We start from the raw sequence: 72,089 nt of genomic DNA on the forward strand, positions 1-72,089 counted from the left end.
CCCCAGGTGCCACATCCATATGCACCCTAAACTCTTCCAAGGTGGTGATTCACCATTTCCCTAAACAGTCTGCTCCAGTGCCTGACCATCCTTTCAATACACAAATTTTTCTTAATCACCAAACTAAACCTCCTCTGTTGCAACCTGGGGCCATTTCATCTTGTCTTGTCACTTGCTACCTGGAAGAAAAAACTGACCTGCACCTGGCTACAATCAAGGACAAATGGTCAGGCTTTCAGGCTCCAGTGATGAAGGATAATTTTGTCCATCCCCAGATCCTGTAATGCTTCAGATCATGCCCCCATTCCCAACCCAAAAGAGGTTTAGAGGTGTAGGATCTATCTGGGAACCTGTTCTCTGTTCTTTATTCCTCTCAGAAGCTTACTCAAAATCTCATTATTTCTCCATCCCCCATTTCCAGCTGTGAACAGATGCAGGTATTCCCGCAATGTGTCCTGCTGGCACTGCTGGGACTCCTGTGGACACAGCACTGAGGCTTTGGACCTCTGTGATTGTGAGGATTTGCACTCAGGTCTGCTAATTAAAACTGGTAATGATGCCTCCAACTGCTTCTGTTCCTGTTTTTCACAAAAATAATGTATTTTTGTTGTTTTGGGTTTTTTTCATCAGGAAAAAAGAAAAGAAAGAAAGAAAAAGCCTAGGGGTTAGCTTGAATCTAATACGATGTTTTCAGCTGATCTTTTCAGGAGCACTGTGCTGTATTGCAGACGTGAGGTGCAGTTTCATCTTCTGCGAGCTGAACGCTGCATCCTAAACCGTGTTTCCCCAGACGTGGAGGCTGGAGGTGGATCGGAGTCCGCCAGGAGATGATTCAGGGCAGATGTCACCCTCTGGTGGAGTCTCTGCCTCTCTCCACGCATTGCAGAGGGAGCCAGGAGAGATTAGCCAGGTAATTTTGCAAGGCAAATTAAACGCTTGTATTCAGGCAGCGTCACCTCCCCAGCCCAGCCCTTCTGGTGTTTTCAGAGATGCTGGGACAAAGGTCAGCAAGGGAGAGGTGGTCTGGGCTGAACCTAAGCCCTCCTCCTTGGGCTGCACATGGTAGCAGCAAACTGCTGGGGAACTCCTTTCTGAGCGAGTCAACACTGAATATTGCAGGTCACCACGGCTAAAACACTTCTGTTTTGACTGCAATCACGTTTTGTTGCATTTGCTGCGTCTAGTTTTTTGGCAACGTTTTATTTATTGCCTGGATATACTGATACTTTGAACACCAGCCTCAGGCAGGAGAAGGAGGCAAAGGAGGGCTTCCCTTCTGCATAAGCACTCTCCTGCATGTCAGAAAGGTTCCAGTTTTGCTCCAAGAGCCTCAGAAAATCCTGAGGGGGGAAAAAAACCACACGTGGAAGATGAGGAGGGTTTTAATTTAGCAGGAAATACAAATGCAGTGATCATCTTCCTTATATATTGAAAAGCTTACCAAAAAATTAAATTATATTTACATGAGCTCATTAGCATGATGAATGATGGTATTGAAAATCAATGTGATTCTAGCCTGGGTTTGTAGAGCCTGTGGTCTTCTGCTCAGGTGCCTCACCAGATAACTCCATCACAATCCAATTAAAAGTTTTTGGGGGGAGTTTCCATGCTCCCACATTGCCTATAATTTGGTGTTATTTAGCGTGTAGTGCTGAAATGAAGTCGTGCAGGCGGGTACACTTCAGTTAATGTACACTTGGTAGAGCAGATCCATCTAGGGCTCTGAACAGGGATCTGGGGCTGGTCACCATTCCTTCCCCATGCTATGGCAGGAGGAGCCTGAGGTGGTGCTAGGAAGGAGCAAAGGAGACCCCAGCACAAGCAGAAATCCAACCCTACAGCTGTGGGCTTGCCTGGGCCATGAGTGGGCAGCCAATTTCCACTGGCCATGGCACACCACTCTGCTGGCCACCCTGCCCTGCTCATGGATTCTTGGCTCCAGCTGGGAGCTGGGGGTGCCCACACTCCCAGCTGATGGTCATGGGGCACACCAGGGTGTCCCCCTGTGCTCCATGAGGAGGGAGGAACCTGGTGAGGCCCAGCCAGGTGTCTCCCCAGGGATGTGCTGCCCATGCAGGGCTTTATCTCAGCCATGGCCCTTTGCCAGGCTCCAGGGACATCCCACAGTGGTCACCTACGAGCTGCAGGGAGATTGTCCTGCAGCCACTCCGTGGGCACACGAGCATCCCTGTGACATGGTCCCTGGTCTGCCACCACCCTTTGGTCTCCAGTGTGGGTGCAGGGGCAGGATGATGGCAGCAGAGTGGTGGCCCGGGAGAATGGTCAAGGAGGTCTTGGGGAATCACCAACACAATGTTTTTGGCTCTGAATTTCCTGCGGGAAACCAGCTGGAGAGGCGAGGATGGGGTGTAGGGGAGCAGGGATGTCCTCTGTCTGTGCCTGTGCCCCCATCTGAGCACTCACATCACACACTGGGTGTGAGCAGGAACCAAAATCAGGGCAGGGCTCACTTGAGCATGGCACTGTCCTACCCTGCTCTGGGACTTCTAGGGGCTACAGCAGGAATTCCACAGCAGCCCTTGGCTTTGAGGAATACTGCAAGATTTTACCTTTTTCATGATGGTGCTGGTGACATGGTCAACCTCCCAGTCCCAAGCTGCTCTGGCAACTGGAGGTGACAGCCACACTACCTGTACCAAAGAGCCTAGACCTAAGATGACAGATATTTTCAGTGCTTTGGAACTCCCACTGAAAGCAAATAAATAAGCACTATGTGGAGATATTTATATATATACATGTATTTATTTTATTGTGATCTGTGCATCCTGCAGCTGGAGGTAAAGTTATACCCAAAACATCCCAGGTCTGCAGCTTGTGTTAAGTCTAGTTTAGTCTTTCTGAGGGGAAATGATCATCTTCCCCAGGACAAACTTCCCTGGTGAACCCTCAGCACTAAGTCACCCTTCTCTGGGGATGGATGGGGCAGAGGACAGGACCTGGGGACTTGGGGGCAATTTGCTGCTAGATAAGCTTGGCACTGCCCTGAACCAGCACCTTCAGCACACGTTTCCTCTTGCCTTCACATGCCCTTCCTGCTCTTATGGCTCTCACCCACTACTTCTCTGGGGTTTGATCCGGTCTCCCTCAAAGATTAAATAGTCTCCCTATTGAATGATAGATACATTAAAACCCACTATAAAGGCATGGAGAGGAAGGACACTTCGAGGACTGGATTTGTCCCAAAACACAGGATGCTCTCTAGAGATGTGTTCCCCAGCATGTGGCAAATGATGGCTCAAACAGGAGTCAGGTTTTATCCATTTTATTTAACCAATGAAATTCCTACTGATAACAATGAAAGTAATTTCAGCAAGTATAAATGCGATACAGTTTTAAACAAACCCCATTGTTCCGTACCTATAAATAGATTTTTCAAAACCTCATAAAAAGTGCAGATTTATGAATTGCTGTTAAAATGTTAATACGTGATTCCTTTGTTTAAAAATGCATTTTTGTCTCTTAACTCACAAAAAAAGAAAGTTCCTTCTGCATCTGTTCAGATAAATTCAAGTCGGGTAACTTAAAAACTAACAAAAGTCACACACAAAAAATTCCATCCCATTAGGTCAGTCTGTCCTTTCAAAAAAAACCAAAACAAAACAACAAACCCAACCAGCAACAATAGGAAAGAAATGATAAAAGCTGCTGTGGGAACCCACAGTGAGCTCCTAGCAGCTGCCTCACCTTGCAGGCTAACCTCCTGTGAAACATGGAACCCATGACCTATCTCCGGAGCTCAGGACAGGTGGTGACCTGGGAGGCAGGACAGGAGATGTGCCACCTGCCCACAGGATGCTATAGGGACTGTGGGACCCACAGAGCTACCACACTTACTCACCTCCTGGTGGTGGGAGGGAGCTGCAGTATCAGAGCTTTGTCCTTAACCCTCTGTCCCAAAACACCTGCGTGGCTGTAGCACAAAGAGGCCAGAAGCTGACAGCTGCTGGGTTGGGCTGGGTACAATTTACCCCCTGTCCAGAGGGCCAGAGGTGGGAGATGCAATGAAACCCCTCTCTGGGCACAGCGCTGCCCCGCCTGCTGCCCCAGCCAAGCTCAGACCCACGGCTGCCAAGAGGGAGCCAATGCTGCTTCTCACCCCGATGTGCCAGGCTCTGCAAATCAAGAGCTGATTTTTGCACTTGAGAGAGGCTTGGAAGCTTTCTGGCTGCAGAAGTGCCGTGCCCATGTTTGTGGTCCAGCAGCTGGTCTGTCCATCGCTCTCACGCCAGCGAGCTCTCGCTTGCCCCGTGCACTGGTGAGCAGAGAGTGGGAGGTGGCCAGCAGCAGACTTATGGGCACAAGGGGCTGAAATGGACACCAGGGCCCAGCCTTTGCCACCTTTGGGTCGATGTGTGGGCACACGCAGGGTGGCCGTGTGGCTCGGACCGTGCTTTGTGCAGACAGGGGCTCAGCTCACCCACAGTCCAGAGAGGTCGGCTGGTGCTTCTCCCTGTATCTACAGTGGTATCTTATCTACAGCAGGGTCTGTTTAGCAAGAGCAGTTTAAAGTGGCTATGTTTATCAAGTTTGCTACTTTATGAATTAAAAACAAAACAAAACAAAACAACAAAACAAAAAACCAAACCCCAACAACTATAAATACAGAGACTCTCACACACCAGACACTTGCAGCCTGCGTGACTCATAAACCGCATCAATATTCTGTTAAAAAGCTTATTCTACTTAGAACTATACATAGTACAAGAGACCGAAAAGTGGCAGTCGTGTATGGGCACGCTACCTGCCCCAGGGTGGCCCACAGTCAGGTGCTTCCTAAAAAATCAAGGAGTTACAGTAACATGGCACAGGACTGCAAAGCCGATCACAGCTTCTGCTTACACTGCATACGAAGTACCAAGGGGAACACAAAAAAGAACTGGTGTTAATACTGATGGATTAAAGAGTAACTATAAAGATCAAAACAGACGTTCACAGCATGCTACATATATTGCTCACAAACTTTTTTTTTTTTTTTTAAAAACAAAGGCTAATACAAACCAAGGAGTTGGGAGTCTGATTTTCAGTTATGTCGGATAGAAAGATAAAGCATATACATTCATTGTGTGGCTTTCCAGCAAAAGGAGAAAAGGGTAAAACCGAGAGATTTCAAGTTTACAAATTTCCTATTTTTTTAAGCTACAGTTCATATCCAGTTCTGGTCACAGTCGTGAAAAGACTTCTGACTGCACTGCCTCGCAGAGTCCAAGGACTGTAGCCTAAATATTATTATTTTCCCCCTCAAAGTGGCCACATCACCCACCACCATGAGCAGGCTACTCCTGCAGCCACCTGGGCATGTGGCAGCTGGGCTGGAAGGAAGAGGTTTGGGTCTGGTGGCACGACATGAGCATGAAGTGAGGAATGAGACACAATTTTGGACTGTTGATGTTTGGAGCTGCTGCTGTTGCTGCCCCCCAGAATCCTCAGCTGGAGACATGGTGCTCAGTGATTGACCCATTTTGCCTCAAAACTTCCTTCAAAGGGCTGATAGAGATGAGAAAATGCAACTCAACAGCAGCAAATTTTTCTTGGGCAGAATGGTTCCCTTCCCCTGCTCCATCTCTGGAGTAAGGAAAGGGTCCCAGCTCTGTTTCCAAAGCAGCCCTCTTGACACCTTAGAAGGAGGCATTCTCCACCACCCCTCCTATGCACAGGCACACGAAGACCCTCTCAGACACATCAGTGAAGTTGCTTCAGCTGACCAACACCTCAACTCCTCCTTGTGCTGGGCATGTCCCCCTGGGAGCGCCTGTGGTCTGTGCCTCTTGATGCCACAATTACTGTAACAATTGGCATCTCCAGTACCTCTAACTACTGTCAGGAACAAGGTTTCTATTTTCCACAAGCTCTGATGATATTCAGTACCCTAGGAACACCCAACTCCGTCTCCAGCATCTACTCCACAACATGCATTTGGATTTTTTCCCATAGATAGGGGAAAGACCCAAATCCACTTGTTCCAGAGGCTGCAGGGCACCCGAGAGGCTGCCAACCTGATGGCCCTGTAAGGCTGCCTGGCAGAAGAGGACCTCAAATTCCCTGTTAGATGTCCCTCTGAGAAACCTGCACAGCTGAATAGCTCAAGCATGGGGTGTTTCACCACAGAAAGCATTTCCTTAGTGGATCCACTGGATTTTTACTGTAACTCCATAGACAGGCTTTGACACATTACTAAGCAAATACTGAGTTTCATCCTTTTAAACCACATTTAGCATTTTCCTGTCCAGAAATAATCTACTACGGCAATTAATCTAAATGTGAGAAAGAGCCTCTGCACTTAACAACAAGCAGTGATAGAGGAACCTTATTTTCAAGGTTAAGGCTGGGAGGTGGTCCCTGCAGCTGGGAGGCTGCTTGGGATTGGGAATTAGGAAGACAGGAAGCACTTGATGCAGGACAGGGGTGGTGGCAGGTTGGAAAATGACAATTTTTCCCCTGATGAGCAGCAAATGATTAAATACATGCAAGAGAGACCTGACACGTACTGGGGGGAGCAGCAGCATGACCATCTGCCAGGAAATGTGCTCTAAGGAATAAATTAACACTGATCAAGATGCTCCTGAAGTTTCCTCATACTGCTGTGCTCTCTCCATCTCTCACACCTGTAATCTATGCAGTAGGTATGAAATACTGTATAAATTTTCATTTGGAGATAAAATGTTTCATTTACAATTCCCAAATATAGGAAAACTGGTGGATGCATCTCTTTAGACACAATAGTGCTAGGGGACATGAGGAACAGTAAACCTGAAGTTTAGGTAATGAAAACTGACATTTTGTCCAGCTCTTGGAATGATTTGCTAACAGCAACTAATTCTTACAGCTTTATAGTCAGATCCACTCTGGGAAAGTTAATTTACAATGAACCCACTCCCCTCTTTCTTTGTTTTGTGCAACATCACCCCTTATTTATGGGAGAAGGATCCAAACATTTATAGAAAGTAACTGAAAGAACATCACTTGAGATCAAGATTTGAGTATTTCTTTTGATTCAAATATTTTTAGTTCAGGCACATGCTATCCACTTACTACTACCAACGAACGTTTTCTCTGAGTAGAGGTTAAATAACCCAGCTCTTCTGAAAGGGAGTCCAAATTCTGGATCATGAGCCTGAAATGCATGCCTATGTTCATGGAAAACACACATGTATGAGAAACACTGAGAACCTCTTCTGCAAGAGCAGTGGCCTACTGTTCAACTGCTTTAGGAGAGGTTTCTCTAAGTCTTTAAATCCCCAAAACAACTAATTTCATTAACAATCACTGCAAATCATATGGACCTGGTATATATTATTCTTTTAGTCTCTATGAAAATTAATTTTATTCCATTTTATTTAGGTGACTCCATTTCTTTAAAAATCTGACTCAAACATTCAAGTGGGCATCTTCCAGGATTTTGCTGAGTGCCTGAGTGCTTAAATCCCCATTGAAATTTAGGCAGCTAGCTGCTTTTTCCAAATGCCATGAAAATATCAGTATCACTACAAACAAAAACGCACTTGAAGAATCTGGTGCTTTGACTTTCTGCATTCAAGTACTAGAGCAACAAAATGTTTTCCTTTTTGTTCTCTTCTGATCTGTTCTAAATTTATAGAACAGACCTCATTGCAGTTACAGCTTCCTCCTGAGGGGAGAGGAGGGGCAGGCACTGATCTCTTCTCTCTGGTGACCAGTGACAGGACCTGAGGGAATGGCCTCAAGATGTGTCAGGGGAGGTTTAAGTTGGATATTAGGAAAAGGTTTTCCCCCAGAGGGTGGCTGGGCACTGGAACAAGCTCCCCAGGGAAGCCTGACAGGGCTCAAAAAGCATTTGGGCAATTCTCTCTGGCACGTGGTGTGACTCTTGGGCCTGTCCTTTGCAGGGTCAGGAATTGGACTCGATGATTCTCGTGGGCCTCTTCCAACTCAGCAAATTCTACGATTCTGTAATTTTTCATTTTAATGAAGGCTTTAGGACAAAGGATATATGTTTCAATTCAGCCTTAATGAAAATAAATCCATCTACAGCTCACCAAAATTCTCATAGGACACCACAGCATTAGCTGTAGTAGCTATCTGCACAAACTGCACCTAAATTTAAAATTATTATTTCTGTTTTAACAATTATTTCTATTCTTGTATGATGATACTCTCATGAAGTTCAGCTGTGGGTAGAGTGTTCTGGGAAATGCAAATGCTTTCTCCAGTTGGCACCTTTTTGACTTCTCTTCATTACCAAAGAAAATAGAGCAATCTCAGCAAGGACATACTCTACAGCAACACACATTTTAAGTGACTCTACAATGATAAGAAGCTGTTCATGCTCAAAAGCTCTGTTCCCTACTCACAGTGTTCCCTGTGCTAGCTGGTTAATTTGTACCTATCAAGCTTTCTTTCCAGCAGACAGGAGACTGTACACTTTGTTTTTATGTTGGTCACGGCTGGGATTTTGTAGACTAACATGAATGCTGGTAATTACCAATTCCAATGAAGGAACACAGAGGGGGAGGATCTACACTTCAATGATTATGGTACTATTAAGAAAAATATTAATGAACAAGGTGTGAAGATTCACATTCATGCGTGCTTTAAAAATGCAAAAAAGTCCAAGAACATTTGCAGATTAAAAGTTGGCACAGTGTGAACCTAAAGCGCACATAAAGTGTATGGTAGCGTTGTGTGAACCTATTCTGAACGAACATCTATTAAAAATCCCAAATTTGTGTATAAAAACTAGGCTATAAATTGTTGCACCGTAAATGCAATACTTTGAAAAAAAAATGCCACGTGGAAAACATTTCCAGATGTTTCAAGTTTGCATTTAATATTAAAGAGAAAAGAAAAAAAGAGAAATAGCAAACTAGTCGTACAATGACATTTCCTATGATGGAATGTCTTGCAGGCCATATGGGACTTGATATGGCACTAAAAAATCCAAAACAAAACACTGGTTTACTACTAGTTTTATGAAGCAATCCATTTATGGTTTCTGTATTTCAAATCTGCTCATGTACTTTGCTCACGAAGGCATTTGAGCTGGCAAGTATATTTCATAAGGAAAGAAGTAAAGGCACTCATGTTTCCAAATGTAAAACTCAACCTACTCCAGAAGTCTTTGCATTTCTGAGGGGAAACGAAGCCATCATATTAGTTACCCAAATCTAGTTTCACCTCCTTTCCAGAGCTCAACTGTGCTTCTTGAGAACTACTTGACTTTTCAATGCAAAGAAATTTAAAGTAGTACCAAACAGTTCCAATCACTTGAAAAAGAACAAAAGTATTGCATGAAAACTTCTCTCAGCAGAAGCCATTAGGTCTGGCTGCTACAATCACAAGAGTGGGGGGAAAAAGGATCATAACAATTTAGAAAGCAAATCTAAGTTCACACATATGAGCATCTCAGCATTTCTGAGAAATCTTTGCAGGTAGCTATACAAGATAAATAAATCTGATATTCTACCCAAAGCTCTCTTGAAGACAGATCAGTGCTGTCTGTTGGGTAGTTTTCTAAATAGCTAACATGACACTTAAAAAAAATAATTACTGATTTCTTCCTCAAAAGGTTTTCACATGCAGAGTCTGCAGTCTGAAAGTGCAGAAAAGTGTACAATCATTGGGCTTTCCAATCTGGAACGGACAGATAAAGCAGAAAAACCAACATGCAAAGTCAAAGCAAGGATCAGGAAAAGGTAAGAAGAGAGAAAACTAACTTTAGTAAAGTACTGGTCCATGGTTTTGTAAATGAAAAGTGTCAAAATATGACTGGTAGTATTTTTTTCTAAAGATTCTGCAATCACCAATGAAAAAAAGTCCTGCATTAACTTCTACAATCCAACAGAACATTAAAAATAAACCTGTCCAGTTAGTTTTGAATGTATACCACAGAAATAAAGGTCACCCTCCTCAAAAGAAACATGAAAGTCCAAACCAACAGACGAAAGTTGAAGCAGTTAACTTGTGTTCTACTGGGTAAGTTTAAGCATCTCTTTAGGCACTTCACTGGTTCATTAAATGCAATACAAAATAAAGCTATAAATATCAACATTTTGTGCTCTCAAAAATTAGTCAAAAGCAACAGAAAACAGCACAAAAGTGTGACATTTTTGGCAGCTTATTTCTTCCCTTCCCCAATATTCCTGGTTGTCCAAAAATGCTTTGTTTTGGGGATGCTTTGGCATCTCAGTATCAGGTTGTCTTAAGCCGTAAAAGCTAAAACAAAACTGCTAGGCCTTAGACAATAAAGAAATTTGGTTTTAAAATTTCTTTATGGCTATATAAGAAGGACACTTTAGCAGTGGCATGTCAGGGAAAAAAGCTTGCTTTCTTTTTAGATATTGCACTTTTCTTTTGTTCATTCACACTAATGCATAGAAACTTTTAAAACTTTGAATATTACAATTTCATGCTATGAAAAAGTTATGGGAAATAATTTCTATACATCCAATATGAAAGAATAGATATACTAGCCTTCCTTTACTTTCCTCAGTTAAAACATTGATAAAGAAGAGAGTGCAAAAAACCCCACAACCCTATTTTTGGTCAGCCTGTGTGTTAATTTTATAGGTGCCAACTAAACAAATTGCAACACGTGATGAGCATGGATATTGTCAGGACAACTGAGGGTGACTGTCAGTAAAACAAGACTATGCATGATTGAAACACAGTAAGTGTGGCTGAAATGGCAAATCGTGAGGCCTCTTCTCTTTGTGAAGGGGCACGACAAAGCGGATGAATTTTGCACTTCAGTAGCATGCTGTAGGATTTATCAAGACTAATTTCACATTAAAGTGTGCTCGATGTTTGCATCCACATCTTGCATCACCTCCAATTGCTGTAGTAAGACAGTGACTGGCAGCAGTCTCCAGGACACACAGGAGAATCCAGTGGGCAATTCGATGCAGCGCAGCCCGCGCGTCTCTGCTGCGAGTCACGACGTGGTGGGACCTTCTCAGGACAGGCAGAACTGATCTTCTGCTGGACTCCACTCATCTGAAAAATGATTGCTTGGAAAAAGAAGTCTCTAAGCACTTCACTCCAGTGCTTAAAGAACAAAGCGCTAGGATTGGATACAATAAAACCAGTTTCAGGATCCTGACCGCTGTGCAGAAATCCAGCCGGAAACAATGCAGAGTAGCGCTCCTCAGTGTTACTTTTGTTATCATTAGTAATGTTAAGCATCAAGAAAATAAAACACGTCATTGCACATTACAGCCGCCAAGAAGCACGGCTAAACTTTGACACTAGAGAATTGAATAACCTGATGCTACATCACAAACAGCTTCTGGTGTGTATCTATTTCAAAAGGTCTTTACATACTCAGTAAAAGCCCCTGTACTCCTGGCCAGCGAGTGCTTCAGGTTAAGTGACGAGTTATGGCACGAAGGGCATACAGAAGTTCGGCTTGCATCCGAGCTTCCATCAGAAGTAGATTGACGTGAACCTGAAAAAAATTACATTGGCCATTTAGCTCACCTCTGAATGCAACACGGTTTAGTCATCCAAGCTCAAATTTCTAACCTTTAGTAAAGTATTGCTGCAAGAAAACTTTGTCTCTTCTCCCTGTACCCTGCTGCAGGACTACAGCTCCTCTAGAGACAGCTGCGTAGTAATACCAATATGGACAACATCCCAGGATTGAAGGAACCAGTCTCAACTGCTGCTTTAAGCAATCTTCCTTTTGAGAAGCCACTTTTAAACCTTTTTTTGTACCCCAATGTCATTAGTTCTTTCTAAATCATATTTGGTTTTCTTTACTACTACCTGTCACCATTATATAGGAGCACAGAATAAGGACCAGTTTCCATGCCAGATAGGCTAGCAGGCACACATCACATGCACTGAACCCTTCTCAGGAAGCATTTAATGTGATATCTGAAGGCATGTTGACATTTTTATTGCTGAAAAACACCATAAAGTGTGTATATATATATATATACATATATATATATATATATGAGTTTAAGTATCCTTGATCTCCAAATCGCCAAGTATTGGCATAGTTGACCACTTTTGCATTCTCAAGTTTATCCACTTTTCTTTTACAGTTTTCCATTCAATTTTATGGAGAAGTGACTATTAATAATAATAACAAATAACAACAACAACAACAACAACAATAATAATAATAATAAAGTATTGCCAACACACTAAGAAGTATATTTGCCAAACCAGTATCTAACACTCAAGGAATGATTCTCATTTGTTTTTCTCTGATTTAAAACAGTTCATGTGTCAGATGCTGCCATTTCAGGTGTCCCCACATTTTAGTTTTCAAACAGCACAGGGGTCTCTGTGAAGGCCCTTTGGCTTTGGAACACATACCTTCTCCGAGTGCTTGAACTGACGCCAGTAGCTATCGTACATGCGCTTGGTAGTTCTCTCTGGGTAGCAGGTCACTGTCTTTATGTAAACCTTCAGGCTGCGTTCAAGTAGCTGATTAACTTCTCCATAATCATAGTCATCATACCTACGTAACACAAGCAATCATTCTGTTTGCCATAAGTTCCTAAAAGCATTGTCTTTTGCAGCATTATGTTCTTAAGCCTGAGAACTGGAACATTTATCATACATGACCAAAAAACACGTGTTAAAGGATCTGAAAGGCTTAGTAGGATCACAGAATTGTTAAGGTTGGAAAAGACCTTTAAGATCATTGAATCCAATGGTTAACCCTAAACCACCACCATGCTCACCATTAAACCATGTGCCCTATCCACCATTTTGTAAACACTTCCAGGGATGGTTGCTCTCCCTCCTCTGTGGGCTGTTCCAATGCTTTAAAAATCTTTATGCGAATAAATTTTCCCTAATATCCAAACTAAATCACCCCTGGTGCTACTTGAAGCCACGTGTTATCTGGGAGAAGAGGCTGACCCCCACCTGGCTACAGTCTCATCTCAGGTTGTTGAAGACAGTGGTAAGATGCCCCCTGAGCCTTGAGACTAAAATTCCCCAGGTCCCTCAGCTGCTCGTCTTAGGACTTGTGTTCCAGACTCTTCCCCAGCATTAATGCTCTTCTCTGGACATGCTCCAGCCCCTCCATGTCTTTCCTGTAGTGAGGGGCCCAGAACTGAACACAGGATTGGAGCTGTGGCCTCAGCAGTGCCCAGTACAGGGGGACAATCCCTGCCCTGCTCCTGCTGGCCACACCACTGCTGATCCAGGCCAGGATGCCATTGGCCTTCTTGGCCACCTGGGCACACCCTGGATCATGTTCAGCTGCTGTTGTCCAGCACCCCCTGGTCCTTTTTCACTGAGCAGCTTCTTAGCCACTGCCCCCAGTCTGCAGTGCTGCCTGGGGGTGTTGTGGCCCAAGTGCAGGACTTGACACTTGGCATCACTGAACCTCATATAATTGGCCTTGGCTCACTGATCCAGCCTACCCAGAGCCATTTGTAAGGCTCTTTCCTACCTCCTTCCAGCAAATCAACACTCCTGCCCAACTTAGTGATGCTCAGCCTAGGGATGCTGTCTTTCCTGAATGAAGGATACAGGCTGGCTTCAGAGAACACATTTCTGTAAAAACTTCCATCCTGACTCATTTTCTGCACTGGAAGGAAAAATTATACTGATATGCCAGCAAAACCACTCTAACTTCCAGACATCTCCACTTTAAACACTCAGTCTAAAATGATGCTTTACACTTGGTTTATTTTTCTGTTTACATAGTTTTAAAATGTACTCCTAAGCTAGGGAATTTCTGTCCATACCTGATTCCATACATACAGTGGACATAGTTAAATAAAGCTCTTCTTAGCGTAGTTGTATCAACATCTTCATGTGTTGCCATAGTGTTATATGTGAGGTTATACACCATCCGAAACTTCTCATCCAGGAGATGCCCAATATCAGAATAAAGCCTGTTTACAAGGGAAAAGCCATGATTTTCCCAAGTATAGTCCTGCAGGAAGAGAAGAAAATAAATAAATGCACACATGTAGTGAATTCCCTATGTCATCTTCTCTACAACTCAACAGTTTTTGTTGTCTGATAGTTATGACTTTATTCTCTTCCAAAGGTTTGCATTTTGAATCCTTCATCCACATCACCTGCTCCATTCCCTCAGAATTCTTGGCAATGAATATCATGTTGTGACACCCCAACCCTGGATATCATTAGCCTACAGGAGAAAAAAACCCCAAGCTTCTCCTGAATTGCTTAGGGAATCTTCTGCTTTGCCACTCTGACCACTATCATTCCATGTGGGATTGGCCTTTAAGTTTAAAAACTTGCTCTTCTTAGAGGCTTTGGTGCTTAGCTCCAAGCAGAGATGGGGTCTTTACTTCCAGCCACAATGTGCAATCATTGGGTAAAGTGCTGAACCATCCCTGAAAAAACTGATAAAATCCAGGCTGCTTTGGTCTTAGATGAGCACCTGGACTGCAAGATAAAAGCCTATCAGCTCATATGAGGAATGGGAAATCTTTGCAGAGTGGTGGCACAGCAGGAAGAACCATCCTGCTCCAGAGCAGGGAGCAAGGGCGCTTCACACTGCCATCACACGGAAAGTGAGAATGTGCCCACATCCTTGTCAAGTGCTCTATCATCCCATCACTGATGGCATCTTTACAATTGAGGCATCATCTCCATGTCCTTCCTGTTTCTGGCTGTTTTCCAAAGGCACTGCCAGGCCGGGATCCTCACCTGGGCACCTTGAAGCAGGTCTGCTGTGCTGTCCCCCTGAGTAGGACAGCAGGGAAGAGCTGAACAGTGCTCCATTGCCTCACGGAGGCATCAGTGACATCCAAAACATGTCACAACATCACGTTTGGCCTCTGGCTGCCAGTACAAAGGACTGTAAGGCTTGTGAGAAATATGCCAAACCCATACAGCCCTGGAAAGGTATCCAGGACATCACAAAAGCCTCTGAGAGCCAGAAGGCCCAGAGAGGGGAAAGTGTTGTTGACAAACTGCAATTGATCCCTATTATCAGTGAAACCTGCCCCCCAAAGACAAGCCTAAAGACATTCTGCTGGGTATAGAATACCTTTTTTCTATTAATAAATTTAAAACCATAGAGACAAAGGCAATTTTGTTTCATCAGAGTAAGGATTAGACTTATTGCAAGTATTTGGGATGTTACTGCAATTTAAGTATCATTAATAGATGAGATTTTGGAGGCTGTGGGTATATACATCCAACTGTTAAGAGTAGGACATAATTAAATTATCAAGGTGAGTCCTTTGAATTTAAGCCAGAAGCTGTCCTATTTATTTAAGAGCAGAGATGTTTCAGTTCCAATTTCAACTTCTTTGGAACTTTTTTCCAAGTGAGCCTGCTGCTCCTAAAGTAGTTAGGCAGATTGTTTGATTTATAGGCACTGACTATGCCTTATTCTTTTTGGCAGTAATAACCTACTTCAGGCTCATATAAAGACCACAGAATAAATTATCCAGTTCAGCAGAGACTGCTATACAGCTAAATACATTTCCTGAGGTCGACTGTGGATTCCATATTTTACAGTCTCAGATACATCTTTCTGACCACTGAGTGTTTCTGCACTCACTGTCATTTTAATTGAAGTTCTCTGATTTGGTTGAAGATTTCTTCCATTGCTTTCCATTTACTTCTAGACTGCTTATGAATGTGCTCTGTAAGATAGAACTGAACCATCTGGAATGTCCCTCCTGTTACATATAATATGAAGTTCATGATTCTGGTCATGGCAAAGGATGTCAATATATAAGACAATGTACCGGTAAAATGTATATTCTGTTCTTCCAACAGCACTGAGAAAAATGTATTAAAATACAGCAAAAACTTCAGTAATCATATTTAGGAATTCCTTTTCTTTCACAGCATTCCAAGTCCAGAGATTTGGTGGGCATATGAGAACAATACTCCCCAAATCACTCTCACAGACCTATAAGTATCCAGGTATTGGTAGCCACTGGACAGAGAGTACTTGGTAAAATGACAGGAATAAAGAGTTGCTCCAGTGGATTTTTTTCTACAATATCTGGAGGGATGGGAAAGAAATTCTTGCTCTTCTACCTTTACCTTTTATTTCAGATATGCTTTACAATTTTCAAACATCAGTACTAGTTATAACTGAAGTCAGATGGAAAGCCAAGCATTGCCTTTCCAGAGATTGACAAATAGTGAAAGACTCCATCTCAGGGTGATTTATGCAAGGTCGTGAGTTATTTAATGAATTTAAAGAAAACATGCCCCACTCTAACCACTTTGTGCTCTGTAGTGAGATATATAAACATTCTTTGAGTGAATGTGCTTTAAAGAGATGGTACCTGAGCTCTGAATGTTGGCAGATGGTCTTCTCCTCGCCTTGCAAAGTCTTTGTACCCAAACCCAGGATCTTCAACATAACGGGAGACATCTGTAGAAACTATTTCATCATCAAATGCTGGGAATAAAACAGCAAAATGCTTTGCTTTAGGCAAGAACATGAGTTAATGCTGACTTCCAACTACCACTCTACTGCAGGACTAGAGGACAATTTTAGAAGTTATGCAAAGGAAAAGTGGTACAAAGGAAAGAAGCATTTCAATTTTCATCTGCTTGTATGGGATACATTGTTTTCATTGAGCCCATTAAATGTCAGCCTATACAAGACATCTAATGTACTTTTACAAAAAGAGAAGTGATGGGCTACACTTCTGTCTGGAGGTTTCCTTTTCTCTCTGTTGACTTCTGAGGGAGGCTAGTTTTTTAAGTCAGGAAGATGAATATCATTAGCAAAGTCACCATGTTAACATAAAGAACAAAAAAATGGATCCTTGACAGCAGGATTGTCTGGCTCTGTTCTGTAAGCTGGAGTATGAGCACCAGAAAGCAACACAACACTCCATTGGTAAATATCAGCTGAAGATTATATGCAAGCAAAGAGCTCTACAGTACATCAGGGTGAAATTCTGCCAGAAGCTGTAGTAACTAAGCATCTTCAAAGAGCTCCAAAACATATCGCTAAGCACACGCAGGCTCTCTATCAGGAATCAATCTTTCCCTCCCGAATAAACAGGTGGCTGGATTGTGTAACTACCTCTGCACAAGTTGACTGCTGCATAGCTGACTGCATTTGACCCTGATGTTAAAATCATGGCTCACTTCCACAAGCATTGACAGAACAGTTGCCATATGTCCACTGTTAGCACCTTGAAAAGTCAGTTAATCTAAGAATTGCAGAAGTGCTTTATCTCCTCTTTGCCTCATTACACAATCAAAACATAACTGTGTAGGAAGAAGCTTGGACAACATCTGCTACAGTAAATTCTCAGTGAAGAATAAAAAACCTGTACACATACACTCCTCTGCCCAGAGGAGGACTGGATTTCATGAAATGGTAAAGATCCATAACACATAGACTCCTCAACTGAAATCAGCAAATAGTAAAGAGGGAAGAAAGTCAACATAACTATCAGCAACCCCATCCAAAAATCCCTCCTGTTTGAATGACCCCTTTTCCTTAAATACCTGGAGTTGCACAGACTCATGGACATCCTGATTTGATAATGAAACTGCAATGAGTGTCCGTTTATCTGCACTGCTGATACTGCCTGGCCAGAGGAAAATACGGCAAGAATTTACAATGTCTATTTAAAAAAAATCCAGCTTGTTCCTGGATGTATCTTCTTTCAGAGATTTTTCCATGTTCCTAGAGAGCAACAAAACAATCTCTCTGCTGATCCTCAGTACATTCTTCCTCCCTTTTGGGCTCTTTGCACTAACCTATTGATTCTTTCAAACACATTTTGGTCTGAAGCTGCAGAGACCTAAATTCACAGTGCAGTAAGAAGTGAAGCATTTTAGTGGCCACTTTTTAAAAAGACACAAGCAGTCATCTTCAAGTAGCTTCTACTATGAGGGAATAGCTAGAGATTCTGATTGTCTTAATAATATTCTTTCTTCTAACACTTTCTTTAGGAAAAAAACCACATTTGTGTCTGTATGAAGCAGACTTCGTTCTGTAGTTTGTTAGAGATTAACGCCTCCAGAGCATACAAAGAATATGGGAAAAGAAGGTTTCAGCTCAAAATTTGGAAAATCATTTAAGAATAAAAAGATGCTATCAATCTCTATCACAAGATAGGCAGTGAAACAACATAGTAGTATGATCACTCAGAGCAGCAAGATGGAAATGTCCTTTCCAGGTGGGCAGTAAATGGTAAAGTAGTTGAGTCTCATCATCTAATTCCTAAACTAAATGTCATATCTGAAAGCTACTTATGAGTGTGATTGAAGTTCTAAGCACCACAGAACCTACACCTGTGAGATATTACTGAATATTTATTACTAATTATAATTAATAAACTAATTTTTTGATGATACAGAACATACAAAGAAAGAGAAATGTACATCCTACTTTTCCCTACTTTTTAGGGAAGCCTACAGGCCTTTTTTTTAAATATACCAAAAGCTAAATGTCAACTAGTAGAAAGGATGATGTTATTTGTCAATCAAGAAATCCTAAGGTGATGAAGCAAAAGGTGAGACCACCCTACCACACTCCTCCTACATGAAGAACCAGAATAAAGAAAAAGACAGAAACAGTTTCAGTCACTGAGCTAGCCTCAAGCATTTATTTCTTAAAAAGCACAAACAAAATTGAACCAGAAAAGCACAAATACCTCCACTAATCACTAGCAGACTCTCCTTCTTCTCCTTCTCAAAGCGAGTTGCCATTTCTTCTTGAGAGGCTTCTTCATCCTCTTTATCTTCTTGTAGTCTCTTCATCCTTTCCATCAGGGCCTCCAGCTCACTTAAAGAATCTGCAATCTGCAAAAACACCATGACATTCTGCAAAATTAGAAGATAGACAACGTGTGTCATCTTCAGATTTCATGCTTGACAACAAACGTTCTCAAAACCAGACAGCAGCAGCAAACACAAAGCCTCAAGCCAGAATGCATTTTGCCACATTTTGCCAGTGCAGATAAACAGCTTTCAGACAGCAGGAAGACTGGAGCTGGGAAGTGTAGCCTGCTGCATTAATTTACTGCAGTGAGATTAACAGCGTAGAGGTGGTGTTTGAGTGTGGAAACCAAAGTCACTCATATTCCACAACACAGATAGCTCAGGAAAATCCATCTGATCCCTACATCTCTCATAAAACAACTTTTCATACAAAGGTAACTATATTAAGTCCATTGGTAATGCAAAATATGCTGCTGAAGAGTTGCAGTGCAACACTGCCTTATAGAAACACAACCTGAGATCGAAAATCAGGACTTTTCTTTCACTATGCATGACCAAAATAGCCACTATGTTGACCCTTTTTCTTACTTTTGTCAGGAAGAAAGACCTCTTTCCACGAGAAATATGTCAAAGCTTCGGGTGCCCTGTACCTATCATTCAGATTTTTTCATAAGATAAATTATTTGTTTTTTCTTTTCCATCTTTTTGAGTCTGTTCTTCTGCCCAGTTACAGCTGTTTCTAGCAGACTCCTCACTGCTTAGCAATAAGCACAGTCAGCAGCAATGCTCTGCCCACTACGAATGGGGAGTAAGGCACCTCCATGACATGAGCTGGCATGTTTTACAGCCCAGAAATTTTAGACACAGTGATTGGACTGAGGGATGACATGCTTATATTCTACTGCTAATTGTAAAAATTGTATCTAGCAACTCTGCTCATAATCCTGATCTTCCATCAAAGCAATGAGGCTAATTCATCTGTCGGCATTAATTCAAGGGTGTGTCTTCAAAAGCATTCTAGAGCACCTTTCAGGAAAAAATGTCCAGTTAATTAATGAGTAATCAAATTAATCAAGTTAATTAATTGGTAATCAGAGTTCTTTGTTGATTCAAGACTGGAATACCAGCATGAAGAATTAAATAATTTTATTTCAGACATTTCCTCCCACCTACATGGAAGTCTTTCAAAGTGTTTCATGACTGTAGGCCTTGAAGTAAAAATTATTATAATTATTATTACTACTACTACTACTATTACTTCTATTTTTTTTCCATTTCTCTTTTCACTCCTGATGTTAGGAACAGGGATGGAACAATGCTCCAGGCAATGCCATGCTGTCTAAAGAAATTAGGACTTCAAGCTTTCTGCTGCAAGCAAAGTTTTAGTCTTGCTCGATGGGTAGTGGGATTAGCTACCAAAATCACATTGCTCTGACTACCATTCACTGTTACAGTGAGGTTTTCAACAGATTACACTGGAAATTGTCAGAGTGCATGTAAGAATTACCAGACTCAAGTATTCCTGTAAAGTAGACAAAAAAAATTTAAAACTAAAATTTAAAACAGAAAGAATGGAAGAAAGTTTTCTAATGCAAAACAGAGGCAAGCAAAGGAATTTTCTTGCAACACTAACCCCGAAGTTGCTACTTGTGAGGGATGCATTTTCTATGTTGTTGTCATTGGCAAGATCACAGACACAGAAGTTGTTGACTGCTATAAGTCTGACTCCATTAGATGTATCCGGATCTCTCTCTGGATTAATGCCACTACCAAATACAAAACTTGCCAAGGCATGATAATGTGCCAACAGGACAACAGCATGCACCAGTTCAGGAAGAGACCAATTATTTTCCCCAGTCTTGACAAGTTTCTGAAATGAGAATAAAAAAAGTGTAAATATAAAATTTCTTTTGGCCCCCAGCGTTTCTATAAAACACTACACATTTCAAAAAGGGATCAATTCTTTCTTCCAATAATACCACATTCCCCTTGCACACAAACTATCACTGGATAAAAAAAGAGACACCTAATATATTACTTCTTTTCTTTTGGGCTATTTTAGCCAATGGTATTCCTAAGAAGAAAATCTTACTGGCTTTGTCACAAAGGAGAATCAGCTTGTTCGGTGCACTAGTACTTCCCTGATCTTTGAAACACAGGGTAATGAAGCCTAACCAGGCATTTACACAGTTCTTTTACCAGCCATTTACTGGTATTTACAGGGCATGACTGAAGAGGTACCTGGATGTGCTCTTTTGTGATCAGCCAGGGACGGTGTGCAAGAAGTTTGTTTATTTCATTCAGGTTTTTCAGTCTTTGGGGAATGTATTCTAAACCATTCAGCCACTCTGCAATCCCGCCAGTCTTCAGAAACTCATCAACGTGCATATTTATTAGGTAGGAACACTGATGTCTGGCAGCAGCCTGGAATAATTAAACACAGAGTGAACAGTGCAGCACATTAGTGTGTAATCTGGTTTTGCTGTAGGTGGGAGACAGGTTAATAATACAAAACAAAAGTACAAGGTCATTCCAAAAGGCTTTGTGCAAATGCGTTGCAATACATTTCTATACAGTATGGAGAATTCTCCAATAAAAATACATTTGATTACTTTGGATTGCAAAATATAATTTAATTTGGAAGTGATCACTCCAAAAAACCCTCCACTCACAGAGCTGACTTAGAACTTGCTGCTCAGAGCCTTGTCCAGACAAGATCTTCACCCTTAGAGATCACAGAACCTTTCTTGGTTCCTGCTGCAATGTCTCAACGTCCTTGCAAGCAGAATTGTGTTCCTAGTGTCCATCTGAAATTTCGGGTGACTTAGAGTCCACTGTACCTCATCCTACTGCTGCACAGTGATGTGGGCATGTGAGAGGTGCATCACTGTGGGAAACAGGGAATGATGTAGGTTGCCAATTCTCCCTTCTCACTGAAAACCTTCCAGCTAGGCATGTTTTATTGCGATAAAAATACACAATAAAAATTCAGCCTCTGTCAAAATACCACCCTAATTTCTCCATTCTAAACGCTTCCCTTTTATCTTCATTTTCAAAATACATTAGTCTGAGTTGCAGAAGAAGGTGCACAGCCTGTTGGTACATACCATGATAGCAATGTAGTGCCTGTAGGGCAGAGGAAGGGGCCCATCCATGCGCAGCATGTAGAACTGGCTGCGGAGGAAAGACTCCAGGTATTGAGTATGGATACTCATCACCTGTGTGATGTTGTCCAGGCGACCAGATGTAGAATATTCTTCCACAAGAAGATTAGTACGTTCATCCAAACCGTTTGCTTGCATAACCTTGAAAATAAGATGGAGAAATATTAACAGAGGGAGAGATCTTCTCTAGCTTTAACCCTGGGGAGAAACACACTGCAGTATGAAAGATTTATCTGTGTCCAGACTTAAAGACAACGGTGGAGTTCTGGATGTGTATTTGCAAACATACATGCCTGCATGAATGCAAATAGACACACACAGATCCTACTTGCATACTGAGAACTGAAGAGCACTTTACACTGAACCTCTGTTATTTTTTATACATTTCTAAAAAACCCAAACCCATTTTTTTATATATCTTCTTGAAACAGAGGAAGTTACAGATGCTGAAATCAAACCTGTACAGAGAACTGAAAGTAAGTAAGAGCTAAATGGAAAGTAAATTCTTTATGGAAGACAACCCCTGTATAGATACACACCACCTGAGTGCTCAGCCCTAAAATCAATTTCAAAATTAATGGAGAGGAACTGGATTATGTAACCAAATTATAGAAACAGCCTGGCAATCTACCCCTCCTGTGCTTGTATAATTGAAGAGGAGATCAAATGCTAATTTGTCCATAACATTCAGGTATTATTTAGAACAGGAATTTAATGCTTTCTTTAAACAAAAGCTGTTCTTTAATTATTCCAACCAATCCAAACCTTGGGCACAGGATGAAATGAAACAACAGTACAGCAAGTAGCTCTAGCATTGCAAGCCCTGACACAGTATGAGTGCTATTACTCAGTGTTTATCACCAGGAACAGCCATTCTCAACATGTTCACCACTGAAGTTGCAAGCACAAGACTAGAATACCCAGTATTTATTCTGACACTGTGCAGCAATAAACCAGCCAGCTTACTATTGCAAATACCATGAAATGAGAGCATATTTTACCTGTTTTAATGCACATGAAGCTAGAAAGTGCCTAAAATCAGGAAGCATAATGCTTTTGCTGAAATATTCTATTTAAAATGTTTTCTTCTATATGATGGGCTGATGAGTGGACCATGTGTCAAATACTTTTCTATCAGATCTTATACAGGCAGTTGTATACAAAGAAATACAAAAAACATACTACATTTTCATTTCTCACCACTGTACCTTCCTGGTTTAATCTGTGGGTCCAGAAAGAAAGGGGAGAAGCAGCTACACAGTTAGGCAGCTCCATCATTTTTAGATGTGTATGTTCACTGTGGCACCTCTTCTGTGTTTTCTACACAAACTGATGCCTTCTCAGTTGTCCTTAATAGTGTTTTTACCATCAGAATTTTATTCACACATTAGACACCGTTTTATCTCCCTGTATATACTTGCTTCACTCCTAGGAGTCCCCCTTATTCCTCAGCAGGTCTATCTCCCATGTACTTAAGAGATTCTTGTCTCATTTAGTGGTTTCTTGGGGAAATAATATTTTTTGTGTCTCTGGTAAGGTTTCTAATCTTCTCCAGCTTGTCAGGAATTTTCCTTGTAACAGTGCAAGTTATAGAAAGAAATTCTTCTGACAGAATCAAAAAATAATCCTGTAGGACTCTGCTGTTGCTACGTTAGGCATAGCAATATGCCATATGATAATTTCTAAGCTTTATCTCCATCTCTATTACTATCGTCTTCATACTGTGCATGCACTTCCTTCTGATTTATTTCCATCCACTGACATATTTTTTTAAATTCTGCTTTCAAAGCCATGTGGCATGTTAATAGGAATCTTTACAATTAAGTCATTATTTCTCTGCCCATATTCTTTCCATTGCAACAATAAAGCAGCCTTTGACACCTGCAGTGCTATTATCACTTCAGTGTATTACTGTTGTGTGACTAAACCCTCTCTATGAACTGTACTATTTCATGGCATGGAATGAGGGAGAAAGATGGTTGTTTGTTTAACAAACCAGTCAGCATTCGTCACGGTAGAAATCTCAAGTCTGAAATCCACTCCTACCTTTCAACCATAAATTCTCTCAAGAGCTACAGTCTAAGGAGTGAAGTCATATTTGCAGGTTCTCTCAAGCTGAAAGTCAGGCACTGCCCTGAGAGCTACATAATCACATTGCTGCACTACTGGACAGGCCCTCCTTCAGGTCTGGCATTATAAATCATGTGTTCACACCCACCCAAGAAGAGCAGAGCTGTCACCCATGGCTATCTCTGGGAATGCTGGTGATGGAAAAGATGTCAAACAGTCCCACTTATGTGAAAGGAAGGGGTGGGTCTTAGACACTGGAACCTGCTCCAGAGAAACCACTGCTTTTGCCTTCAAGGGAGCTCATCCAGGTACCATGGAACAAGCAGGGTCATAGAACCATCCTTCAGTGTCATTGTTTTCAAAACTATCACCCAGCCCAGCTAACTGCAAACTTACTTCATTCTCTGGTATAAAGGCACTTGGTCCTCTTGTCAATGGCGGGGAGACTTGTACTCTCTTTTCCTGCAAAACAGTCACATAGTTCAGTCACTGTCAGGAATTACATACTCACCTCACAAGATAACATCTTCAAGGTCTGGATTAAATTCTCTTCTCAAAGTCCCCTGGGTGTTCACTGAGGATGTATGGCACCACACCACATTAGATCAGCGTTGTGGCCCCTGTACTTTGCATGAAGGAATGGCATTCATTTTGGCAAGGAACAGCACCATTTTTGGGCAGGGTAAGGCACAAATAAACCCCAAAAATTGAATTCCAGTTGGTTTACAGACCAGTTTGAAGATACACGGACAACAGCAACAAAACATCTGGCATGATGCTAAAATTAGCCATTTTACTGGATTGAATGAAAGTTTGAAAACAGAGGGAGAAAAAAAAACCCCCACACTCGGGGAATTTTAAGCAAGATGCTGTTTTTTTCCACCATCAGCATCTGATGAGATCCTTAGTGTTGTGAGGAGCATAAGAACTTTATGTGCCCAATATTGGCATGAAAAGCAAACCAGCAAGACCCAGTTACATGCATTTTCTAGAAACGTGATGAAAAGGCCACCTTGCTCACTGCCGAGCTTGGAGCACACTGCACGCAGCAGGAGCCTTGGTGTGCAAACCCCAGCTACAAGGCAGAAGGATGCATTTAGTACAGAACAAGCTGATAGCGTAACAAGAGCCAGAGGACGTTTTTGATTTATTAGGGACAAGAAACTGGACTAAGATAAACTGTGCTGCCAGCCAGAGGAGTAAAGGGGACCTGGGGAGGCTGCCTGCTCCTCCCACTCATCAAGGGCAGGACTAACACTGTCCACGTGATTCCTGCCCAGTGTTGGTCCAATTCTCCTGGACGTTCCTTCCTCTCCATGGGTGATTTATTTCAGTGACTAACTCCCTCAGACTGTTAAAGTTTTCCTAATGTCTAATCTAAATGTCCCGTGCAATAATTTAAAGCAGTTGCTTCTTGTCTTTTCTTCTTTTCCTTTTTATGGTTATTTTCTACCTATCTGGCTGGCTGCACACTTGTCTTAAGTCCCTAATTGCAACCACAGTGTTGGTGACTCTTAATATGTTATGCATAAACAGCAGTATTGGATTTGCATACTAATTATTTTGTGCCCCTAACATAAAAGTCTGAAGTTTTCCATAACAAATGACTCTTAAATACCTCTACCAGGGGGCTTTAAGCTTAACTGCTGTGTGCACAAACAGCAGTGCCAGTCCCATAATGAATGTGCCACTGATTTCCACACAGGAAAATTAAGCCACTGGAGCTGCGTAACTATTGTCCTGATCCTTAAAAACATCCTGTCCTTGCTAAATTAGATTAAGAAATAATATGCAAAAATCAGCAACGATTATTCAGGAAAGATGTTCCAAAGCAAACTCTCACAGGACAATTGAATTTGTGACTTTGGAACAATTAGCTGCTAAAAGATGCAGAAATAAGCTGGATCAACTGCATGAGGCCCAGCAGCCAGGAGACGACTTCCTGCATCTGCTGCCTACTGTCACAGCCCCAAAAATCCTCTAAAAGACTTTTCATGTATAAAAAGTACTCAATCTAAAGTATGAAGAAACAGTGAAGAGCGTCCTGGTATCTGCACATGCAAGCCCTTCCTCACACAGTTACACAAGACACAGGAAGATATCCTCTGCCCCCAGATACAGAATCTTGCCAGCAGACAGTAATTTCTGCCAACATTAAAAAAAAGAAATGCTTTCCAAGATTGGATCCAAGCTTAGACTTCACTTGTTTTATGAAGGTTATCTGGAAATTAAAGTTTAAAACCTTTATTTCACACTAAATAATCTGGAGGAAGCAGCTTGTGTGAGTGACACAACTTGGATACCTGAACCCTGTCAGCTCTTGCTGGAGCACAGGTCTAAACCAGAGCTGAACCTTCTCCATCCTGCTCTCTGATCTCTACCTCCTTCAGGCTCTGCAAAGCTGGTCCTTGAGGCCAGACCATGGCAAAAAAATCTCTTTGCTGCTTCCAGCAGGATCTGGGCTCCATTCCCCTGTTTTCCCATTCAATGTGACTTCTATTACTCCTTTGAGCCTGCAGATAAGCTACTGCTGAGGAAAGGAGGAAACGGTACTTGGGTGGATGAATATAGGCAAATATCAACAGTTAATTCCTGTGAATGATAATAGAAAATCCGGGAGATAGGCATGAAAAATGTGTGTTAAATCTACTACAAAAAGAACAAAATCCAACTCCATTTGGGTGGTGGCAATTCAAAAAAACCACAAGCCTGGGAAAGAAAAAGAAAGACAACCAAAACAAAAAAGAATAAAACCCCAAAAGCCTGAACACGATCATTCAAGTTGACGAGTCTTATCACTAGACACTTACAGGGAGTTGGGTTTTTTTGATATTACAAGTGTATATTCTTCCATTCCATCAACAAGAAAAATTATTTTGCCTTCTTGCCAAAGCTTTTATTTTACTAAAACTGGTTAAAACAAGCTTGTGAGGAGAAAAGGAGCAAACATCATCTGGTTGCACAAGTTCTCAGGATGCTATTAATAAAAACGTGAAGTTTACAAGCACTGAAAGATAATGTTGGCTTTGTTGAGCTGTAGATAAGAACCACTGCTTCTGGGCCTGCTTTATCTAGAGCAATGATTTAAGGTCTACCCAAGATCCCAAACATGAAAAACAGTATATGGGAATTAGAAAGCAATAGTGCAGATATATGGTGAAAATTCTTGCAAAGCTTCTTGTTTTCCGAGAAAAACGTTTTGTTTTCCTGTCCAAGTAGTGCTTGCAATTTACACTAATTATCACTAAGTCAGTCAGGGTCCCAAATATCTTACTTGAAATTGGATTCTTTTGCTAAGAGGCTGAAGCAAGAAACACGTTGCTCAGCAACTAAAATGCTGCACGCACATCTACAGTAATTTTCTGCTTCATGATCCTCCAGAAACACATTGCTGGAGTAAGAACTATTTCCATTTACATTAAAACTAGTATTTTTTTGAGGGCTCTTTCCTCAGAAGGAATGAGATATGATAAAGGGCTTCAAAACAGAAAAATGTGTGCCTGAGCATGTTCCTGAGAGCGGGACTGCTGCAAGCCTGAGCCTTGGAGCAGGTTTAGCAGCAGTGTCACTGTCCCGCTGCGGTGTCACACAGCAGAACGAAACCTCAGCAGAGCACAGGACAGCTGACACAGGAATCCATGGAAAATCCTATGTAAGCTCTACCTGTGACTTCTTCCTGTCCTTAAACTGCACTTGCAGTGGTGTCAGGAGCTTCATCAGGAATCTGAATAGTGACAAAGTAGGAGCATTTCCCCTTTGCCCAGCTATAAACCCTAAGAAATACCTTCGTCCTTGGGCGAGCTCTGCACAAACGCACAGACACAAATCCGCACCTTGCCATCTCACGGGTTTATTTTCAGCCGTGGCAGTGACTGCACACCCTTCCCTCCAGAGCCAAGATGGGCACTGGGATGTGGCACCTGCACCTCAAATAGCTGCCAGGCTGCGGTGGCAGAGCAAGCAATGCCAGAGCCACTGGGGCTGGTGATGTGGCCGTGAAGGCCAAGGGGGAGCAAGCATGAGCCCAGCTGGCACTGGGACAGCACAGCGGCTTTCCTCCCAAAGCCTAAAGCAAAAGAAATAACCTTTCTTCCTCTTCACCACCACATGAATCACCATGTCCTCGGGCTTTAAAGAAATGGCTATTTTTAGCAAGCTGTAAAAGGAGGCTGTTTTGTTTGAGAATGGAAGTGCTAGCTGGTGGGGCTGATCAAACAGCTGCTCTATGAAGTACTTCTGAATATCGAGGTTTTCAGAAAACACAGGCAAGAAGCAAGTGGCTGCACTGCTACGTGGGTACATGGGGGCCTCTTACACATAAAATCTAATTCATTCTGCACTTGACATCAAGGTGGTCATGCTTCAACGGGATGGGGGGAAACACAGGGAAGGAACATTTAAGAGGGAATTTTGTGAACCATGACAATACTGCCACTTGTGTCCCTACAAACTCCCAGAGCATGCAAGTGTCTGGGAAACACTCATGAAGGGGCTCAGAGCCTCCACTCTCACAACACCTGCCACACCACTGCCAAGAAAGACATTAGGATAATAAACAACACCAGATCAAATACAAATCCTAAGGGCATCCCAAAATTAGCTTTGCTTAAAGAACAAACTCTTTTTCCTAAACAAGCAGAAATGTTTTGGGGGGGAAGGTAATGAGTAACTTATTATTTATTACACCGTTTCTTATATTATAATCTACAAGCACTTTTGCTACCATCTAGCATTTTAAAGTATCTTTGTTATTTAAATTCAGTGGTCTATCTCTTTAAAATACTCATTCTCATCTGCAGCAATAATCTGAGTCAAGTCTGTCACTGGGTGGGAGTGGAGAACTGGATTTAGGATTCCCTATCTGAGGCTGAATCTTCTCGAAGGAACAGTTTTTGTTCCCCAGCCTCAGCTTATTGTACAGTTCTTCAATCTCAAAGTATACCAGTTGAATCTCACAGACTTAATGTTATGGAGCCCACATTTGCTTTCCAGTTGACAGATGCAAATGCCTTGAATTTTAGTTCACATTACAAGCAGCATTATTTGCTGCTGATGGTTAAAACCCTGCCTACAAACTGGTTTCTCCTACTCCCACTGTTGTTACTGAATACATTTTCACTTTTGGTTCTTGGATCCTGGAACAGGGTCTACCTCGACTGCCTCTAATTACAGTCAAATGCTCTGATTTTCAGTAAATTGTAACACAATTTTAGTCACACAGTCATACTGGACCATCTGCTTATTCCATCCTCACTGAAAACAGAAGAAAGCATTAAAAAAAAGTTATCTGAACACTAGCTGTGTCTTAGCACACACTTTTATTCAAACTCTTCCTTAGGATGCAGGAGAGATTTTGTTTATTTCTGTGCATGCCAAGTTGCATTTTAATTTAGCCACTTAACTTTGGCAGAGGAAGAGCAGTTTAGAAATGTGGCAGAAGTTTAGGATGCATCCAATTAATTTTAGGTGGTAACTTTATTACTATTGTAGATTTGCAGAGGATTAATGTAGTAGTTAAAACTACACATAGTCTTGCTGACTAAAATGAAAAGTCAATATTCACAGTTTACCTGTCTTCACATGTCAGTTCTCCTGGGAGACTCGGATCGACAAGAACAAATAAGTATATTCAGCAAAGCTGTAAAATTTTGACATTTATTTTCAACAATTTATTGATGTATCATTCTTTAAAGAAAAAAAAATCTGTTTATGGCATCTAATTTATAAAACTGGGAGCTTTATAGCTTCAGAACATATCTACAATTCATCTCACATGAAGTTTGCATTGCAATCTTCAAAAACTTAGATACACACTTGAAGGGTAAACCTTGGTGTCTTGTTGCTCAAAACCATTTCTGTAGAAAAAGAAAAGCCAAAATACAAAAATGTGAAGAGCAATGATTTGAATGATGCATAACACTTTATTTGCTGACAGTGCAGAACTCCTCCTTACAGCTGACCCATTCCTATAATTAAACCCAGGATATAACTCCAAGAGCAATAAAAGAAATGTTCAGAACAAACAATGTCAAAAAGTTGAGAGTTCACAAAGCAAAAGTCCTAGCCTACAGTCATTTGTTAGGGGTATTTCAAGTGATTTTGCAATGATTTCTTCCTCTTAACAGACTGTTCAACTCAAAAAATGCAAACTAAGGCATAAAGATGAAAATTAGCAGAGGAAGTCAAACAGCAGGAAATTTTTTTTTTTAATGTAACAGCATTTCAAAATACTTAAACCAGTAACTTTTAACATTAAGAATTTGGCATCTTTGTGCCTCACAGCTGATGAAGTGGTGCAAAGAGCTGGGAAGAGAGCCAATGTAGTACAATTGATGGAGAGCTTTTGCTCTGGTAACAGGTTACAGCCCTTTTGGATTTCACACAATAAAAGGAAGCCTATCCCAAGTTTCCATCCCTCTACCAGCTATTAAGAACACAATCCACACTAATTAGAAACCAAAGGTCAGCAATTTCTACCCAATCCAAGATGGATGGTCGGGAAGGAGAAGTTCCACAATGGTTTTTTGCTCTTTGAAAAATATCTGGTACACTCAACCCACAGGAGAAAAACTCAGTAGTGAACACGAAGTTACTGCCAGAAAAGCCTATCACCTTTTCCATAAAGCAAACCTACATCTTCATCCTTACTACTCCTACTGCTCTATCTCTCTCCTTGCCCTGGAGATCATTCTATGAACCAAAACCAACCTCCAACTGCAACTGGGAGCAGACAGACAAGGACTGCAGGTCAAACGTCAGAGTAACAAGCATGCTGGAAAACACTTCTTTATTTAAGGAACCTGAATGGTATTTGCAATTTTTTTTTTGTCAGAATAGATCTAAATATATCAAGTTAAAGACATACCTGTAACTTAATATTGACTGAAGCTCAGGGTACATCTAGCTGTGTAAGTAAGTCTGAGGCTCCTAAATAGAAAAATGGAAAGACTTTCACAAGAAAATTTGCTCAACTAATTTTGCCAGGTCAAACTAAACATTGATTATTAACACCTGAAAAGGATGAGAGACAAACAGCTACTCTTTCTATTTCCTTATTGCTTGAGAATCACTTCCATTTAATGTAAGCCAAACTTCAAAGTCTGACTCCTTACTCATGCCCCAATGGTTCTCAGATATCAAGGATGAAACTCAACTGACCAAACACAGGCAACCCAAATCATTTAGCCAGCTGCCTGCTGGTTAAAATGATAAAAGGAAGGTGATGTCTAACTCAGGATGAGAACAACTATGTCATGGAATTTCACGGAATTTCCACCATAGACTAAAAGGACTTCATCACTAAGGTATTGGTCTGAAGACCAGCAAAACACGTATCCCCAGCAGAAAACAAATGGTCTTTTGGTCTACTTCAGCCTTCAAAAAAAAAAAAAAAAAACAAACAAAAAAAAACGCTCAAAAAACCAAACAAAAAAACAAAATATGGGGAGAATAAAAAAAGGAGAAACAATGCTTCTCTCATCCATTCGTGGAGAACTTCACCTCCTTCCCTCCCTGCACACCCAGCAGTAACACTGCAGTTTGTGTGCTCCTCAAGAACTGCCCTCAGGACAGAAGATCTTGTGAGTGAATGTCTAGATGACTCAATACACTACAAGCACAGCAGAAGAACGTTTTCTATGTTTCAACAGCACCAGATATTAAGAGCAAAAGTTAGAAAACTTCAGCGGTTTTAGCTGGGACTTGTTTCTTCTGTACCTTGGCTCCCTTCCACCTTCAGGTTTAGTCCACATCTGACATACTGAGACAGACCAGTATTATCTGGTTTGGAGAACATAGCCTTTAGCCATTAAGTTGGCAAAGCTGCACTGAGTTAATCTGCCTCCTCATCAGCCAGGACAGGAGCGCAGCGTGTTAAGAAAGGCTCTCTGAAGCAGCACAGCATATCCTTTAATCCCCTGCCTCCATGCAGAGGGCTGCCCTGTCCTGCCTGAACACAGTCCAGCTAACCAAGCCTGGTTTTGCTCTGCCAGAAGAGTCCTGTGTGCTCTCAAGGCTGCAGGCTCATTGTGGGCATGGGCAATGGCTGTGGTCACATATGTGGCCTCCATCCTTTTACAGAGAGACCTGATTGACTTCCCATTGGATCCATACAGCAGAACACTGCCAACAGGTACAACAAACGTTTGTTAGAAAGTGCAGATAGAACAGCAGCTGCTTTGACAGGCTGGAATTAATACCTAAATTAATGACTGAGAGCACAGTCTCTTTACAATACAGTAATCAAATGGTTAAATACTTCAATTCATAAACACACACACATTTGATTTATTGGGCATCCTGCCAACTGGAGATTAAAAAACAAAAAGAGAGAAAGACCCCTGGGGTTATGCAGATCCATCATGTATCCCTGGCAGAACTGTCTCCCAAGAATGCTCTACCGAATTTTTAATAGAAGTATTGTCTAAAAAGACATGCCTTGTAAGCAAGCAAAATAGAATGGTATTCATCCATACTGTAAATGCATAATGGCATCCTCCTACTGTTAAGAAAGTGGCCCAGGGTGTGGTAGGTTTTGTTGTTTGGTTTGGTTTTTCCAAGTATTTCAAAGATGCTAAATGACTGAAACACTAAATTAATGAAAGGGCAGTAAACTACACAACTCTCGGACAATTTTTTAAAGAAAGTCTTGAAAGGACTCCACTGCAATTCATGCTAGAATATCCTCAAGTTCTACAGTGTTTCAGCAGACACCATCATCACCAAGAGTTTACAGAAAAGAAGATGCATTTAACAGCATGTTACTATAAAAACAGACTGGGTGAATTTTTAACTAGAGACCATCATCGAGGCTGCATTCTCGTCTCTCCTCGTTGTTACTAGTTATGACAATGAACAGAGAGACATCTTAGGCACAGTGTGCCCTAAAACATTAGGATTTGGATTTTTACCAAGGCGAGACTCTTGATGTTGTGCCTACGCTGCTCTTCTACAAATCAGCCTTAAAGAAGTTCTTGGCTTCACTGGTTTTGAAGAAGTCCTTGGTTAACAGTTCCTAAGTCAGGCAGGCACATGAAGCTCTGCTGCACAACAGGCTTGAGAAACCAGACAAATATTAAGTCAGCCACTGCTGAGTTTCCAGTTGAAAGGATGAAGCTTGACAGCTCGGAGCGAACATAAAGAGATCTGCTCACAGCAAGTATGGAGTCCTACCTTGGCACTTTAATAGAAAAAAGAATAACAATATCCTCCTCTGATTAGCATCTCAGTTCCCCAAGCTGCAGGGGAGGAAGCAGGGCTCTGACCTCTGCACCAGCTCACTAAAATTGTTTCCTTCCCAGCTTCAACTTACCTGCATGATAGAATATCAAAAGCAGCAAGGTCTCCTGCACTGGTCTCCAGGCCACACGAAGTATTTTGCTGCCTGAGGTGTTATTCAAGCAATGTTTGTGACTAATGTCAAAGACTTCATATTTACTGACTACGAAACACCAAAAAATCTTCACAAGCTAAGTGTGGTGGAAATCCACCAGAGAATTTAACTCAAAAGGGCAAAGGTTGAGGACCTTTTCAATCTGAAAACCTGTTTGACTTGTAACTATGAGATTTTAGATCACACAACCCAGGTTCCCAGGCATTTCCACTACTTTTCACCCTGCAATGTCACTGCACAGCTTACTCTTCTTGTAGCTGTTCTTCTAAAATTCAGTAGGAGGTGCACTCTGCCTGCTCCCCCGATTGGCCATTGAACCAGGATATGTAAGTGGGAAGTCTCATTTTTATCAGAAGAGCAGCAAACCTGCTGCAGAGACACATTTTGCTACCTGGAGCACATCACAGATGCTTCTTCTTTGCATTTCAGGGAATAAGTACATAAGCAGAAGCCCCACACTCCAGAAATAAACTTAGCATGTGTCCCTGCCAACACTCCCTTTTGGTAAGTCTATGTCCTTGTAGTGTTTTCAGCTCGATAAAAATTTCTAGGACACCATCTCTGCTCAGTAGTAAATGCTGCTGCAGACATACACTCCCAAGCACCTTTCACTAACCAAGCACTATAGAAAACCAAATTCTATTCAGAGACATAAGAAAGTCAAGCAAATGGCACAAGCATGGGCTTTCAAACTGCTTTTCCCATACTTTTTATGTACCAAATGATCATAGCAGTTATTTTGAATCTGCGTGCAGGAATTATCTTAAGCGTCATGGAAGTAACTTGCCAAAATTCAGAAAACAAAATCCTCTCACACAGATTAGAGGGAAATGTGCTCTGCTCAGTACTAGAGCTCCCTCAGCTCGTTTTCTGCCATCTTTTCCATATAAGATTGTGAAACACAGTAGCTTGAGTCTTAGAAACAGCAACTCTGAACTGCCGATGTTGCTATCATGTCAAAGCATGTCAAATAATTTCAACTGATTGCCTCCTTGCTGTCACAGTCCATGCATAGTGTGCTTTTGCCACCTCCAATAAAAAGATTATGAACCAACCAGCAGGCAACAAGCTCAAGCAGAGGTACTTAGCCTTTTCCACAACATGCAACTAAGCTGTGGAAATCCTTGCTGTAAGATGCTATGGACAAAAAGCCAGTGTGTGTTTAAAAGTGAAGTGTTCCAGTTCATGGAAGAGAAATACAAGAACTGTTATTAAATACGGAAAATTCACCTCCAGCTCAGGAAGTTTTCAAATGGCAAATACTTGGAGCCTGGGAGATAGTGCTGTGGGAGTGCAAAACAAACTACTCCATTTTGTGTCTCCTCTCATCAGTATCTTCCCTTGGCCACTGTCAGAGACCAGAGTCTGAGTTTCAATCCAACCCACTGTATCTGCTCTAATGTTGTCATCTATCTGCAACAGATTGGTTCAAAAATACTATTTATTCTTTAAGTCCTATTAGAAAATGGAACCTATTTTCTAATAGAGATAGGATTTGGCATCCTCCAAGCAAGGAAGCATTTTAGCTAAACTGGACCATTACAAAAACAAGCATTGTGCTAATCCAGTGTAGATGATGCAGGCCATGTTATGGAGCTCCTTAGTGCCTGGATGAGCAGATTCCTACAATGCCTGTCCATTACAGGTGGTATCATATAATTTACTTCAGAATCTGAAGTACATTACACTTCAGTTCTTTACTAAAATAGCTTTAGGAAGCCAATGTTACTACTCCCCCTTTCCAAATGCACCTCATCAGAAGTTTCCTCAATTTAGATTTGATAAAGGTGAAGAAAAGAAATGCCTAAGCCTTAAAACATAAAGACAATATACTTACGACCCTCACTACTCATCTAATGGGCAGACAGTGTTTGTTTAGAAAGATGGTACTGGAAGAATATAAGCACATTTTGGCTATGCTACCTCATCATGAAGAACTTTAATTAAGCCATGTGTGTCAACCCTCAAGACAACATCAAAATATTAAAACGAGCCTGTTATAAGGTTTCTAATTTATAGCAAAATTTGTGGCCAATGTTCCTTCAAGTTTTAAGTTAATCCATTGAAAAGCTTTTAAAAGAAAATGAGAAGCCCCCTTGCCACAAGTTCCTTGGAAAAATGTGTATGTACAACTGATGATCACTGACCATCTTTGTGACAGTTCAAATAATGTAAGGCATACTGATGCTGTTCTCCTCTCTATGCCTGGGAAAGGATAGCCCTCCTGGACATCCAAAAGGAGCAATATCCTCCTGCTTTAAGAGAAGCACCTTTTTTTGCCATCTTTCTTTGGCTGATGACTCAAACAGGGAGAATGTGCCAGACGAAAATAAAATCTCCCTGACTAACACGCTTTACCTCTAGCCTAAAGGTACAATTTCCAAGAGCAAGCGCCTTGCTGTCTAAGCCAGGAGTTTAAGCCTCTTTTGATTAGTTGACTTGTAAGCATTTTTCAGAAGGAGGTGGCATCCACACCATGCCTCTGAGTTTATTGCAGTAAGTCTCCTTACACAGTCTCCCTGAAGGAAGTCCAGAAAAATCTTACAGGTGCTAGGGACACAGATGGAAAACCATGGGTGAGCCCTTTTGATTTTTCACCTGATAGGAAATTCTAAAATGGTCACCAATTAGAACAAATTATTTCTTCAAGGAGTCTTGTTTGCAAAGGCAGGAGACTGTTTTACAATGAGCAGCGAGCTGACTTGATTAGTCTGGGAAAGTCTGGGTAAGAGACAGACAGGGGAAAGGGTTCATCTCAGTAGCACGTTTGCAAGCCACTGACTTGCTGGAACAACCATAAGAATTCTTGTAGTCAGGCAGTTTCTTCCCCTTTCTTCTTCTTCTTTTTTTTTTTTTAAGTATATTTTGCATCTTAAGCTGCATCTTACCAAAGTGAGTCATTAGTGAGATACAATCTCCAAAATACACTGACTTAATGTAGCTGAGCTGGTGGTAGAAGACCTAAGATACAAATGTATTTTCATGACGGAGCTTAAAAGATATGCTGATTTTCAAAAATGAAGACTCCTAACTGTTAGAGAAGATTTATTGCATGCAAATACAAGACTTGTCCAGAGACAAACCAACTATTCCTGCTCTCTCCAGCCACCCAGGCCAGCAGATTGACAGAACTTCAGATTCATCCTCAGCCTCTGCTGAGAGGTGCTACCATTTTCTCAGAGTACTGCCTATACTTTTACTAAGAGGACTTTTGCTGCAGTTTGGTGATTTAACGACTCTACAAAAAAAAGCACCAGCAAGTAATAAATAAATAAATAAATAAGAAACTCACTTATTTTATACCCTGCTTGAATAAAGACTTCTGTAGCTATGGAAGAGTGATTAACATTCACTGCCTAATAAGGTTCTCCATTGCCCTCCAGTCAGCTTGCCCTTTTTCTTAATGAAGTCACCAAAGCCAAACTGAGACCTTTTCAACAAAGCAAGCCCAGCTCCTAAGAGACACATTCACAGCCTTTACTTGCACCAGCCTTACCTCTATACAGACAGAGGTGAGACCATGCAATTTTTTGTCCAACGTTTCTGGGAAACAAGAGCTGACGCCATAGACCTACCTTCTCAAACAAGACAAATTAATCATTTCGGATGGCTGGATGCTGCTTCTATGTATTCATGAGGCACTGCTTAACTCAAAGGAGTGTCCCATACAAAACAGCAACAGCACTGGATAGTCAAACTGCTTTTGCTTGTATGACAAGTTTCTGTTGGATAAATAGGTCAAGTAACTACACCTTTATCTAATACCTTTTGCATAAGTGGCCTAAAGAGCAGGGGCATGGAGGGAGACCCTCCCTCCCCTCCCCATTCCCCTCTTGCTTTTCTAAGCCACGCATGAAAGATGTTTCCAGCATACCCTCCATGGCTGCAGCCTGCTTTCCTTCCACTTCCAGGACCCTGCCCTGGTGGAAGAGGCACCAAGCTCCATCTCTCCTGAAGAGCTACAATGCTGGCTGCAGGTTCCTTCAACCTTTAATTACGTTGACCTTTTCAACCAACACACCTTGCCTCCTAACTACTTGTGGAGCACCAGCACAGAAGCGAGACAAGTTTGAAATTGCTGGAATAAAAGTCACTTATTTCAAAGCAGATTCTACTTGAATGACCCCCAATGTTACCACCTCATCCTGTCTTTTCCCAGTAACACAAAACTTTAAATACTAATGTAATTGGACAGTTTGTTTGGGTTTTCTGGAGGGAAAAGAAGATGAAAATATTTTCAGAAGCATTAATATGGCATAAAGTAGTCAGGAGATTTTCTGGTTCAACCTTTCCACTGCATTTGTTCGAATGTGGCAACTGCAAAATGTAAAAATATTAAATACGGTGGAGAAACAGAACTGAAAAAAACAAAAAAACCCCCAAAACACAAGAAAGAATGCCATGTCTGATTCTAGTGAGATGCATTAAAGCCTGTCTTCTGGATTTCATAGGGAGAAGGCAACCAATCAAAATGAACAGTGGACTAATGAACACCAAGTACATCAAGTGTTCCTAAAGTATTTTGATGCCTCCTACCACTAGGGACTGGATACTGACACAGTCCCAATTTAGAATTTTCTAGCCATAGTGGTCTAGAGTGAAAATGGCTGCAACTGAATTAAAGAGGACTTAAAAAACATGGGTGCTCAAACACCTGCCACTGCACGTAATGGCTGTTGCAATCAGCTTCTGGAGGGAACTGAACACGGGAGAGAAATGTGGTGCTTCAACTTTAAATTCTTACTTATAGTGTGTTGTTGACACCTCATTACTGGACAACAACAGAGACAAATGGGGAACTTCAGCATGTTTCTCCCTCATATACACATCAAGCTGTGTATAACATGTGCACAAGCACCTGAAGTCCAGAGTTAGTAGTATTGGTCTTTCTCTATAAACAGTTGCCTTAATTTTCCAACTCTAAGCCAGATATTGCAGTCAGGCAATCAGTGCTCACTGGAACAATCACATCTTGACGCTGATTTCCAGGGAGGCACAAGGTTTGCTCTGCCTACTGAATAGCCAGTGGGTATTTGCATGCAGGCAGCACGTTGACTTCAAGACACAAAACATACTGTAGTACAGCAACATTTCAAGTGTTCTTCCACACTGGATGAGATCCAGCTGGTGTCAGGTAGAATATTTAGACAGCATGTAGGCGCTCCATTTCATTAGAGGTCTAATCAAATTTCTAAATGCTAGAACAAATTACTATTTCCACACCTCTCATCAGCAGTGAGGGTGCTTTACTGAGAGGAATGTCAATCAACTCAGAGGGGAATATTTTTTATTTTTTTAGTTAATAGGCATAATTACTTTAAAACAGATTTAGAACCATATGGCCAAAACCCCTCCAGATACATTTAGATAATAATGTAACTATATTCCCTTTACCACATGCTACAGCAGGAGATATTAAACATATTTACAAGCATGTGCTATTAAATTAGGTTCAACACTGTTAAGACACTGTCTTATTAAACAGTTTCTAACTGCAGAATTCATATGGAGGAAAGAACATATGCTAGCGTTCAATTGTTTTGTTAGTATCAGCCAGAGCAAATCCAATGCAGTAATAAACTGCCCAGAGACAAATAAATGATGATTTTGAGTAAGCAGCTGTGTACTGCTCTGAATGGTTTACACCAAGACAGCTTGTATTCCTTCACTGTCATGAACATAACTTTGTTTTACTGAGGTTATGTGCGATTGCTCAGAAGCATGAATTTTTCATTTGAAAATGTTAAGTGAGGAGTCATTCTTGCAACCATTCCTCCTTTCTAAGGAACAATTTTGATCCATCCTATCAAGTGTCAAATGACTCTGAAGGAATTTACATTTCTCTCCAGTTTCATGACAAAACTAATTTGAAATTTAATATGCTTTAAAACAGATACACAATTACTCATTTTGATTCCAAACTGCAGCAATTGAGACATTGACTGTATTTATGACTTTATTGCTCATTCTGAACAGATGAAAACCTGATTTTCAATTACCTTTTACTTTTCTTCCAAATGTCTTTTGCACTTGCAGAGGTAACAGAGATCTATGACTCCAAAGAATTCTCATGGATGCGATTCCTCCTGGCTTTCATACACATTAACCTAACATTTGTGTATATTGGAAGACTTAAACCACAAGCCAAAGGGTGGTCCACACACTGACCACACCATATTCCCTTGTGTTAAAGACTTATTACTTCTGTTCCAGCCTACTCCCAACACATGAAGCCAGGAATACTTCATATTCCATTCCATTATTAATTTTTACCACCTGATCGCCTGAGGAAGGGGACTGCAGGTAGCCTCACACTATTACCAAGTTCAAAAGGTTGGGGGCTGAGCTCAGAATTCATTAGAAATCCATTGCTAGTCTAATAAAACAAGGTGCTTACCTTAAGAGTAATATGAGAGTCATTAACAACAACAACAGAAGGTGTTCAATCACAAGGTTGTATCTCTTTATTTATCTTACCCTAATTCAGGTAACCAGGGACATTCAGGAAAGAATTAAGATGTTTTGCTAGATTAAGAGCACTGACTTCTGCCTCTTACCTTGACCACCATCACTTACACCCAGTTCAGCCTCTCCCCAACTTAAGTTCATGACTGCCACAAAGATTATGCCCTACAAGAAATAAGCCCCTCTCAATTTAAGAAATATGCGAAAATGAAGATATTTGAATAAATCAGTGGTTGATATGGTCTGTAACAGGAACAAAATAGTTTTTCAGCTTCATAAACACATAATATTAACTACCATCTATACCAGTATTTTGTCCCAAGTGATAGTTATCTAATGTCTGATATGCAAGAAGCATCCTATAATAAAAATTTGAAACTAGTGATTAAGAGAGACATTTAAAATTCATACCCCTTGATCATGGCCTCCCCTATTACAAGTAACACTGGTCTGCCCAGGATGGCATACCAAGAACTGCATAAAATGTCTTGAAGTATCTGCAATATATTTCATGGACTGACTGATAGGCAAACAATCAGAAAAAAATTGTTTGTGGAGAGTGTCCCTACCTCCCTGTAATGGCATTTCAAAATTTGATTCATCTGCATTACACTCCCTACAGCTTCTACTCAAAGCCCAAAGACTACCAGGCTGGGCTGCAGAGACAACAATGGGAAGCACCTCTGCATACAAACAGGAACACCTGCAAAGAACAGAGAAATTAAACAGCATAAATTATTTCCATACAGGTTTTTCCAAAGATGATGAGGTGTGATTTCTCATTAACTGAGGTCTCCCTCCTGACAATTCAAATTCCTTTTTTTCTGAAAATGCCCCATTTCCCCCCCGGTCCATCCTGACCCACTTAGACAAAAGCCAGTATTCAGCCTGGACATGCAAACTATGCTTGAGATCCCTCATTATTCTCCAGTCCTGTAAATGGAAATCTGATAATAAAATCTCCAGACCCCAGCTATGCACAGCCAGGGGAGAATTATACCACTATCTTCTCTCTCTCAAATCTCCCTAGCCAGAAAAAAACTGTTCAAATAAAGAACTAAATGAGTATTAGCAGCTCCCTCACCAATGTGGGAGAGAGGAAAAACCAAGGATTCTTAATGAACCATATTACTTTTTTCAGATTTCAAAACACTGCCATTTAAAGAGATGTGAGATTTGAAGCCCTAATTAAGTAATATGCATAAATTTAAAGCAAATGTTCACAGAGTCCACATCTCCAAACCACAGCCTGTGATTTGGCTAATGCAATGCTCCACTCCCACCAGCAGAAGTAAGTCTTAGCAGAGGACAACCTCCACACTTGGCTAACCCACTCCCAACACTAAACCTCAAAGTTTCTTTTGAAGAAAATCCTCCTGCCCACTTTCTTTCCTTTCTCACCTCCATTCCCTCCCTGTAATTCAGGGAAGACTGTGTTTTTGCTTTTGTTTTTTAAAACAGAACTATTCTAAATGAGCATGGTTGCTACAAGGTCACTTCTTACAGCTTTTCATTGCAAAACAGCGTCGTTCACCAGAGGTTCATTTCACTCATACCACTCTCATTACAGGTCTAATGAAAATTTAATAGTTCTGCCATCTCATTTTCAGCCAGTAAAACTAGGAAAACACAAGGACATTTCTTTACAGTAGTTTTAAAGGCAAAAGTAGGAGAACCCAGGCAGCCTCAGGACCAGCACACATGTGCAAGCCCTTTGATTCCAGGATGTAAAGACTACACAGGGGATGGGAGAACAATCAGTTAAATGGATCAGATTTTGAAAAGATACAAATTATTGAAACACTCATGAGGATGGGGAAGGAGAGAAACTGGTCAACTCTGGATTTTCACTGCATTTATTTCACAGGGAAGAACCTTATTTTTAGTTGTTAGTTTGTTGGGAGTTTTTTTAATCAAAGCTTTCAAGAAAAAGTAAGAATTACTTATGAGAGTGAGGGGCCTGTTGCTATCAATTTTAACTGCCCTAAAAAGTTTGGCTTGTTGCTCTTGGTTTATAGCTTTACACTTTTGGATCCCAAAAAATTCTGTCCTGTCCCCCCAGCTGTGCATGCAGGATTAGTTGGAGTGACCTGAGCTGGTTTCACCATGTTTCACCAGTGCTCCAGGGGACTGGAAGACACAAACACTGAGGGCAGACACAATGTTTTACACAACAGAACGTTGCTAAAATTAGAACCAATGCAAACAGAGTTGATTTTTCATGACAGACTTTGCAAATCATTTTCAGAACTCCTTTAGGAAGAAACACATTGGAGATTTAAAGCCATCTAGGCAGCTCCTCACATCCCCTACTATGTGAAGAGAGATTATTATTAAGAGGCATCAAATCATAGAAGACATAATTTGGTTTTACAAATTAAGATTCTCTGTGACAGCCAAGGTTGGTTGATGAGATTTCCAAAGCCAACTAGACTATGCAACTCAACAAAAAACAGAGATGCTACATTGTGGAAAACCCAGGGTGTTTTCCAAGCAAAGGCATAGCAACCTTGATTTGCCTATGCTCAGAATAGATTGAACCAGGTTGACTCCCCTCAAAATAGCTGAGATATCCTTGAAAGGCCTCTTGATTTTTACAGTGCAGGTAACAGCATCTCCATGCATCTTCATGACTCATGGTGACACATATTTTAGCTTACACAGGCCTGTGAGACCTGACATTAAACTATTTTTGGTTCACTTTTGGGCTCCTTTCTTACTTACCCACACAGAACAATACTGTGAATGAAAGTGTCTTTTCTTTTTCCTTTTTTTTTTGGATATGACCTCAACTCCCTGAGCCTAGGCTAGAGCTATTGTAAGCACTCATTTAATGACGTTCACTCATTTTTCTATCTTAAAAGTGGGTGCTTTTTTTGGCAGCATCAGACCTAGAACAAACTCTTCCAGATTCTTGTACCTGTGGACACTTCAATTTTCCAGCCTAAATGTATTTATGACCATATTACATCCATCTACTCTTGAGCTAATTTCTCACTTGCTCTCACCATGAGATGTATTTATAGACACTGATCATATCCCTTCTCTGTCTTTGTTTCTGCTGCATTAAAAAAACAAACTTTTTCAGTTTCCTTCTGCAAAATCAGTATGCCCTTTCTCCCAGCACCTAGCCAGCTCCCCTCTGTGCCTGTTTAATTAGAGTCCATCCTTCCCAGCTTCCCTCCCCTTCAACACCACCACCCTTGCAGGGTGACAGTAAGGTGCTCGTCCTTCTGCATAGACATCCTTCTCCCTGCTCCTTCCAAGGAGCTGCTCTTATTAAAAGTGATGAGCAGCAAAAAGCCAAGCCTGCACTCTCACATTTCACACCACTGCATTTCACATCACTTTAACTATGCCAGTGCTCAAGATCTCCCAGCTCTCCATGAAATGTCCCTCTCTCCCTGTTCCAATAACATTTATCACTTGTATCGTATTCTCAGCACAGTGACTTCTCCTTTCAGCGTGACCCACGGTAATTCCCATTCTCATCAGTTCCCAATCACTGTAATTAACAGTACCAGAAAAACAGACAAACTGTGTCAGATCAAAAGTCCCTCCTGCCCAGTAACCTCTCATTGCCAATAGGGACACTAGGATACATGTAACAGCCAGGAAAGCATACAGAAAATATACTGAGAGGTGTTGCTATTTCATATTTACATGTGTTCTTTAATTTTTCTGTTATGAGTTTGCCCAAATAGTTTTCAAACACAGTTAAACTTTTTGATATATAAGACATTTGATGTTAGTAAATACAAACGTTTAATTTGCATTGACTTGCAGTGTCAAGTTCAGCCTTTGATGTTACTTCAGATGTTTAATGACTACAGTGCAGTTTTAGTCCATTCATAGCTTTTGGAAGAGGACACTCTAGCAGCTGTCTTATCGATAGAAGACCACTACATTAGTCTAGCATGACCTACTTCTGGTGATATCATGTCATACATATTTTTTTCATATTTACTTTAGTAACTTTGTACAGTATTGAGAGTTGTAATAAAGAACGAGACAGGCATGGGAGGATGAGGAGCAAATTATGTCCATCATTTTTATGAGTATTTCCCCTCTCACCCCTCATTGGGTAGGTCTATAAATACCAGGAAAGTCCTGGATTTCATATGCCTTTATGCTGCACTCTAGCAAAGACACTGGCTCAAGCCAGGAGGGTCAGCTAAGTCAGGTCCACTTCCACCTTGCCAACACTGAAGGTTGCTTTTAAACCACACTCCCACATCACACATCTTGCCACTGCCCTTCTATCCCCCTCACTGAAATCTAACATAAACCAAATATTTAATCCCTGAACCATGTTTATACTTTTCTGTCCTACCAACTTGTATATACATGTAAAAGAACCTTTTACTTCACATGCTTTGCAATTTGCAACCAGGCTTGAACTGTTGGCAGATCCTCCCTGTTCCTACATTTCCTGACATATCAGGATTTTTCCATCCCCTGAAGACTTTTTGCTTATTCCTAAAAGCCTTCCTGAAGCAGTTATTTACCCAAAGAAATACTGAGCTCTTCCTGTATCAATATTCTCTTCTTTCTTGCTTAGGATATTGATTTTGTTTAGGCAGGAGAAACTTAAATTTCCATCAGGCTCCAGGATAACACCCTGGAGCTCACCTGCCCAGGGACTCCCCTACATGTTGCATTTCCAAGGGGGAGAACTGGAGCTGTCCCGGTTACTGAAGTGGCAGCAACTCTCAACCACCTCTAGGAAAGAGGTGGCAACAGCACTCCTATGCCCTGCTAAGCACTTCTCCCTCCTGGTATGCCACAGTTTTGTTACAAAGGCTGCCCGTCCATCCCATGAACCAGAGCCACTCGTCCTGCTTTGGTCATTCTTCCATTGATTTTAAACTGATTAAAACCATTAGCCTTGGTTGTCTGTTCAACCAGCTCACTCACCAAACCCAAGACAGCATCACCTATGACTGACTGTCCTTTCTTTGTTTTCTCCTAAACCAAATAATGATGCAGTTGCTGTATCTGTGGCTGTCTAAGCCCTTCTGATTAGCAACAATTGTTCTGGAAGCAGATCTGATTATCTAAAGAGCACCATAACAATAAACCCAACTGGAAATTGAATCCTTTTAATATAAGAAACCTTCTTCATAGGCAAATTCAACCCATGAATCCTCAGTGCTGCCCTCACAGAACTTTCCATAATAAAATGTTACTTTGTTTAATCTGAAATTGGATGAAGCATAAAGTGCTGCATCTAGCCTTTCCTGTTTCCCAGGTGAAAGAGAAACTTACCTTCACCATGAGAATCCAAAACCTGCTAGACTATTTCAAATTTCATTGTATGCCACTGAGTTGAAAGCTTGCTTTGCCCCTTATGATTTTGACAGCAGCACTACCTAAACTGTGAGCATTCAAATGACTTCAAGTAAAGACTTAAAACAGAGGAGGGCAGAAGAGATTCAACATGTTTCAAGGCCAATCATTTTTTCCAGTATGTTATCACATGAACATTAAAAAAAAACCAACCCAATACCATCAAAAGAACAGATGAGGCAGCACTTATCTGAAGATTATTACTCTGAGACTCAGATCAAATTTGCATCTCACTTGTATCAAACATTTTGTTTTGTTTTTTTCATCATATTTTCTAATTGCATGCTTGCCAATGAGGAGCAAAAGGTTAAAATTTACAATGATTTTTATTACACCAACTTTTAAATAATGACAGATGTAGCCAGAAGCTTTGCACTTCATTTTATTGTCCAGCCTACAACAGAGACAGAATGATGTTCCAGTACCAGCACTGAAAGCACAGAACACCTATGTTTCAAGAGGGTTTCATGGGCTGTCACTCAGTTTCTTTATTCTTGCCCAATTTTGTATGGTTGAAATGACCACAGCCAAAGCAGAGCAGCACTAAGTTGCCTTCCCCAACACACCCAATTGGGTTCCTATGTTTCACCATCATCCCTAAACTACTTTAAAATGAAATAAAAATACAACAATAAATCAAATCCAGCAAGTTTCTCATTACCAGAAAAGTACCATCTAACCCTGTCCCCACCTCCTACCTCCCACTGGTATTAAAGAGGTATACAAAAAAAGTCCTACCCAGCAGGATGGGAATACGATTTAAAAAAAAAATTCAGTAACTTAAATTTAATTTTAGATCTATAAGTGCTGCCAAGCACCACTTTATTTGTCAACAAAACATTTTGATTATTTGGCAGAACAAAGCAAGCTCCCTCTCTGCTTGTTCTACAGACATATTTGGCACTGGTTAATTTGTATGTCTTTAGACATATGTCAAGTCTGAAGCTGTTTCAGGCTTTAACCCTGTTTTAAATACTTGTTTTTCTTAAAGTGGGAAAAACGGCAAGCTAAAGCCAAAAAGGGATTTGGTCCTGCAATGAAATGGTTAAAAATCAGACTCTGCTGATGTGTGCTTCTCTGATCCATTACATTTCTCGCAAGCTGAGCTAAGAGCTGAGCACCAAGTATCAACTGTAATACGATCCAAGAGTTTATGGAAAAAATAACTGCACATACCAAGCATGCACATTTAATAAGATTTTGTTTCCATTAAAATATTCAAGAAACATGATTTTTAAGATCTGCTTCTCTCTCTGACCGATTTTTAACGTTTCTCCTCCCCCTCCCCTAAATACACACCTCCTTTCCAAAAAACCAAACCCTTAAAAAAAAAAAAAAAAAAAAAGGAAGAAAGAAAAAAGCAGTCCTACTGCAGAGAAGAGAGGCTTGAAAAACAACTTTGATTGGCACTTGGCCTGACCCACAGAGGAAGAAAAACAGTTTTTGGACAAAGAGCGCAAATATTTGAGCTCATTGACTTACAGGCTTTCTTAGCATTTGCAAGAACCAACCTGGAGCAAAATGTGCTGGGAGAGATTGAATTAAAATAAAACCAAAACCGGCATCGCGTTCATCTTGGGCACTCGGAGCCTCGGCGCATTTGAACAGCTCAGCAATTTTAATTCATTTGCACTGGACAAACAGAAAGCACCTCCGCTCCTGCTCCCCGCGGGGCAGATGTCGGAGCAGGGGGCGCGGGCACCGCACCCCTCCGGGCGCGGGGGATCCGCAGGGAAGCGCCGGGGATGTGGATCGGCGGGCTGGGGGGCGGGGGGCTGCCAGCTCGGCGCTGCTTTTCTTACATTTCTAAACCTCTGATCTCGGATCCCCCCCTCCCCAGCACAAAGACTTGACGGAGAGCGCGGTGATGAATTTCGCCGGCGAAATATGTGGATAATAAACTTTACGAGCGCGACTGGGCCCCAAGTCAAGACCCCGATGCCATCGGGGAGGCCGAGTGCCCCCCAAGCCCTCGGGATGCAGGGGACAGCCTGAGACAAGGGCAAATGACAGCCGTCCCAAGGCGGACGGGAGCGATGGGGGCGCGGGACTTGGCACCCCTCGGCACCCTCCGAGCTGCCCTCGCCCCGCACCCCTCTGCTGCCCCCGGCCCCGCACTCCCCGGGCACTCACCTCCTGGAGAGTCCGCACCCCCACTGCCTCCCTCCATCCCTCCGCCCCACTGCTGCCCTATTCCCATTTCCCCTCACCCACTGTCGCCGTACGTGTCCCACCCCGCCAAGGCTCTGTCCCACTGCCGCTGGCTCCCTCAATCCCCCCCACAAGCCTCTCTCGCAGCTCTCGCCGCCTCGGCGAGACTCCCCCCAATACCTGTCTCGGCACCTTCCGGCAATTGCCGCACACCCGGTACTGCCCGGCGGCGGCGGCAGCGGCGGCGGCGCTGCCCACGGGTCCGGAGCCGAGGCGGTTCATGGTGGCGGGGATGGCGGCGAACGGCTGGGCGGGACGGGGAGGCCCAGGACGCTCCGCGCCGCTCAGCTGCCCGCGCCGCCGGCCGCCCCCATCCCCGGCCGCGGCCCCAGCGCCCGCTCCGCGCCACCGCCCCCCGCGCACACCCCCGCGGGGCCCGCCAATCCGCGCCGCCTGCCCCGCCCACCGCCGCCGCCGCCGGCCAATCGCGACGGGCCGCCCTCCGCCGGCCAATGGGCAGCGCCCGCTCCGGCTCCCATCTCCGGGCAGCCTGAGAGAGGGGGCGGGGTGAGGGGCGTGGCCGGGGCCGCGAAGGGGCGTGACCGGCGGCGTCTCTGGGCAGCCTTGGGCAGAGAGGGGCGGAGCCGGCGCCTCGGCGCGTGCCTTCCGCCGGCCAATAGGGTGGGCGCCATGCAAAGCAGGCCCAGAGGCCACGCCCCCAGGGCCGGGGTCCCGGCTTGCGGCCGCGGCTCCTCGGGGCCGATCCCGATCCCGATTCCCATCCCCCTGGAGCGGCCCCGGGGGTCCCAGCTTGGGCACCGGTGTGATGGGGTGCCGGCCTCAGCTCCCCACCCCGGGGCCAGGCCCAGTCCGCGGCCATCGCCATCCTCATCCCCTGGAGACAGCCCGGTTGCCGGGACGGGGAGCGAGGCGCTCTCCCTGCCGGAGCGGCGGGGTGCGCGTGCAGGGACACGGCTGCGCTGCTGCCAGGCGGAGCGGGATGAGGTGTTTGCTCTGGGGGAAGTTGGGAGCACGCATGCGAGAGTGTGTGAGAGTGTGAGAGTGTGTGTGTGTGTGTGTGTGTGTGTGTGTGTGTGTGTGTGTTTGCCTCAGGTCTCCGGGATTGTTAGGGATGATGAGTCAGGTTTTCTAGGCTCCATGCTAATGCACGGAGATGGAGTGTATAATTAGGACAGAGGCAAATCTATTATCTGCAGCCTCGGAGAGCTGGGGTATGAACCTCTCTTTTTTTTGCGTCACGGCATCACTGCAGTTTCCCTTGCCTGTGCGCTCTTTAGCTTTTAAGTGCGCAAAGACGAGCTTCAGCATAAGTAGTCCCACGGACGTCAATAAAAGTTCATTAAATGTCGAGCGTTATATAACTCCTGTTTTGAAAGATGATGATACAGAAGGATTTTGTTTTTTATTTTTTAATGGGAACAGAATAACATTACTCCGCAAAATTTCTAAGCAGATTTAAGGTGTTACATTGTTTTCAAGGTTTCTCTCGGAGAAAGAATTTTAAATCAGCTGCTTGAGAACTGATTTGCTTTGCCTGGGAATACTTTCTATTTTTGCAAAATGAAGCGTTGTATAATTTAGTCGGCTGGCTGGCTAAAAAGGGCACAATGCAATTAATAATTTGCATATCTTAAAGGAGACTGATTGAACCTAGATCTGTCTTTGAGAACTACCGAAAAGTTTCTGAGATCAGACTTTGCCGCTGTAAGTAAAACCATATCCACAGAAACATTCTCCTCCATCCTTTCCCTTCTATCCGTTTGAAAAGGGATCTTTTCCTCAGGCAGAGCAGCTTTCAACTAGACGGACACACTTTGGACTCCACTGTTGGGAATGCATCCAAATGTTACAGGCACAGGCAGCCATACAAAATACTTGGAGAGGAGTATATGGAAGGGGGTTGGGTTTTTTGTTTTGTTGTTTTGGGGTTTTTTCCCCCCCAAATGGTGTACTAGAAATGGCATCCCAACATGAGAAAACAGTTTGTTTGCCTGAGTGTGCATTCTTGCTGTGCCATGTCTGAATCCCACACACTGCAGCATGGTGCTATTTAAACCAGGGGAAAAGGGTAGCCAGACAGGTTAGTTTTCATCATGTAATCTGAATGCAATGCTAAAATTTAAGTAAACTATATGAATTATGTAAACAGCCTTTTATTTCTTGCTGAACTCCATGATAATGTTATCTGAAATAGGAATTTTTCAAAGAAGCAGTAGAGGATCAGTGTTGTTAAGCCCCAAGCAAAGGGAAGTTTACTCTTCAGCTCAAGTAAGATCACTTTGAGTGATTTGCTGTTAAAGTGTCTGGTTCAAAACTCAAACTCATTAGCAAGGGTGGTAGCAGATAAGTTTGAAAAACAGGTAAGACAAAGATTTTGGCTGAGTTACTCCTAATATTTAAGATCAGAACATTTGCAAATACTCAGATTTCAGTAATAGCATCTATTCATTTATTTTATATCCACAGTGGCAAGTACACATGACTAAACATTCTTAGAAACCTGGTTGAGTCCCATTCCCCTGCTGAAATTTCTGCCTTGAGTGACAACTTCAGATCTTCAGCATAGTCCATTAAACTCAGGAAAATTTTCCATTAGCCAGGTGTGAAAGTTAGGCTGACTTGTAAGGCAGTTTAAAATTCAAGAAATTTCATATCTAGTCTCTGTTCTGCTGCAAATGTCTTGTGAAAGAAAGCAGGACATGCATGCCTAGATGCTTAAGTATTTGGTTGACTAACCCTTAATTAAACAAGAAGCACTTAAGTACCTTTGTGGCTCCCAGTCTTGCCTTTCAGTACTTTAGTATCTGAGAAATGTCAAGAGAAACATAAACTTTGAAAGTGTTTCATTCCTTTTGGAAACAATACAGCAAATAGAAGTTGCCTAAAACCCTTTTTTGCCCTTAACAAAAAGTCTATTGGATATCTTTTCTGGAGTTCATTTTTCTGAATTTTTTTTTAATAAAGAGTTTTAATGCTTCTAGAGATCAGACATGTACTTAACAAGGCCAGTGCTTATCCAGTATCAGTCTTAGAAAGTTAATGTGTAGACTAGAGACAATATGACAATTTTCAAAACACCTGAACTCTTTCTGGATGTCGTATTTGGAAATGAACTGCTGCTGGTCTCTGTGTGGCAATGTTCCTGTAAAACACCGGTTTTGTGCTCTGTTCACAGCATCTGCAGGGTCCTGCTATCTGCAAAGGCTTGTTCATGTGGGCCTGGTTTTGAGCTCTTGGATTATTCCACTTTGAGTTAAACATGTATGTAAGTTCTCCAGAATAAAAGCCTGTCTTTATACAAGCTGGTTTCTTGGTGAACATATCCACATTTTTGAAAGCTCTCCTTGTAAACTTATTGCTTAAACAAAGTATGCAAAAATATTCAGTGCCCCCTTCACAATTGTCTGTCAGTTTTTATGGTTCAACTGTACCTCGCTTGCCAACCACTGCTGTGGATTTCCTTCAGTTTTTGCCTGGCTACTGAGTCATAAAGGAAAGCAGAATGCTGTTGCTTCAGTTATAAGCAACATGGCATCTTGACCTGCCTGAAAATTTTGACAAAGATTGTCAGTTCTGTAAACCCAATCAGGTGTCTCTGCTGAGGTCACCTAGACAGGCTGTGAACTCTTGCTGTGTATGGGTAAGGTGGAGATTTTTTTTTTTTTAAAATCTTGATGATAGGGAGCTTACTGGCTTGAGATCATCACATCCTTTCACAGAGATTACTGACCTGCTGGGATAAATTTACACAAGTGGTTACTGATTTAAACAGATTTTTATCATCAATGATCATGACTTTTTCAAAGTTTAAAAAACAAACACTATGATGAAACAACAAGACAGGAACAAACTTCCGAAGGAAGTAAGGATTACTGTCCCTCCTGAAATCATCAGATACATTTTTGGCAGACACATTGCAGCCAGGAATGGACTGCTGCCCTTGCCATAGGAGTGGCTGAGATGTGATGGCCTTTGCTAGAAGGTCAAATTTCTCTTAATGCCTTATGCAGCCTTCAAGTTAACATTGTCCAAACAACTTGGCTGAGAGACACAGGTGCATCCAAACACTGAGCTGCCTTCATCCTCCAGAGCATATACTCATTCTGTGCTTTAGCAGTGTGATACCAGCTCTGAACTCCTGCTGAGGCAGCAGTATTTCCACCTAGAATTTGGCCAAAATGCATGTCCACTGTCTTCCAGAGAGCATCACACCCAACAACCATCTGCTGCACAACCATTCTGTAAGGGAGCACAGAGCAATAAAATACACTTTTTCAAGAGCAATGAGAAGACGATCTGTAGATTGACTGCACTGACCATATTGTATGTCCCAGAACAGTCAGCCTGGTGGCAATGTGCTATGCAGGTGCTGTAAGAATCTCACAAAATCTACACGATCCTTCCCTAAATTATGCACCTACTCTACAAGTGTGCAGTGCTTTTGTTGTTCATACATTATTGAACAGCTTGATGCTTCCTGAAAAGGCTAGATTGACAAGATCAAGTGCTGTAAAATTGAACTTGTTATGCAGTGGAAACGTTTGTTATTCATAGACATCCAGGAGCTTGGAGAGAGAGGACAGGAGGGGGCAGCTGCCATGCAATAGCTCTGACTGGATTGCTGCAAGACTAGAAATCCCATGTGAAATTAAAAGATCCTCAAGTTCTGCCCAGAAGCAGGAAGAGAGAGCATACTTGAGGGCCCAGCTCTGTAGCCCTACCCAGCTCCCTGACTGCCACAGTGAAGTGCTGTGATTAAATGAGCTGATTGACACATGTCACATGCCTTACATTTCATGACTCCATGAGTCATTCGGTAAAGCCTTACTGAACATGTATACACAGGCAAATAGATGTAGTTTCTTCAGGCCAAAAATCCAGCCCATTGACATTATGTCAAATGAGTGATAATCCTGCCTTCACTATCGTAATATTTGTTGCACTGTTCTAATATCATTTGCACAGCATTTACATTATGTTGTTGGAGGAAGGAAGGAAGAGTAACAAATAACTTTGTACCCTGAGTGATGTTATGCACACTCTCGACACCATAAAATGACTTCTCATCCTTACTATTATACATCCTAATCTGCCAAATGGGTGTTCTGATAGTTGTGTGAGACAGGGAGATGTGATACTTTGTGGAATTCTTCCTTCAGGGTGGGGGTACAAGCATTTTCATTTGCAGGGTTTAAACTCTAACTAGATAAAGCACTTGAAATTAAATTTATCATAAGAAACAATTATGGTGTGGCCCAGGAAAGCTGACCTCAGTGACCTAATAGGCCTTTTTAATATCTGATTTCTTTGACAGAAAACATTAAATCACTACCCGACCAAGAAACCTTTTCTCTCTCTCTTCATGTTCTTCCGTGGTTTGCATGATAATTCACTAAATATATTTCAACATGTTGTTTACTTCAGTTCAGCCTTCTGAGACCACACTGGCCAGTGCTGCAAGCCCATAAATAGGGATCATCTGGAAAAAAATACTTTATGCTTCAAGTTAAAGTTGGAAGTGTTTCAGCCTTTACAATTTTTGAGAGCCATTCAGAGAGGAAATATATTAAATGAAAAAAAAACGTGTCTGAAAATCAGGACAAAGGCAGCCTGGTCTAGCTCCCTGCAAAAGGAGAATTGCAAGTAATCCCTTGTAATGTATTCCTATTAATATTGACAGTAGTCCTACAAAACACATTTAATGACAGCAGCAGGACTACCTGTGGGGACAGAAAATGCTCTTCTTTGCAGGACTGGAGGTGGGGTTCATGGGGCAGACAGGGATGCCAGGGGACAGGCAGGACGTGGAGCAGGGACAAGTCCAGGTCTCGGCACTGGCTGCACAGCCACAATGAAAGGCACCAGTTCCAGCACTGGTAAGGATGTAAGGTTTCATCCCTCTCCTAAATATGTGAGCTTGCATCAAGGCTGCAGTTGTGACATCTCTGTGAGATGCAAGTGTCCTCTGGCACTGTGAACCAGTGGCAAGATTTCCTCAAGAAGACAGAAAAGCTGCTGGCCTTTGGGTGGAAACTGGGAGTTCCTTTCTTGTCTCCCAGCTACAATGCTGGGTATCACTGAAGAGCACAGCTGAACCACAACTGTGGAGGTCAGGCTGGGTAAAACACCTCGAGCTTTCCTTTTTGCAGCCATGAGGCTGAGAGTTCAAAAGCCAAGAAACCAGAGGAGGGCAAGCAGGAGGCAGCTGGCTGGGGAAGAGAACTGGAAGCTGGGGGTTTGCTGCCTGTTTCCTCCCACTGCTTTGGCTCAGTTTTGTGCCTGGCCAGTGCAAAGCACACAAATGTCTTTGTCTGACTGAAAAACCATAATGCTTCTCAAGCAGCAGAACTTGTCTGTTTGCATTTTGCAAATGAAATACTTGGTAAGTATGCTGCCACATTAAGGATGGAGCTGATAAGTGAAATTAGCTTCCTGTATTCACTGGCAAAGTTATGGCTTTCATTATTTTCAAATACAAAATACAAATGCAAAAAACCAAATACAAGTGCAAAAAAAACAAATACAAGCCTTAGCAGCTGTTGGGATATGGTACATAGTTTAGTTCCATTTTTCATTGAAACCCATGAGATATGAACATAAATATGTTGGAAGATCAGGCTAAATTATGGCAGAGTTTTATTTCTCGTTTTTAGACAAAGAAGAACTGAAGTGCTGAAAGATATGCATCTCTTATGGACTTGGCTTATTTTTATTTAAAAAATATTTTTACCCTATTTCATTATTTTTCCAATGGCTACACCCTGAAAAACCAGAGTGTCAGTGCAAGTGGGATTTTCTCAGAAAGCATCACACTTAGAAGCAATTAGGCGTGTGAGTGGAGGCAGTTAACACGTGGGATCTTCCCCAGCAAAATCAGCTAAGTGCTGAAGGCTTGTTTGCATGGTGTGTTTTCTTCTTTCATTCATCTCTGTCTGGATGCTGGGGACGTTCTTGGAGAGGAGAGGCGTTGAGATTCAGCCTTAAAGAAAGACCCCTGCAGGGGAGTTGGCTGACTGAATCAGCAGCACAATTTGCCTGTGCAGAGCCTCACAACCTGCTAACCTTGGCAGTTCTGCCTCCCTCCCTCCTGCACAGCTAGGCAGTGCCTGCTGTGATACACCAAAATGCAGCAAGCAGGATGGGACCGGCCATCTGGCACTGCAGAGCTAGAGAAAAGGAGCAGCAGTTTCCCTGGACCAACATCAGCCAACTCCTTTCTGCTCCTGCCTCCTCTAGCCTGCTGGTTGTCTGCCACTGGATGGAAATTTGTGACTCCTGCATGTAGATTTTTCTTTGAAGACTCCCTGACCTATTTCAGCCCAGTGTTGCAGTAGAGATGAGCTCTATTTGTAATGTCGGGAGAGGGGAAAGGGAGGGTCAGTCTGGAAGGGAAAAAGGGTATAATCAATGCACCTTGCTCTGCTGCTGAAACCCTGGCAGTCACTGCTTCCGTGCTGGGTCTTCTGAGCTGGAAATGGCAGAACCCAACTCCTGCTTGGGCAAATAAATGAATAATAACATGGATCACTGCATCTTGCTCTGCTAACTTCCAGACCTGTCTGGTATAACTGAACCTCAGACACACAGACCAGACTCTTTGCTATGGCCACTGAAGAATTTATATTGATGAAGATTCATGAGAATACTTGGACAGTAGAAGCAGAGACTGCTTTAGAGGTGAAGTGATGTCTTTGTACAGCACAGAGTCTAAGGTGGAAAACATAAAAGGATTCTATTTCCACAGCAAGGTCATGTCTTAAGAATTTTATTTGTCCTTATTTCTATTAAAAGGTCATTTGACAGGGAGAAATAACTTATTTTAGTCAGGTTGTATTGCTCTTGAACTTAACCTTCCTCTAGCTGGACTCTAAATCACTGGAGATCATGGATTTTCTTGTAAACAGACTTTAGAGCAGCTTCCTTTTTTGCATTATTTGGCTCCCTTGTTTCAGAAAGATTATGGACCAAATTCCTCCATGGCATAAACTCCAGTTCTAGTACTCCTATTCTGAGAATGTTGGGCCAAATTCCCACTCCCTGTTTTGTCAATATATGTCCAGATCAACTCTGCTATAACCCCTGGAGTCATATATCATTAGCACTAATCTATTGCTGAGCAGAATGCAGCCTCCTCTATAAATACCACTTTGGTGAAGGGAAGTAAGGAACATAATGCTGAATGTGGCCTTAAATATATTACATACTCTGTTAAAAGATCATTCACTCTTGACTTAACTTATTTCAAGCATGACAGTCCAGGAAAAAATGTATACCTGTGAGTGGCATAGGACTCAATAAGAGTCAATAAGGCCCAGTGTTATGTGGTATTAATAAAAGTATATTTGTGCTGAAGCATGCTAAACCTCAAAGGCTGGGTATAAATATCAATGTCTATTGAATTTCAGGAAGAGATGGCTGGCGGTAACTACGCTGGATGTCATTCTGCAATGTGCAATCTGTGTTTACACAGTGGCTATTCATAGGCACGTTCCTGCTGGTAGGCAGAGAATTTGCCTCTTTCTAGTCAGTTTATGAGAAGTGAATTTCTTCCCTTACATCCCTGGCAGGATTGTTTGATTTCCTTTGAGTAAAGTAGCAGTGATGTGCTATTGAGCAAGGAATGTGTGAGCCAAAAGTGCTGGAGGAAGAGTGCCAACCAGTCCACTACTGGATGAGGATAGCACTTGGCTAAAGGCAAAGGGGGTCCTGGTGCCTGAAGTGAGTTTCTGCAGCTGGTGGGCAAAGGATCTTCTGTGCAGACTGGGGATCCTCTGAACACCCACAGCGACTTCTCTCTGCTATGAAACATGGCATTCATGCCTTTAATCAGAAAGTGTGTCGTAAGCGGTGGGGACAAGTCATACTGCAACAGAAGGATGTGGTTTCCAAGCGGTGTCTGTAACATGATTAAGCTTGGAGAGCAGAAGAAAGTGGTTGGCAACTGTTTGTCAGTGTGGTGAACAACTTGCAGCTGTGCCAGGTAATTTTCTTGGTTGTGTTCTGAGCTGCCACATGCAGTTGTTGTTAAAGCATCAACAATTTTGTTGGATATGGGTGGGAGAGAGGGTCACACGTGAATAAATTGAATCTTTGGGCTTGCATACCTGTAGCTAGCTGTCCCAAAGCAAAGAAACTGACATTAAATATGAAAAAGACTGGAAAATAAATTGTCTGGTAAAAAAAAAATCGAGGCATGTCCTGTCTGTAGCATATTTTCCTTTTCCCCAAGGAGATGATGGACATGCGAGATTATTCAGAAACAAAAAGGGACGCTGCTCAGCTGCTTTGGAGGCATCTGTCTGGGGTGGGCACCTGGGCACCATAGCAGCAGTGAAAATCCTAAGTGCTAAAAAACCTGTCATCTTCCCAAGCCACCTGGTGCCTGAGGCCAAGTCTCCACTGCCTCTGTGTGTGAGGCTCACTGTTAAAACAAGGCGTGAGGAGCTGGGACAGCTGACTGCTGCCTTCTGGAACTACTACAGACTTCTTGTGCCTTCTGTGTGAGAATTACTTTCTAGAGACACAATGCTCACCAGCATACAACTTCATCATGAAAAGCAGATGGGATTTGCAATTCTGTGAAAATGGATTCTCCTTTCCCACACCTCAAATTGCTTTCCAGGTCTTTAAGCTTTATTTATTATGAAGGGCAGCACGAGGTACTGGAGAATCAAACCACATCTGCCTCCAGATATTCCCTTCCAGAGCTTCCTGAAGTGTATGGAGATCAACTCACATAAGGTGTTTCATGAATGGTGAAAATAAAAGTCCAGAAAGAGCAGTTATCTGTGGAGTTATCAAAGAACAGTCTGTACTCAATAAGATGCAGAGAAAGTGAAACAGGAAAATACTCAAACTGAAGACAAAGCTGATGTGGCTGCTAAACTCTTGATAACAGCATGAAGGGGAAGAACCCACAGCTCATGCACAGTGTGTTTGAAGTTATCTGAGCAATAGAAGGAAGTTTTATTCTTCTCACCAAGAAAGGCAGTGTGATAGTTTTAATGAGAGCTCATTTTTTTCTGCTATCCAGAATTTTCTTGCAGTTTATGCTAAAATGATTAGCCAAATCAGGATTTCCTAGGAGAACCACAAGGCATTGTAGGACATTTGCCATCTAATTACCTGCCACTGGTTAATGCAGGGAAAAAGCTGAGAGGCAGCTTTTCTCTCTGCCTCAGTACCATAGTTGCACCCATCCCTGAAAGCTGAGATGCTCTCAGAAGAGCAGAATACTTCTTGTCTTCAGGAAGCCAAGGCATGGCCATAGCCTGTGCTGGAGAATGGTGCCCGAACTGACAAGCTTGTGTTTCCTAGGGTTTGTACTGACACTCAGGACAGTGGTGTGCTGGGGGTGATTAATGAACAGAGCCAGTTAGCTTCCCCAGCCCTGGGTTGAATGCCTCTGAAACCCTCTTCCAGCCCTTGAGCAGAGCCAGCGAGCAGCACCATGAGCCTTAATCCCATCACATCCTGTTCCTTGAGAGGACTAACACCTATCTGAGAAGAGCCCGTAGGAAGGCAGGCAGGTCCTGAGCCTCTGAGTTTTCCTGCATGCCTTGTATAATTGCTGCAACATTTCTAGGGGACTTGGAGTTAAGGTAATCTATTCCAATGGCAAGCTTCCCATGAGAACTGCAAAGGCTACCAATTTTTTGGGTGTTTTACTGATCTGCAAAGTTTACATTTGGACCTGAACACACCTGCAGCATGGCTATGGTGTGACAGGGAGTTTCCGGCCCCAACTCCCATGCACTGCAGCTGAAATGTGATACCTGAAATCAAAAATGGACCTACCCTGTGCAGTAGCATTATGGGCATATGATGGGCTTGCCATTTTCCCACACAATCTGTTGTATTGCCATGCCTTGCTCTTCATCTTCTAAGAAGAGGTGTGTGCTGTGGGCTCCTCACACCACTGAAGGTATTGGCAAATGTTTGGGGTTTGCTGAAGAGCTACTAAAAACTGCTGGCTGAAGTCAGATGCATGCTCATGGTATAATGAAAACCAAAGGTAGTGGGCATCTAGGAGAATATCCTGAGCAGCATCAGGAGATTTGCATAAAGTTCTTGCACAAATATGCATTGAAAGGAAGAAATCCTCAAACAGTTGTGTTTAACGCTCTCTTTTGCACTTCTGTATGTGAAGATTCATGGTAGACTTGCAGCTGGGGGTGGCTAGCTACTTCTCTCTTTGATTAAGAAGCAAAAAAATAGAAAACAGGAAGACCCTCCAGAGGTCAGGACGGGCACTCTGCCATCACAGGCAGCATTCAAATGATACTGTAATCAAAACTGTACTTCACAGCGAGTGAGGTCGCAGCAGTGAATTTCAGAGAAACTGCAGGAAGAACCAGACATTTTAAGCAAACCTCGCTGTTCCTAGGTCTCCTGTGACTTATCCAAATGGCCCCTGATCCAAAGGTTTCCCATGGCCAGAGGCTGCAGCATTGTGAAGCAAGAGTTCTGCTGGTAATTGCAGAGGTCAGGCAAGTGCAAGGCTTTTGGCTTTTGGCTGGTGAAAATGGGACTCTCAAGCCTCAGATGAGAAACAGTGATACAGAAACTTCATCTGAGACAATCGCTACCCGGAAGATGAAACCAGCAGTTAGGGGTGTCGGTGTGAAATGAGGCAGCCAGGCAAGGAGGCACGTTGGCTCCAGGCACCTATGAACAAAAGGCTGTTTCATGGAGGATGCCCTGGGAACAGTGCTGGTGGGGGGAGGAGGGCAGAAATCAAAGAGTGGGCAAAAAATAAGGTGGCTGGATATCAGTGGACAGGGTGACTCCAAAGACTGCCAGTCCTCTCAGCTGAGATGAATGGTTTCTTTCTATTTACGTAGATCTGTATGCAGAAAAACATTATAACTATGATCTAAGCAGAGTCACAGACATTTTGGCGCCTGGGCTGGTTCCCTCCTCCCACTCCAACCAGCAGGGCTTGACCCGAGTGGTGAAACGCATCCCGCGAGCCCCGTGTGTGTCACCCCGAGCCCCGGGAGCAGCACGGGCTGCCCTTCACTCCCCACTTCCCATCCAGCCTCCTCTGGGCTGACCGCCTGGCTTGGGGGAAGAGGATGGGTGGGAAACACATCCCCCTGTCCTACCAGTGCTGCAGGCCTGTCCCGTGTCCCACGCCTTCACACCACATCTCTGCGTGCATTTCACTCGGAATCCAGCAAAGCCAAAAGAGCCTTGGTTGCCATCCCAAGCTGAGCATGTGCTGAAGTGCTCTGGGAGCAGCCAGCTGAGTCATAAGCCAATCCAGCAATTCCTATTGAAAGGCTGCTGTCTCTGCCCTTGTGGAAAATGCATTTATTTTCTTGGTTTTTGCTACTTTGTGCTAAGGTTCAAGCAGTGCTTTACTTGTTATTGCATGTACTGCACTGGGCATCCCCTCAGCATCAGATAAAATGGGAAACTCAGAAGCTACCAAGTTGTAGGGTGGATCTGAGCACAAAGCTACCAAAGTGGGCCATTTGACTTGCTTGCCTCAAGACTGAATTTGTCGAATTGCATACCTCATATTAAATTTATCAAATTATTTTTAAGTCAATTTTTTTCCCTCTGCAGTCTCAAGGTTCAATATGCAGGTGGATAAAATCTGAGGAAGGTCTCATCTCTCTCCCTTCAGAAATCTGCCTGCAGGCTGGACTTTGCCACAGGTTCCAGAGGTGACCCTAGGGCACGTAATTTCACCTCTCACCTTGGGAGGGGCAATTCCAGAAACCCGGTTTTGTATTTTATTAATGTAAATGAACAAAATAGCAGGCATCTGGCTGTGGACTGGAGCCCTGCCCCTGGGCTTCCCACCTCTCCCCAGTGCATTAAACTGTGCTCAGCCCTCGGGGGTGGTGATTCCCTCCCCAGAACCTCTCCAGAAGGTCCATGTGTGAGGTGGCTTTTGGGTGCTGTCACCTTGGTGGCGTGGTGTACATACACCTCCCAAGGGCCCCCAGCACTGACCCCAGCTGCTTGGTGGTCACTCCTTGGCACCCACCCTATGCAACCTGCATCACCTGCTGGCAACCAGGGCTCCAGGAGGAGAATCAAATAAGGATGCACATTGTTATTGGCAGAATGATGACTCATTATCCCCATTTTAGTGGCAGGCTAGCAGGCCACCGCACTCCATAAGAAGCTAGTCATGGAATCAACAACAGTAAAATAGAAAGTCTATGTTTCCTCCTTGCTAGCCCCTTTTCTTACTCCCTGGAGGGCTGCCCTGCACAGCACATAGGGAGCAGGCAGATTTTGGCTCAGCAGTGCTGTTTGGAGGAGGGGAGGAGCGCTGGGTCACCAGCATCGTGTGCGGCAGAGAAATGTGGGGCTGGCCTGATAAAAAGGGTAAAAAAGCCCCACTGAAAACCCCACAGCCTTTGGGTACCTTTGAATGGCAGCATCCTCCTTTGTGAACAGAGTATGCAGATATATTATGTAACTCCTGGTAAATTGACTGTTTTTCCATACTATTAAAACATGGCAATTAGATGTTTGCTTGTCTAGTGCCTTTGCAACAGGAACATTTTGACTCTCTACTGCTTTTACTGTTGTGGCTATGTCATTAATACCCTTCCTGTGTTACTGCCATTCTGCTAACACCAAATGTTAAAAACAGCACCACCTCACCTCTGCATATATTCTCAAGTATTAATTTCTAGTGCATGCATTTTCAAACTTGCCTGAAAGTCTATTTTTCTTTTAAATGAAAAATTAATTCAGTGCAACATCCCAAGAAAGGGGACTTCATAACAGCCTCCAAACATGCAGACCTTCAGTAAATCTCCAAGAACTGGTAACATTGGCAGTGCCAAGAGGCACAAATCAGTCTGACTGCTCTGGTTTAGTATGCATTGTACAAACACAATGAAACTCATCTGCCCAGCTCACAAGCTGTAGAGATAAATGCAAAAAGGTTGGAATGGAAAAGGAAGCATGAGAAGATGAAGTGACTTGGCACAGGTCACAGCATAGGTCATGGGCACAGCTCAGAATAGAACTTTTGAATCTGTCTTTCTAAAGTGGTGCACTCTAGAAACTACTTGATTTGGCTGTACCCTTACTCAGGTTGTACTGTGAGCTCTCTCCCACCAGCAGAAAAAATCAATTGCCAGCAGAGATGCTTTTTGTTAAGGGTATCACACAGGATATACCAGTGATACTGCAAAATCATAATCTAAAGGGATATTATCCAACAAGTGAAATGGAGATTTTGAACAACAGTGTTTTTATTACAACCACTGTTAGACGAGAAGCATTTCTTGTTCGTGTTTCTGCCTAGTTGTTGCAAATAAAGCATGTCCTTGGATGTAAACCTTATTTGAAAAATCCACAATGGAATAAGGTGTTGAAATGGCTGCTTTCCTTGAATGTATGCAACAGCAGGACTTTGCTACCAGCTGCTCTGGTTGGTGTCTGGTCACTTCTGCTGTAGCTGTTGATATATAGAGGGTGGTGAGGGACACAAATGACTCACAAAATACTTAGAGAGTGCTGCAGTTCCCCTTCTTACTCTCTGTATTTGTCCGTCACACAAGAATGAGATAGGATAAAAAGAAAAGATGCTTAGGCAACTTCAAAACTGAATTTATATTGGAAAAAAAAAATAGCCTCAGGCTTTCTTTCAAACCAAACTGCATCTTCCTTTGTGGTTCATAGCCTGTTTCAAAACGCTACTGCATCAAGAACCCCTGTTTGACACACAAAGCTGATCTCCTTTCCTTGTCCATCACTATTCTTGAGCCGAATTCCTTGGCCTGTGTTAATGTTCACACTGCACCAGGTAAGGGTTCAAGGAACGAACATTTTCCTCTCAGGAGTTCAGCGTGTGTTTACACAGGTTCATGGACAACTTTTGGGCTTTATCCAGCTCACCTAAGCTCAGTGGACACCTGAGGTCACCTCTGGCAGCCATGCTCCAGCCATGGGTCAGGGGCAGGAAGGCAACCCAAGCCTGAGTGTTGGTGAGTCTTGTCTTGGTATAGGCAGGGGAAATCAGGAGCCACAGTGCAGTGCAGACTGTACTGATTGTCACCTACTGGCCTGAGCCTTGGTGGCCTTACTTCAGCAGGAGGTCACACAGGCTGGTGAAGGGAAGGTGAGTGGTATGGATTTCAACAGATACATAGCACACTAACCTGGAATGAATAGCAGTGAGTCCCAAACACCACTCTACCCAAAGGAGGCTGAACAGCTGAAATCCTCCATCCATTTAATAAATGGAAGATCTTCAGCCAAGCCCCTGCACCTGGCCTGACTGCCCCAGCCCTGCAGGAGGTGATGAGAATTCAGGGTGCTGCAGAAGTTTAAGGGGTGCCCCAGACAGCCAACCTGACCTCTGTCTCAAGCCCCTCCTGCCATTTCCAGCTCTGAATTCTAGTTCCTATCCTTTTTGAGATCCCAGAACAACCCTTTGTCAACTGCAGTAGTTATTTATAAAGACAAATGATATTAGGAAAGAGCTTGATATCTTTTAAATTGCATCTGATGAAATCTGCCACAATGGCCACATGGGTGAGAAAGTCCCCTTGGCTCCCTGGGAGCCTTTTGGCTCTCAGTGCTGGGCTCATACATCACAGCCACTCCATTAATCCCTAGCTTAGGGTCTTCATCTTCACATGGAGAAATCCCTGCCCTCTCAGCATTCATGAACCCTTTCTCCAGTTCATCCCACGTTCACCACAAAGCTGGTGCTTTGGCCACTGCAACAGGCAGTGAATAACTTATGGGCCAAGGCCAAAACTGGAAGGCTCAGAATTTAGTTTCTTACATGTAAGAAGTATTCAGCATTCTTCTAAAGTCAGTAAGAAACTTTCAGGTGACTTTAACTTGCCTTGGTTCAGACCTCAGATTTGAAATTAATTTTTGAGCCAGTCCCATTAGCATCCAATGAAGGATGTACTTCATACAAGCTGACCATCTTCACTTCAAACACAGATCTGGGAGGAGAGAGAGGTAGAAAAAAAAACAAAGTGAATATAACAGAAGTAAATCAATATAAAAAAATAAGGGTTCCATCTTAATTTCAAACATTATTAGAAATTACATAAAATTACATAACCTGAAGAGGTGAAACTGTTTCCCTCACAAGCAGCCTACAGGCACCCCAAAGATGACCATGCTGTTAAATCTGTTCATGATATAATAATGCCAAAGAAGCTCAAATGAAAATGGAGCCCCATTTTCATATGTGCTTTCCAAAGCCAAGGTCTTACCTGCACTGCCTCCTTGCACTGCATTTCCAGGGTGGTGAGTTGCTTCCAAGGTGCCTGTGTTGCTTGGTGGGTGTTCCTCTCTTGGTGTCAGGATGGGTATGTGGCTGCACCCATGATGACCTGAGCCAGCAGAGACAAATCTCTCTCCTAGACTTCTTCATTGCTGCATCTCATCTAATTTGAGTGCAATTAATGTGTATTATTGCACTTAATCCCCTAGTTGCTCCAACCTGCAAAAGTTCCTGTGAAGCTTGAGGCATGGCTGAGACTTAGCTTTCCAAAGTGACAGGTACCAGCAACTTTCCTTGCTGCTTGGTGGATTTTGGAATGCAAGATGATTGGGAAATTATCGCTGGGAAATTGGGTGCAGATGATCTGTATAGGTAGAAGATAGGACTCATGGTATCTAATTTTGGTAATCTCGAAGCCAAGTGATGTGTTTTGGTGGCACATGTCCTCTGGTCACCTGCAGAAGCAGGAATCCTCAGCAGATGGCTTATCCCTTCTGTTTCAGATGCTCAGGACCATGTGAGTCACCGTTTCTCTCTGTGAATTTGGAGGGCTCATGACAGATTACTCGTCCTGCAGCACCATCACTGTCCCCAGTGACAGAGGGACATTAGGTGACTCTCAGAACAGCTGCTTAAATTTGGGCCAGACCACACTAGGGGAAAGAGTAACAGAACGGAGCTGTGCTGGTCAGACCTAGGAATCTGGGCTGGTTTTCAGCTGATGTGAAAACAGAATCTGTTCTATTGTTCCCATCCAGGGATGTGAGCAAGGGCACACGCTGTGCTCTGCCTCCACCGAGCAGGTTCAAGGTCTCCATTTTCTGCTCACCTTTCAGGAGTTCTAAAGATAAACAGCTGCACTTTTCTAGGCTGAGAGTGCTAAAAGCAAATGCCACCCCTGCTCAGCTTTTCAGATGGTTGACAAAGCACTGTAAAGGTCCAAGTTTTATTTGGAAATGAAAAGATCTTTGTACCAAACAGAATATAGCTTGTGTGCTGCTGAGACCGACAGTCACTAAAAGCAAGCACATCTGCTGATGCAACCTAATTGCTGTTTTGATTGCCCAGCCATGACGGGGCATAAAAATATTGTCTGTCTACAAAAAAAGAATGAAACCTCACTTGACCGTTTTGTGCCCAAATACCTTGGCACCCAGCCCTGCAGAGCTAGAGTTGGGCAATCTGAATTCAAAAATTCCCCAGTGGAACCAGCTCCTAACAATACAAAACTGTGCCTGTCTGACTAGATGGGCTATTTTCATGACTCTGAATAAAAATCATGTCTAGAGCACTGCACGTTTCTGTGGGGGCTGTGCAAGCAGGCAGGCACACTGGCCTGTGCCTGGGAGCTTTCTGAGTTAAGTAGGTAGAGAATGAGCCACTATTGAAAGCCAGTCTCTTGAGGCTTATGGGCTTTCTGCTTGCCCCTGGACAGGGATCCTTACAAAACACCATTAGGAACATTTCTGAATCAACATGGCAGGGCTGGAGCTAATCCCCAATTAGGAGAGACCACATCTGCTTACTGAAAGAAGTTCTTGACTCTTTTGGGAAACAAGAGACTGGCCTCCTCAAATTCAGGTATAAATCATAAGGATGTCTCACTTTCACTTGATTTTGATGAAAAACAGATGTTGTACCTAACCCTGTTGTCTAACAGCACAACATTTTAATGAGTTACACCAGCATGGCTGACACTTTCCTCCTCCCTGCCCCAAGTAACGTGGATATTGCACAGCCCTAGGTTCTGTGCTAGGGGCTGGTAGGTACCAGCTGGCTAGACTGGGATGGAGTGAGGACCCATTCTTCCTAAATATCCAAACTAAACCTCCCCTGGTGCATGTTGAGGCTATTTCCCCCTCCTATTGCTTGTTCCTCTAGAAAAGAGACTGACCCCTACCTCCCTACAACCTCCTTTCATAGATCAATAAGGTCGCCTCTCAGCTATGTTTTCTCCAGGTAAAACAATCCCAGTTCCCTCAGCCACTCCTTATCAGAGCTCTGCTCTATAAACATCAACAGCTTCATTGCTCTTTCAGAGAAAAAGATTGATCTTTCCCTCCCATTAAAAGGGATATTGATTGATCTGCCCATTTAATAGGCTTCACCTGCTAAACCCCAGCTTGCAGCCCGTCTCTGTCCCTTCAGCCAGCTCTTCATGCCACTGCTTTTGTATTTTTCTTCCCCCACAGTGGAGCCTTTCAAGGTTTTCTTTAAGGACTGGACCAAGTGATTTCAATCAGCTGCCAGCCCAGCCCTGCAGCAGTGAGGGGCTCCTGGCTGCTCCCTGGCTTGGCATTGCAGCATATGAAATCCCCAAGATCCTCTTCCCTCAATACAAAAATGTCAGACTGGCTTAAGTTGGGGTTTTTTTGTTTTTTTTTTAAGTGGGGGAGGGTTTTTTGTTTGTTTTTTTGCGGTGTTTTTGGGTTGGTTTTATTTTTTTTTAATTTTTTTTTAATTTTTTTAATTTTTTCCTTCTCCTTTTTTCTTTTTTTTTTTAATTTTTTTTCTTTTTTTTCCCTCTCAAATTCCCCTTGGGAACCAGTGTGTTTCACACACTTGGTTAGAGAGAAGCTGCTGTGCAGCAGAGTCAAGCTCTTGCAGGGTTCTGACAGCAGCATACATCAAACACTGTGAGGCATTGCAGTCACCTGATCACAGGTGAGAAAAGAATGGAAAAGATGGGCTGCCCCTTTTCACAGCCTGCTGGGCAGACCCTAACTGCAAATCTGGCTGTGTCTCAGCTGTATTCAAACCACCAAGGAAAAGTCAGGGAGTCTAAAATCAGTTCTGAATTGCATGTTTTCTCTGAATTATGAAAATGTGTAATAGAGTAGTAAAATGAGCTGGCATGGCTTTCACCACATCTCTGTGTTGTCATATCACCCTCACCTTGCCTTCACTGGGTTCCCTTTGGGTTATCTTTGGCAGTGCACCAGTGGGTCCCATGTAGAAGCTGACCTGCCTTCTCCAGACCAGAGGATACAGCACCTTGGCTTTGGCCACTGTATGCCTGATAAAAAGAAAAGAATGCTGCATCTTGCTGAACAGCCTTTCCTTTTGGTCACAGGGAACAATGGAGATTGTCAGGATTAACATCTTGAGATGTCCCACAGTCGAGAGCCCTTTGGGAGGATGGGGGGGGTGGGGGGGGGGGGTGGGACCATTTGTGGAGATCTCCCAGGGAGAAAGAATGAAGCTGCTGAGAAGAGGTGGTGTCTACTCCAGGCAGTGCAGCAACACCTTGCTGTCAATAGAGTCAGAGATAACCAGTATTTTGAGCAGATGGATCTACATTTTATTCCATGTTCAGTTGGAGTCCACAGATGGGACTGAAAAGAGTTTACTCCAAAAGAAATAAACATTCGTGATGGTGAAATTCCAAAAGTCCTTTGAGAAAACTTTTAGACAGTATTTTGTGTGATAACCATTTACAAGTATTCCCAAGACTTTCAGAGAGAAGGCTCAGGGAGGATGGCTTTCTTAGCATGGCAGCCCTAAGATCAGTCACCTTTGCCAGGGCCTTTCTGTGCAGCAGAGGGAAGCTCCAGGAACTTGGTGTGCCCATGGTCCTTGTGCCTGGGATTCAGCAGGGCAGCCTGCCAGGGGTGCTGTGCGTGAGCTGACAAGAAACAGGGAGGGTTTGGAAACCCACCTGGCAAGTGGGACTGTATTGGAAAATTGCCTGGTTTCTGTCAAAGTATTGTCAAAATCATCCCATTCTCAAAGTATGTTTTCTTTGTGTCAGGTCAGCATTTTCAGGGTAAAAAAATCTCAAACCAAAAAAAAAAAAACCCCAAGGAAAACAACAAAAAAAACTTGGAAAGTTTTCAACCAGCAGTCAGCCCAATGGCCGTATGTTGTTGGTGTTCACAAGTCTCCAAAAGGAGGTTTCTAAGCCAACTCTGCATTTTACACAGGGCCATAGTGAGACTGAGGAGGGTGAAAGAGAGCAAAGGCACTCGGCTCCTCTGAGACCTACTTCTCCACAATCTGATCCCAAAAAGAAAATTCTGTAGCTGAGTGTGCAGGATTACAAACACTCAGCAATGACTTCTTGAGCAAAAGACACTTCATTGTCTCTTTCAAAGCAAAATCAGCCTGTCTTGCTCAAAAGCAATGATGACCATTTCTAAGTCAAGGACCTGATGTTCTTCACCAGCTTTTGTCTACCACAGATGATACAAATGCAAGATATTTTCTTTTTTTTTTCCCAACAGCTACACTAACTAGGGAGTACCTGTGGTCCACACTTTGCAGGAGAAGATGAGTACTGTGTTACCTTGTTTATTCCACCACCAAATCAGCCCTATCCACAAAAAAACAATTCCCTTCCTCATTATAAGAACCTGGCTTTGCTGTGAGAGCAAGACCATCCAGACTTACCAGTCTATGTAAGACCAGAGGAAACCTCTGTCAGAATCAGAATTCTGGATAGGGAAAACAACAAAGCCATAGTGTGAATAGAAAATAGGTTGTTTCTGGGAGGGATGTGCCTCCCTTCTGAAATGCTGAGGTAGTGGTTGATTCACAGTGTAAGATCTAATTTACTACTCTCCACTCCCCACTCAAAAATGAGATCCAAACATTCAGGTGTTGGTAATCACTGATGCATAGCTGCTTTGGTGAACAGAAAATTCACATCTGCCTTCCCACACCTGTCAGCTCCTGGCAGGTGACACTGCCCCAAGTGACCATGTCCAGTGCCACTGCATCAAAGAATCATTTTAAGTTACGAAGTGACATGAACTAAGCTGATGGTACACCTGGGGAAACAACATACTAAATCCAGTGTGATTTCATGTTGAAGTAGACATTTTCATCTCTGAAGACAATCTCCCTTCAGTGATCAGTAAAGCCTCCTCTTCTCCCTAGTGGTCTTAAATCCTGGTCTACTGCTAAATTACAGGCATATTCAATACCATTCCTGTGCATAGGTAACACACTACTTCTATTTTTTGGATTGCAGGTTGCTGATTTTTCCACCAAGAGAACATTTCTCGTAGTTAACAAGGATTTTTGGGTGGCATTTATCTCACCCCATTTAAAAGTCTACACTAATAGTCTATATCTGAGCTGATTTCGCTGGGAATCTTTTGATGGTTGTTGGAAGAAACAGGTACCTTCAGAACACAATGTACCTGTTTTACTTTATAATTCTTATTTAGAATTGAAACAATCCAAAGTGATCTCTATGTCTCCAGGTGAATTCCACACTTGTATTGCAAGGATTTAAGATCCTGAGAGCATGAACTGTAAAAACCAAAATTAAACTCTTTGTGCAGGATGTATTGTCTCTGTGGTTTCCCTTACCTGGTTTCAAGGTGCCACTGAGACTGAAGACACAAGACTCTGCTGCTGATGCTCATCTTAGGTCAGTGTTTTTGCACCAGTGACAGCAGCCTCTGATGGGAGGCAGCGGACAAGCAAAGAAGTTGATAGCAAGAGTGACTCTGTATCACTATACCAGAAAAGAACTCATATTTTCTGCCCAGCTCCTGCTCCTTGTATCACACTGAAGGGTTTCCAGGCATTATACTACTGCCCCTCTTATGCCCTTCTTAAATCTCCTTTTGTCACTGTGGCCAAGCAGACGTAAAAGTGAATGTGGTCACTCCTTAGGCTGGTCTCTGGCTAAGCCCTAAGTCCTGCTGTCAGAGTCCCAGAAGTGGGAAGTCAAAACTGGTTTGTCTCACACTGCCAGGGGTTTCACCCATTTGCAGTACAAGCTCTTCACTCCTCTCTCCATGATAAGACCACCTTTAAAGAAAGAGAGGACTCCTTATGTAACTAGAAGGCTCCCTAGAGCCTATCAGTACCAGTTACCACCATTTCTACTGCTGTTCTTTCTCTCACAGAAGCCAAACTATATGGATTGCATTAGAGATTCAGAACTCTGTGAAGTCTTTCCTCTTGCTTGTACAGCAGAACCACCACACCTGAGTCTCTCAATATAACCAATCTGTAATGACTGGAAGAAAGGAAATTTTATAGCCAGGGAGGTATGAAGGTAAGTCCTCATCCTAGATCTAAGTTCCCACTAACTGAGAAACTCCTCTACCCACTGGGGTGCTGGTAGACAGGGAGCAAACAGCAAGGCAAGGTTCTGAGCTGTGTGGTGCTTCCCCACTGACTGGGAAGAGCTCCTCTTGCAGGCCAGGTCCCTTTACCAGTAATCCTCTCTGTTACCCGCAAGGTGGGTCTGCTGTGTAAGGCGAAATGAATTCAGAAATCCAAACTGCTATTGATGCAAATGAAAACAGGGAATTTTTTTCTTAACAGCTGTCACCGATTTGAATTTTTGCAGAAGTCTTACTCAGTGTCAGAGCTGAGTCACTCCTGCAGTACATGGCCAAACTAACATCTTGTGGGGATATGTTTGGGGAGGGGAGTGGGAGTAAAGGGGAGGGAGGGGGCTAATCATACTCATAATTTCTCATTTTCCAAAATAATCTGTTTTCTAAATGCACTGCTAAATCCTTGTGCTAGCAATCCACCATCTGCTCCTTCTTTCAAAACACCCACTATGTAGTCTGCTGTCCTGTTATACTGCCAAAACTCTATATACTGTGGGTAGAATAGTCTCTACTTTCAGATGCTTTTCTTAGGTTACAGGGGGAAAAAACCTTTGGAATTAGCAGCAAATATAAGGTAGTGCATGGCCATACAGCTTGCTCTTATCCTGCAATCTGTGATGTAATCTCAGCAGCAAACAAGCAACTAAATTTTATCCATCTAATCCAGGCAGGGGCTCTGGTATCACCCTCCAGCATAGACTGGATCTGGAATGTTTTGGGTAATCTCTGGAATGCCTCAATAGAATTATAAATCCATAAATCAAAGCAGTCATTATGTATTTGAATAATATGTGGATCAAAGTCTCAGATTGAGGGCCCCTTTGTTCCCATGCTCTTTTTATATCTTACTCAGTGAGCATCTATTCAATGAGAAACAATTACAGTGAATTTAGAGCAAAAACATACAGTGCTAATGGAGCTCTGAAGACCTCCTCTGGCAAAGCATTTAAGCATATGCTTAATTTTAAGCACATGAGCGGTAAGAGTGGAATTGCACACAAAAGAGTGTTATGTAGTTCAGCAATATGTTGAATTGGTGTCTAAATTTAAATTATTGATCTCTCCAAATTGAGCCTTTTTCGAAGTAGTTCATCTTTACTCTCCCACCCAAACACTTTGCCAGCAGGATTTCATACCACAGGTCTGTGCAAATACTGCATTAAATCCTGCTCATCCTACTCTGAGGCGAGTCTGTCCTCAGTAGGAGCAATTAAAGAAAGAGGAGCAAGACAAGGGCCATGTCTCATTAAACTGTGCAATTATCCTGGGATATATGAGTGCTGGTTTCTTGCCAAAGGGAAGCTGAGACAAAGCAACCAAGTGAGTTATAATGTGTGTCGACTCAGTTCCATGACAGACACGGGACCAGACCCTTGGATCACAAAATGCCACCACCAGAAACATCAGCCAAAAGCCTCCTGCCTCCAGTCCAGGATAATCCCAGCCAATCCAGGGCTCCTTTCTCATCTGAAAGGACATTCTTGTGATGAAAGGCAATGTTTGCAACACTGTGCTGGTAAGCCTCTGAAAAGCAGTACAAACAAATACAGGTATGACTGTAGCTCCAATAAAGGAAAAAGTAGCACTGGTGGATCTGGAAAGGTTCTCCACATGGCTGTGCTAATGCTTGCTAGGCAGAAGTGAGGCAATTGGGAGCACAAAGGTGGTCTGCTCACAGGATGAAGACAAAACATTATTTTAAAAGATAGATATTGCAAAAGACTTAATAAGATCAGAAGATTGTATAAAGAGCAGTGAGAGGAGCTCATATCACGGGAAAGAGAGCCAGATTTTTACCCCACAACCTGATGTGTGGATTGGGGAGAGCTATCTGGAGTAGACACCTTTCCAAAGGGAGCAAAGGAGAAATGGGTAATCTTTTTCTCCAGAGAGCAGGAGAGTTTCTCTCTTGCTTCAGCACACATCAACTCACCTACTTAACTTTAAGCATATTCTTAACCCTTTAGGTTTTTCCATGCTGCCTAAATCCTAGATCTTCTTTCTTTATTAAAAAAAAAAATCGCCTCTGCATCAGCTACAGAATCTCTTACCATGCTTCTCACAGAAAGACCAGACCAAATATGAGCCTCCAACTGGGCAGCAAAGAGGAAATTCTTTCTAGACCTGTAGTTAATAAACATACTAGAGACTGCCATGTTTTGTCTTAGAATTTCCCTGTGGGGATGCTGCTATACAACTTCCCTGGTGGACATGATTAAAATCCGATGAAAATAATGGCAAAGACTTATTCAGGTCAGCTACTGTAATTTGAGAAAAAGTTGTTTATGTCCAAGTTCTTTTTCCCTTGTATGTGTTGCCCCCTCTTTAAATGCTCTTCACTTTGGCCTCAACTGAATCACAGATCAAAGCATTTCAGCTTTTGAGACCAAATTGCAATTTATAATGTCTGTGGTTTGAGCTAATCTGTCTCTGTGTCATCTCATTTTAAATCAACAGAAAGCAGCACAAAATAACTCATTTTGGTATGCCCTACTGAATGAGAGATTTTAACTCAAGCATCC

At 42.7% G+C, this 72,089-nt stretch overlaps 1 protein-coding gene across 1 annotated transcript; it reads right to left on the reverse strand.

Annotated features, from left to right (window-relative positions):
- Window positions 1–8,797: 8,797 nt before the first annotated feature.
- On the reverse strand, window positions 8,798–47,544 carry SESN3 (sestrin 3). Its single transcript, XM_088159391.1, has 10 exons — window positions 47,422–47,544; window positions 24,282–24,347; window positions 21,759–21,956; window positions 20,893–21,075; window positions 20,285–20,521; window positions 18,585–18,732; window positions 16,248–16,363; window positions 13,710–13,900; window positions 12,322–12,466; window positions 8,798–11,440 (listed from the first exon to the last, which is right to left on the reverse strand). The coding sequence occupies exons 1-10, from the start codon at window positions 47,521–47,523 to the stop codon at window positions 11,354–11,356; spliced, it is 1,473 nt and encodes a 490-aa protein (XP_088015517.1). The 5' UTR covers window positions 47,524–47,544; the 3' UTR covers window positions 8,798–11,353.
- Window positions 47,545–72,089: the final 24,545 nt, after the last annotated feature.

Source organism: Sturnus vulgaris, chromosome 2 (genome assembly GCF_052056855.1).
Source record: "Sturnus vulgaris isolate bStuVul1 chromosome 2, bStuVul1.hap1, whole genome shotgun sequence".
NCBI classification, from domain to species: domain Eukaryota; kingdom Metazoa; phylum Chordata; class Aves; order Passeriformes; family Sturnidae; genus Sturnus; species Sturnus vulgaris.

What these genes read in the sequence shown, in the direction of transcription:
- SESN3 (XM_088159391.1), bottom strand. Translation starts at nt 47,523, where the DNA reads ATGAACCGCCTCGGCTCCGGACCCGTGGGCAGCGCCGCCGCCGCTGCC. An exon ending in GCCGGAAGGTGCCGAGACAG is followed by an intron (nt 24,348 to 47,421) that starts GTATTGGGGGGA and finishes ACTGTTTTGCAG; the next exon opens with GAAAAGAGAGTACAAGTCTC. An exon ending in TCACAAAAGAGCACATCCAG is followed by an intron (nt 20,522 to 20,892) that starts GTACCTCTTCAG and finishes TTCTCATTTCAG; the next exon opens with AAACTTGTCAAGACTGGGGA.